This window comes from Melozone crissalis, unplaced genomic scaffold (genome assembly GCF_028551555.1).
Source record: "Melozone crissalis strain CALT ecotype California unplaced genomic scaffold, PUWL_Pcris_2 ptg000073l_1, whole genome shotgun sequence".
NCBI classification, from domain to species: domain Eukaryota; kingdom Metazoa; phylum Chordata; class Aves; order Passeriformes; family Passerellidae; genus Melozone; species Melozone crissalis.
In genome coordinates, this window is record NW_026535850.1 from 6,257,757 (window position 1) to 6,328,938 (window position 71,182).

The window sequence follows — 71,182 nt, forward strand, 5'->3', positions numbered from 1 at the left end:
GGTAGGATCACAAAGGAGCCTTTGTTGTTCTTCAGTCCTGGCTGAAATTTAAATCTCAGCAGTGCAGCTCAGAGGGTGACATGTGCTGGCACTGGGGCCACTGTGTGGAACTTGTTTTCAGAAAAATGGGAGATGCAGAGGAGAGGTTCCTGAATACAGTAACTCTGCCTACACCCAGAAGTGAGGTATCTGCCCAGGGATTTCATATTCACCGACTGAGAGGGAAATCTAATCAGGGCTTGCTAATTTTCATGAAGTCAAACACCTGGGATTCACTTCAGACTCGCATTTTCCTGGAATTATTCAATACAAACGTTGTATATTTGTACACAGGCACTTGACTTTTCTGTTGTTTGATGAGAGTACAATTTGTCTTCCTCTTGTGGTTCCTGCAATCCTTCCTCTCCTGTGGTTTTCAGTTGAATTACCAACCTCTACCCCAGGAATATTCATCTGTTGTGTTTTGGATATTGTTGTTCTTCAAAGGAAAGCAAACAATGCCAGTTTAAGCCATCCCTCTTCCTAGGCACATTTTATTGGAACCAAGTCCTGCCTCAAACCAGAATCCAGTCTCTTCTCCATTGTTGTGTACCTCTATTATTTTTCTCATCGTTGCTTTTCCATTTCTTATTACTATGCAGCTCTCAGTCTTGAGCAACATCATTCAGAATTACACAGAATTCACATACTGGTGCATTTCTATTCATATCTGCTTGTTACCTAATCCCAACCAGCTCTCTGTTGAACATCTGCTTTTACCTGGGCTGACAGGTGTATTTTTTAGCTGCAAATATTGCAAATCAGGGGTGCAGAATTTTTCTTACTCTGTGAATCTGATCAAGGTCCTTTTCCAATGTGTCACTGAACAATGAATTCTCCCTTTCTCCCAACAACCTCCAGTGCTGTTTTTGGCTAAGATAAACCACACAGTGCTGTTTGGAGTCACTCCCCATCTGTTTTTCCATCTCACCCAGTGGCTGGGGTAGGATGGTTGGTTGGGTTGTGCAGACAGTGCACTGCACCTTCCCCTGCTGGTGCCCAGCCTGGATCATGGCACGTTGGATCCATGGGATCCATCCTTTGCCATGCTATGTGATCCTCCATGCAGTAGGGATAAAAAGCCCAGCACTGGGGAACCCCAGGTGCTGCAGCAGTGATATTTTTGGGAGAAACACAGAGCTGTGCATGGCCAGCTTGATGTCTGCGCTGGTGTGAGCACCAGGCCTGATGTGCTGAGCCCAGTGCTCACCCTGGCTGGGACACTGAGTCAAGGAGCTTTGCAAGAATTGTTCAGCTTGAAAAAGCTCTCAAAGTTCATGGAGTCCAACCATTCCCCCAGCACTGCCAAGCTCACCACTAAACTATGTCCTCAGCTGCCACATCCTTGCTTCTTTTAAATATCCCTAGAGATGGTGACTCCAGTGCCCTGGGCAGCCTGTGCAAGTGCTGGACAATCCTTTTGGTGAGGAAATTTTCTTAATATCCACTCTAAGCCTCCACTGGTGCAATTTGGGGCCGTTTCCTCTTGTCCTGTACCTGGGAGAAGACACTGTGCACACACACACACACACAGGGACAGATGAGCAGGGGAATGGGAATTCCCTTGGACTCCTCAAGCAGAAAATCATGTGGAGGATCCTTCTTTTTGCACAGCAGGTGGAAACTGAAGCAGTGACATGTATCCTAACTATGGAGGTGGGGGTAGAAAGATGCTTTGAAAGGGGATAAAACTTGCTGCCTGGCTTTCCTCTGTGAGCAAGTCCAATTTCTTTCTCTCTCTTTTTTTATTCTTTTGGTGCTGTGTTATTCCTCCGTGGGCAGGAGGCTGCAGGCATTTCAATTTTCTTCAAGTCCTTGTTTCAAAAAGGGCCCAAAATATGTTCTCTTCTCAGAGGCAGTAAACAGCAAGTGCGCAATACAGCTTCTCTAAGCCTCTCTTCTCCTGTCTCAGGGAGAAAGGAATTCTCCAAGCCCTGGAGCCTGACTCACTCGCTGTGTGAGCATGGATTAAGCAGGAATGTTTGAGAATTATTCCTGAATAATTCATGAACCTGAATTAATCATGCATTTTCATGAATTATTCATGAATAACGCATGGAAATGCAAGGTTTATTCATGCTCCAAAAAACCCAAGGCTTTTTCTCTTCTCTTCTGCTCTCTCTCCCTGTAAGAAACAGACCTGAAACAAGCTAAGGAAAAACATAATATATGTATATGGGAAAAGAACAGGAATAATAATGCTGAAACAAAACAACCAGGAAAAAAGAAAGCAAAAGCTCTTTTTTTTTTTTTCTTCTTTGCGGTGGGGACAGCAGGTGGGAGCTTTCCAAGCCAGACAAAGGAGACCTGACAAGGACCTGTGGTGAAGGGACAAGCCCAAGGCAAGGAAGTGTCCGGTCACCTCCTCTCCTGGAGCAGGCAGCAGAGACCTGGAGAGACAGGAGACATCTTGCATGACTCAACACCTGGAGCAGTGCTAACCAGGCAAGGAGCAGCTCTGTTGCTGTCAGGATTGTGATCTCTCTCTTTTTTTTCTCTCTGTTTGTGATTTTGTGTAATTTTGCTGCATTCATAAGGGTAAATGAACAACTGGTTTGGGGAAGGAAGATGAGTGTGTTTTCTTTAAATGTTAAAGGAAAGCCCCTCCAGAGAGCTGTTTGGGCTGGGGTTGTTTGCTGTCTGGAATGTGGAGCTCTGTTTCTGGGAGGCAGAGGGCTTAGCTATGCATTTATCCCAGTTTCTGCTCTGTAGCATTCCCTGTGTTTGGGAGAGGGCTGGGGGCAGCTGCCTGCTGCAGGGAAGGGGATGTGGGGAGACAGGCACTCAGAGATTTTTTGTATGGTGCTTCCTGATGCAAAATCAATGCCAGGGTGTGTATCAGTCAGGAGAAACGGGTTGGAGAGAAGCAGGTGTGAGACTGTGCCAGCAGGGCAGACTGGCAGGTTTGGGGAGAGTTATGATTCCTGCAGGGAGCTTTGCTGCAGCTGATGGTGGCTGAGATAGGGATGGAGAAAGTTCTCCAGAGTGAACTTGGACCTTCCAAGTGAGAGGAGTCAAATCCAGGCAAGACTTGAATGGGGGTGTGGAGATAAAACAAAAAACTGGAATAAATTGGGTCCTAGCTGCCTTTTCAGCTCCAACTCTCTGCCTGCCCCAGCTCCCTCCCATCTTCTTTGGACTCTGTAGCCATTCCCCAGCTGGTGCCAGCACATGGGCTCAGCCCTGTCTCCAGAACCCTTCTGCCAAATCCTGCTGCCAAGCAGAGCAGGCAGGACTGGGGTGATGCTGCCAGGGCCCTTAGGAGCTGGAAGGAAACTGCTCCTGAGCTCAGCAGCCCTCAGCTGCTCCTCTGGCACGGGAGGTTTTGGAAATCCCCACCAGCCTGGCTCTCCAGTTTCTCCAGTGATTGAAGTCTGCAGCTCCAGGGGCAGAAAGAGAAAGCTCAGTGGGCAGAGCAGTGGGCCAGGACTCAGGATCCAGCTCCTTTCAGCTTTGTTGCTGACTGCCTTAGACATATCCAACACTGGTCTGTGCCTCAGTTTCCCCATGGGTGAAATGAAGGGAATTTTCTGTTCTCCTTATCAAAGCATTTTGATGTTCACTGGGGGAAATAATTGTGCAGGAAAAGGAATGATCATTTCCTAGAATACCCCTGGGTCTTTTAGAGTTTCTTCTCTGCACTGCCTTGATAGCACACAGACACAGCCCTGCACTGGAGCAAACTGCAGTAGATGCACTGAAGTCCTTTGAGGAGAGGAACCAGCCTGTGTCTGCTCAGTGTCTTGTTCAGCATCTGCTCCAAGTGTCAGCTGTGAGGGCTGCCTGAGCCCAGGTGAGACCTGGCATGGCTGTCACTGCAGAGAACACTTGGATGCACTGGAGGCATGTGGTGCTGAGCTCAGCCAGACCCAAGGGAGCCTCCCAGCAAAGGGCTTTAGGATGAGGCAAGCTCAGAGGGGTGAGAATGGGAACAGAGAAATAACTGGCAGAGAAAATGCAGTGCCAAGCATTTTATATCTGCAGGTTGTGCTGCCCTGGGTAAAGCACAGCTTGTGAACACTCCCACCCACAGGAGAGCCCAAACCCCTGTGGTGACATTGCCATGCTGTCCCTCTGCTCCAGGTGGGCAGCCCTGATGTCAGGCAAGCTGTACGTGCTCATCAGCTGGCCCGACGGCAGCCGGGTCATCAGCATGGAGAACATCAAGGAGCCCCGCAAGCCCTTCCACCTCTACAGCGTGGGGGAGCAGGTCCTGGCCCGCTGCCCTGGCTTCAGTGGGCTCTACTGGGGTGTGGTGGAAGGCATCAGTGGTAAGTGACACCCCCCTGGCCTGGGTTTGCAATTTGGGGCTGCTCAGAAGCAAGAAGGAGTTCAGTGCTGAAAGATCTTCTCTTGCTACAGAGCATAAAGGTATTTTGGAGAAGAAGCTGCTGGAAGATCGACAGCTCCTGGAGAAGTTAAGTGAGTCAGGGCATTTGACACTGCACCTTCCTACTTCCATGGGGCTGTTTGGATAGGAGGATGGTGAGCATGTTGTAGTGGCATTATAAATTTCACATCACTGCAATCAGTGTACAGAGCACTGAGTGGGAGTGGAAGGTACACACATTGCTGCCCCACTGCACATCCTGAGCCTCTCCCTTCCTTTCAGAAGAAGAGCCAGCTGTCCACAGCATGATGCCATCCCCACCAAAGAAATCCAGGAAAACCTTTCCAAAATGGACCCCAGGGAATGCATCCAGGAAACACCCCAGTGACAGGACCTGTCCTGCAAAGCCTCTGCTGAGGGTGGCAGAGGCCAGCCTGCCCCACGATGCCAGCAGCTCCTCCATCCTCAAGGACAGGCGTGTCCTGGGAAGCATGGCAGGGAGCCCCTGCTCGCTGGCAGCTCCCCCCCAGCCAGCCAGTGCCTTCACACCTCCATCCTCCTTCATCACCATGGCCATGCCAGGGCCACGCACTTCCCAGAGTGAAGAGGACAGGGCTGGTCCAGCTGCCAGAGGTAACCTTGGGTTCTGGCCCTGCTGCCTGGTCCTGAGGGTGACAGGGTGGGATGGGGACTTGCAGGGCAGCCAGAAAACATCTGCTTTGCTCTAGGGATGTATGGGCTTTGTCTCAGGGCTACAGAGGTTAGAGATGGCATTTCCTGCTCCTTTCCACCTGGGAGATCTGTTCCAGGAGGGGTGTCTAAAGGGAGATGCAGTGTATGGCCTCTGCTCTGTCTCCTGGGGTGACAGTTCTCCTCTCCCCCCAAACCAAAAGACAATCTGAATGAATGCCTGCCTGAATAACTGAAATTCCCAAAAGCCCTGTGTCTCCATTAGTCAAACCTTCTAGATTTGCCTATTTCCCCATTTTTCCACCCACTTCTATACCCATTAAATGCACTTATGAAAATGTGCTAGTGTCTTATTTACCTGCTGACTAACAGCAGCATCCAGAGACAAGTTGGCTCTGCTTGCCTTGCCCCCACCATATCATTTGCACTGGGAACAGAAGCCCTTGAGATGCCACCTTTTGCTAATGGCAAATCTCCATTGATCAGTCCTGGAGAGCCTGTCTGGATCACTGTTGTGCAAATGGAATAATGTGTTGCCATGCAATCTAGCAGGGGATTTCAACAACTGATTCTTCAGCTTGTCTCCCACCCCTGCAGCAGATTATGTTGCCCTACCAATGAAGAGGAAGTCAGATGGCATCTTGTCCCCGTGCCAGCAGCAGATCTGTGTGAACAGGTAACACCTGAAAGCATAGTGAGGAGCCTGAATGTTTCACACCACACATATTGATTTCTGTCCACTCTGTCTCTATTCTCTGCCAGTGTTTGCTTTGAGTGGATGCTCGTGGAGGTTAAACCCAAAGCACAGAAGATAACAGGAGTTTGTGTGGGCACATACAGCAAAAAAATGAGCCTGCCCTGAAGTCCTGATTCCATGGTGGGTCAGTGGGAGGTCCCCCATATCTGTGTGCCAGGAGGATGCACAGGAGTTTGTTCACATGAAGAACCCCTCGTATTCCCTCTCAGTCTATTTTATTCTTGTTGCAAATGAAACCAGAATTGACTTTGCTTTGCATTCCAGATAATTCTCTTCGGGAATGAATTTGAAGATGAGCTGTTTGTGGCAGTGCTGTTTAACTTCCTTGTTTCTTCCAGCCATGAGGAGCAAAAGATTGATGCTTTGCAAGAGATGGATGGCTTTGAGAGGGCTCACAAAAATTTCAGTCCTGCTGAGGTGGAAAGGTAATTAGCAAAAGAAGGCACTGTGTTCTCCTCCTCACTACAAAAGTGAGCAGTGAGATCACAGATGGGTGACAAAGTGGGACAATTTTAAGCTCCAAAGTTGCTGAGTCTCTTTACAATTGAGCCAGGTGTTTCTGGTTGTAGGGCTTGGATTTAGAGATGCAAGAAAGCTCTAAAACAGTGCAGAAACTACAAAGCTCTTGCCTATAACAATCAAAACATGGTTGTGTGTTTCTTGTTTTATTGCTCATACTTTGATGGCCAGTATCCAGTGATAAAGTGATGCTAGGGACAGTTTTCTTGCAAAGAAATGGGTACCAAAAAATTCAAGTTATGGTTCTTGTATTGTCATTTCCCACAAGTCTGTTGTTTAATACCACAAATATGTGTGTCCTGGGACTTGCAAGACAGGCTTTATGTCCTTCCTTACAACTGAGAAGAAAATTGACCATCAAAGTCTCCATGTATGCAGGCCCAGGGGGAGTTGAGGGTTAAACTGAACGTTCCTGAGCACTGAAAAGTCCAGACCATGTTATTTTTCTCTCCTGCCTTATTCCTCACCCAGGAGTCGTTGGAAGGGTTGATACTCTGCCAGAGGAGTTGTCCTGCCCTGCAGGCATCTAATCACTGCTTGGGTGGAGGAGTGACATCCACAGTGAGGACATGATATCTTCTTGCCTTTACACAAGCAACTTTAATTTTTCAGGGTGGAGAAGATGGAGCAGCTGGAAAGGATGGTGCTGGACCTCCAGCAGGACGTCCTCTCTCTGAAGAAGAAGGTGCAGAGGCTGGAATCCCGGTCCTTCCAGGAGGAGCCCCACCGACAGCCGTGTGAGGTGGTGGAGCTCTTCAACGGCTACACCAAGGAGCAGCTGAAAGAGACCATCAGGTTTGACCAGAAAATCAGCACAGCCTGCAAGACTCTGCTCTACAAGCTCTTCACCTCTGACTACATCCAGAGCCACTCCATCACGGGGCGCAGGGGCAACACCTTCCGCGAGGCGAAGCCCATGATGGACGAACGCTGCATCAAAATCATCAGGGTGCTGCTGAAGCAGAAGTTTGGGGATCACCTCAGTGACACTGTGATCACAGAGAAGATCCAGAACGTGCAGAAAGCCCTGAGGCAGAAGTTTAAGACAGAGTGTCTCTGAGGTGTGGGAGATTTGGTGTCCCCTCCTGCCATTCCCGTGTGTGTCCCTGAGCAGCTTTCCCAGGAGAGGTGAGCTGAGCAGCTGCTGCTCAGTAGATTTCCCCCAGGGAGCCAGCCCAAGTAAACCATGTGCTAAACACAGCTCAAACACTGCCAAACCTCTGCCTCCATTAACCAAGCAGGAACTGGGCCCAACTTGGCTCAGGTTTTGCACTCTACAAGTTCCTTCCCATCCAGCCTGTGTGCAAACCTCACTGTGGGTGCATGGAATCACCTCTGTGACTCTGATGATGTCCTCAAAGGCTTCAGGGCTCCATGTGGGTCCAAGAATGGCTCAGGAAGATCGCCCTGTTCCACACTGCAGATATGTTGTCTTTAGGATAGGGAATCCAGCTGCCGACAGGCTGTGTCACCCAATGCAGCTTCTCTCTGTCTGCCTCTGGTTGCCTCATTCTGCCTCTGGGACAATATTTACTCTTTCCTCACAGTGAATGTTTTATTTCCATCACTAACAAAAAGGCAGACTCATTAAAATAATGTCTTAAAACATTCAGAAAAAGATAACTTGGTTTTTTTTCTGTTTATTTTAATGTAGCTATATAGAGGAGTTGTCTTCCCTAACAAAAGCCTGCTGAACAAGAGGAGGGGTCACCCATGGAAATTCCATTAATTTTCCTTTCAAGATCAGATTATTTCCATACAGGAGAAATCCCTAACATTTTTATGACACAAGAGTGAGGGATGGAGGACAAAATATGGCCCAACTTTGCTTTGAAGGTATTTATCTTGTGGACACTGTCACTATTATTTAAATACAGTATTTTTATCCTAGATAAAAAATGCCAAGTACAATCAGTCCCTTTGCTGAGGGACTACAGAGAAGGTCTAGAAAGAGAAATCTTTTCCTAAATAATTCAGAGCTGGAGTGTGGGTGGGTTAAAATTGTTCTAAGTGTTAAAAGAATGAGATGCTGACACCAGTCCAGCACTTAACAGAAGTGCTGCAAAATACCAAACATTCCCTTTTACAGAGGCTTCTCAGACAGGGAATTGGTTTTCTCAGCTTAATTTTTAAATTATTCAGGAAAAGAAGTGCCAGTGGGTTTGCATTAATCAAAACATTTGGTTTAATTTATATGTTTTGTTGTGTTTTCAAGTATTTAATTTCTTCACAGTTACATGAGAAATAATAGTGCAAAATGAATGTATTGGAGAAACGAGGAGCTGTTTCGAAAGAAAAAAAAAAGGTGTTATTCTCAGAATTTTCCTCCCCCTTCAGCCTTTTTTTTGAGCTCATCCATTAAAGTGGGGTTGATGCTGTGATGTATTTTGGTTTTGAAGGGAGATAGGCTTGCCAATGTTTCTGGTACTATTTTCATCAGATGTTTCTAACAGTCATGTTAAATTGCAGAAGTAACAACTAAAGACATTCCTTCTGGTTTCCCAGTGCAAATACTTTTCCTAACTATGGTGCAAACACATTGATGATGATTCCTCCTTTGTAGGGACCTTGGTCTGAGCAGCACCTGGAGCAGATCTGCTGTGGTCACTTAGAGCCCAGAGTACAGCCAGTCCTGGAAAACCCACTGGAACTGAGCAGAACTGCCCCAAAACCTCCTCAGTGCAGAAGCACACCTTGAAATACACCAGCCCTGCCAGAAACCTGGCACCTTAGGCTGCAGTCACTGCTCAGGGAAATGCCCCAGGTGATGTTTTTAATGTTAACTTATCAAAGAGAAGATCAAGGAGGCACAATCAGCCTTATCCTGCAGAACCTCAAACTCACCTTGTTCCAGCCCCTGTCATGGGCAGGGACACCTTCCACTATTCCAGGCTGCTCCAAGCCCTGCCCAACCAGGCCTTGGACACTTCCAGGGATGGGGCAGCCACAGCTTCTCTTGGCACCCTGTGCCAGGGCCTCTCTCAATCTTTCCTCCCTGATGTTCATCACATCCCTCACCAAGCTGCAGCCTGGAAAGCCAATTCATGAATGTTATTTATTAAAATAAATGCTGCTGCTGTCCTCCCCTGCTGAGCCCCCTCCGAGGAGCTTCAGATCATTACTGTGAGCAAAGGGAGAAAAAAGAGCCAGGCATGGACCTGCTGCGGGGTGCCACGGCTCCTGAAACACGCGGCTCTGATCAGCTCCCCTAGAAGCAGATGAGCTGGGTGACCTTTCTGCTTGAAAAACCCTGCTTGAAAAACCCTTCGGTGGCTCCCTCAGAGGTGACTTCCCAGCCTAAGACACTTGCTGGTGTTCAGGAGTGCTCCTGGTTAGTGGGCTGATGGATGCTCAGCATCTCCGTGGGCAGCACAGCCACAGCACTAATGAGCCAGCGCTCAAATGGGCCCTTCTCGGCTGTAAAAGTTGTCCTCAGATACTCTCAAAGGCTTTGATATGGCAGAGAGGCTTGAAGAATGGCAATGCAGGTGGCTTTTTGTCAAATTTCATTTTTGAAAGTGTTTGTGAGCCGGAGGCAGCGTTTGCAGGCTAATTGGGAGCACGGGCAGCCGCTGGATCAAACGTCAGCGCCAGGACGCCGGTGCTCTCACCTCCCTGAACTCTCCAGCTCTGGCTCATCAGCCTCCAGAGGGAGAGGATCACACAGCACTGGCATGTGGCATTCCCCAGGGATGCAGGGGCCAGGGCAGATAGAGGAGGAGGAAGGTTTGTGCCAGAACTGCTTCACTCAAGGATGTTCAAAGCTGTGTCTCTTTCTAAGCAATGAAGGGCAGCTCCATTGAATGGAATTAACTTCCCATTTTAAATGAATTACCTGGAAAAAGTGGACAGCACTTGCTGTTGGGATTAATTACTCTGCTGAACCTGCAGCATCTTGTTAAAAATGGTGCTCCTGCTCAGCTTCTGGGTGAGGTGGGTGCAGGAGGGTGTGGACAGCGAAAATGAGGGTCAAAACTCAGAGGAGGTCTCTTGCATTTGGTTGAAAAGCAGGAGAAATGGTGCCTGTTGACACTTGCAAAAACAGAACTTGAATGGAGCATCCAGAGCTCTCTCCCTCCAGGAGGAGCTGGAGCAGCAGGGCTGACCTCAAGTTGGATTCAATTGGGATGTGCAGGCACCTCAATGAGCTGTGGGGCTCTCTGAGGGCCCTTGGTCCCCAGCACCCCAAAACTGCAGTGGGGCCCTGCCACACCTCCCACACCTGGGTACACCTCTGCTGTTTCCTTAGGAACCAGCTGAAAGCTGCATGTTGCTCACTGGCAGCAATACACAGGTTTTCAGGGAAAGGTGGGAACCTTTCCAGCCTGATCTGTATCAACCTTTACATTTTCAGCTGGGCCAACATGAGGCTTCTGAAATTTCAGAGAAATCATAGAATTGTTTGAGTTGGAAGAGACCACTAAAGGTCTTCTAGTTTCACCCCCCTGCAAGGAGCAGGGACATCAGGTTGTTCAAAGCCCCATCCAACCTGACTGTGGCTGTTTCCAGGGATGGTTCATCAACAAGTTCTCTGGACAACCCGTGCCAGTGTTTAAAAAACAAAAAATCCAGTTGTAGAGGTGCTGCTGGCAGCATGATTTATTGTGGGGAAAAAATCCCCAGCCCAAACAAGAGGGAGATTCTTTGGTCTTTAACTCATTTTATTTAAAATTAATTTCCTTGACCCTGCCAGAGGGGTTCCATGTTCAGCACAGGCAGATTTTAATTTTCCCATTACGTGGTCTGTAGGAAGCACTCACTGCTGAGTCTCTCAATGCCTGCACTGTGTGCATCCCCCAGAAACCAAAACACATTCACTTAATGACATGCAGACTGTGAGTATCAGATAAAGGAATGATGTTAAAATGGAGCTGAATCCCTCCCTGGGTTTTAATCTAGGCTTACAAAGCCTGGCTGCCTTTCCATGAGCCCCAGACAGCCATCCCTGAGCCTGCCTGGTGTTCCAATCTGGTTGGATGCACGTGAAAAAATTCTCTGCAGAGGAGGACTGGTGCAGTGGGTGGTGGAAGTGCCTTTGGTTTGATATCCTCCCATCAGGCAGCTGCAGGAACAGGGAGATCTCAGCTGGGGGATGAAAGAAATATCACAAGGACAAGCCTTGGCCTTTGTGAGCTTGGAGCTGTGTGTCATTTCCTACTGTCACCCACACACAAATACTCTGTGTCACAGGAAGATTTTTTTTTTGTTCTGGTAAGTCTTTGTCTTGTTTTGTTTTCATATCATATCATATCTGGTTTCATATCAAATCATATCTGGTTTTTGGTTTTTGTTTTTTGGGTTTTTTTGGGTTTTTTTTTTTTGAGAGTGCATTCCCATGCCTGAGAGGTGAGCAAATACATCAGATTTTGTATTTAAAGCAGTCTTTTATGTCTCTGCCTCAGTCATATATTCATTACACTTCACTTTAACCAGTATTTGTCTCTTTGCAGTACGTGATTGCATTATTCCAACTCTCCATATCTGTCCAATCTCCCTCACCTTTTCAGAGATGAATGGAACTGGGGAGATCATTATTAAAACACAGAAAGCAAAGAAATAAAATTAACCAGAGCACCAGTTCTCTTTGTGCTGAATACACTGAGGAAATAAAAGGGCCTTCCACTTCTAATAAAATCTGGATGTGAATTGCCTCATAAAAGCTTGGATGAATTATATTCAGAGGCCAAAAAGAGAGAAGAGAGAGAGCTTGGAGCCCTTCACCAGCAGGACGCTCTCCCTTCCTTGGTGTGCAGCCCAATGGAAATGCCAGGAGAGCTTTGGGATCAGGTGAGATGTTCTGCTCAGAGGATGAGCTTCAGGCCTGGATGAAGCATGTGGAGAGGTTGGTTAATAGCTGGTTAAGTGAGAAAGGTCATCCTGACATAATGCTGCTGGTTAAGCTTGAAAGGGAGGTCAGCAGTCTCTGATTCAGTGACTGCTGACAGGCAAGAATGCCGGATGACCTTGCAGCAACATGAGGAAAGGGAGGTGAGATTAGTCCTGAATATCTGTAGAAAGTATCAAAAGTATAACCATAAGAATGCAGAAGTAGGCGTAATTGCTGATATGTAACTAACCAATCCTGTGCTCAACTTTTGCAATATGTATGAAGTTTATTAAGAACTGTATTTAACCACCATATTCGATCAATAAATGGGACTTGGATGAACCAATTGGTGTCTGGGTCTCCTTCCTTCGACAGAAGCACTTGAGGGCCACAGGCTGTTCAAGTCCCTCCCAGTGAAATATTAGTGCTGCTGAAATTGCTGGAGCTCTTCCTGCTGCCTCCTGAGGTCTCAGCCCTCCCTAAGGTTCTTGCCCAAGTTTCTGGCTGGTGGAGGAAGGACCCTGCAGAGCTGTGGTGACTTTTCAGCCCTGTTCATCCCCACTCTGATCTCCCAGGGTCCCAGGAAGGTTTTAGGATATGGACTTGGCTTCTAAGCTTCATCTGTGTGCTGGAAGAGGAAGGTGGTGAGGGACATGCCCCAGGTGTCCTCTTGTCACCAGCAATTCCTGCTGTCCCAGGACACTGCTGCTCCCAGGAGATGCAGTCTGGTGACGTGCTCACCTTTAAGGATATATCTGATGGTGTTGGCTTTTCTTTTGGCACACAGATTGAGCTGAAGCCAAGGGGACTGTGCCTAACTGAGTAATGGAGAGATTAACAGCCCAGAAAGCCTGGCCTGCACGGTGCTCATTGATTGTTTCTCTCAAATATAAGCAGAGCAGCCCAGTGTCAGGCATCTGAGGAGAGAGGAGACTGCAGAACTGATGTACTCCTGCTAATGAATAATCGTTAAACTCCAAAGGAGTTTATTATTATTGCCATTAATTCTGGTTGTACTGTGCCTGGAGACAAGGAAGGTGGAGAAAGATGAGTTCATGACCTGCATATTACAGAGTAGATTTTATCCTGGTAATATGAGAAACTTGATCATTTCTTAAGTGAGAGGACTGATAAAATCACTGACTTCTGAGGAGCAACATCATTGCTTTTATGTGTTCAACAAGCTCACTGGGATGGTGCTGGAGAAGGGTCAAATCCCTCTTCTGGACATCCTAAGGTCAGGAGTTTGTTTGCCCTCAGTTTCCCAGAGGGAGGAGGGAAGCAGGAAACACCATCAGCATTCACACCTTCAGTTCTATTAGGATTTCTCCTCCATGTTAACCATGAGGTTTTACTTACCCTGAACTCAGAATAAATTGCCAAAAGTCAAGGAAAGCCATAGGAAGATCCCTCCAGCCATAACAGGGATGGACCCAAGACAGGGGTTTCATGTCGTTCCTTAAGGTGTTTTGGATCAAGAGTAAAATACCGTCATGATCTGAGAACCCTGCTCTTCTTCACACTCCCCAAATGACTCCAGCACATTGCTGAGCAAGAGGACTCCTTCCTCTCCTGGAAACTAAAAAGTGAAAGACAAAAAACACCCACAAAAAAATATCTGTTGTCATTTGTGCAGGCCAAAAGGGAGGTGCAAACTGCTCTCTGCCTTTTGGTTCTGTGATCAGTGTATTTCCAAGTCTCTAGAGCTGAACCAGGAAGAAGTTGTGTTTGCTTTCTGCAGAAGTGCTGCCTTCCCATGTGGAGATGCTTCTGTATTTCTTGGCTCAGAATGGAAGGAGCAAATATGAATGTATTCATTGTTATGAACAAAATTCGGGTAATATTTTTTTTGTGAGAAAAAGTTACAAAAAAGCAGCCAGACCACGGGTAGCTGCTGAAGTTCTTCGTGTTTTGTTATTGTAATCACGAGTCGTTGTGGCTAATCGCTCCTTTTGTATCAGCAGAGCCTCGCCCGAGGCTAAGTTGTACCTTTCCCAGAAGGGTGGGAACCTTCCCGAACAGTAGAAGAGACCTGAGAAGGTGAGGGGGGCTATGCAAAGTGACTCCAAGACCACAATGCAGCATGGGTCCCCCCGCTGTACGGAGAAAACCCCAAAACAACGAGCCACCTAAGAATTGAGAGACTGGAGTGATGTCTGGACGTGAGGAGCCGAATGCTGAGCCTGCAGAGATGCAGAACACCTTCGGAGCCTCTCGCCCTGACCAAGAGAGACGACCCCGGCGGTGAGACCAGGCCGACTGAGCCGGCAAAAGTACCATCTGACGGGATCAGCAGGCCCTAAAGGCTCCCACGAGGACGTGATCCCCAGCTCTGCCCCTAGTGGACAGAGCTGTGCATATCCTCCTCCTCTGAGTCGCCCGGGAAGACGACGGAGACTGCAGACCCGTCGAGCCACCCAATCCTGAGCTGATCACTTTTAATAAAGGCATTAAAAAGGAGAAGAAGTCTCCTGGCCCTTTTGTTTATTTCAGCTGGGGGCTCTCGTCCGGAATAGCCACGCCGCAAGAGGACTCAGGACTGGCCATCTGGATCTTCAGAGGACAGCTGGCTACTAGGACCAGGGATCGGCTCAGGACAGTGACGCAGAGGAGCACCGGAGCACCGGACTGGTGAGAAACCCGGTGGCGGGAGTGGGAGACGTGCGCATGTGTGTGTGAGTGAGACGAGGGCCGGCAGCCGGACCTTCGAAGCGAGTGGGACCCCTCAGTACTGCGTTTCCGGTTTTTCGCGAGAAACCCGGCCAGGAACAGGGGGAAGCGAGTGGACTTAGTGTGAGTGAAGTCGTCTCCCAAGGGGGAATAAAGGGCCCCCCCACTCCGGGCGTGCGGAGTGAATTACTGTGTATGAGTGGAACGCACCCCAACGTCCTGACAAAGGGAGGTCAGGCACTTTTGTAAGTCTCGAGAAGGATTCGCGTAAGATTTGTCAGTCCCGAGAAGGATTCGGGTGTTTTCGCAAGCCCTGCAGGCAAAGTAAGTCCTGACAAAGGGAGTCAGGCACAAACCCCAGCAAAGGAGGCTGTGGTTTGCTTTTAAGTCCTGATACGGTGAAGCCTAAAAATTGGCGGGTTAGGCAAACTAAAAATCAGGCAGTTGTTTTTCCTGACTGAGGGAGTCAGGCACAACCCGGATTCTTGGCCGAGGCATCGGGTGTTCAAGTCCCGATAGATATAAGACCTGACGAAAGTTGGGCAATCAAGAGATTGGGCAGTTGTTTCAGTATAAAGTTCTGAGCATCAGGCAGAAATTTGAAGTTCAGTGGAGGAGGCTGAAGCTCCTCAAACAAGGTTTTTTTGAAATTACCGGTCAGTTGAGGCCCCTTTGAGACTTTGTTATTGAGACCTGAAAAATGGGATGTTGTAGTAGTAAAAAGACCGGCAAGAGACTGAGAGACATACCTCCTGGTAGTCCCTTAGGAGAACTGTTAGAAAAATGGGATTCTATAGAGGCCACGGAGAAATTAGCTAAAGTGAAAATGATCCATTATTGTATGGAAGTCTGGCCAGAATTAGAGGTGCAAGGAGGATGGCCTTGGTGTGGGACAAAGGATAAGTGGATGTGCCAACAATTAAATAATTATCTGACAGCTCGAGGCGATACTGATCCTGAGCAATTACTGTATGTATCGTGCTGGTTACAGAGCGCTGTTGGGGATGAAGGGGTGCGAATTTGTAAGGTACAGAGGAAGAAAGAGGGGAATGAAGGAGGGGATGATAGAACTAGTAAAAGATGGGACCCCCTGGATTATTTGCCTCCTTCTGCCCCTCCACTTTATAATCCTCTTCTACAAGCATCTCAAATGGCAGGTCCGGTTCCTCCCCCGGCTGCCATCTCACTACCACCTGCTCAAACTCCTTCTTCTACCTCTTCAGCTTCTGCTATGATAAACCCAGTAGCTCCTCCAGATCCTTCTGCATCACCACAAGCGCCTATTCCACCTGCTGCATTCTCCACCCCTTCTCCAGCTCCACTTAATATCCACTCAGGCTCTTCTCCCCCTCCTATTGCTGTCCCTTTACCTCCTCCTAGTTGGGACACAAATGCCTCCTTGCCTGATAAACAGCTATCAGCAAATACACCTGCTGATGGGCAGAAAGTTCAGGGTAACCCAGATATTCCTCAAAGTAGTTTGGCATCTGAAGATGGGCCATACTGTAGCACCAGATCCAAGACCTCCAAGGCGGAGAGACTCTTTCCCCTCAGAGAGGTTCCTATGGGAGGAATAGCGGGAGGTGTTGGCTTTGTGAATGCTCCCCTAACTGCTTCTGAGGTGAGAGGATTCAAGAAAGAGTTGGGGCATTTAGTGGAGGACCCAGTGGGCATAGCCAACCAAGTGGAACAATTTCTAGGTCCAAATATCTACACTTGGGGGGAGATGAATTCCATCCTGAGTATATTATTTTCCCCAGAAGAGGTCCGGATGATAAGGGCGGCTGGCATAAGAATATGGGAGAAAGATAACAGTCCAGGACCCCAGGTGCCAACAGGTGAACAGAAATTGCCACTAACAGAGCCCAGCTGGAACCCTAACCAGGAGGAGGGGAGGAAGGCCATGAGGGAATATAAGTCTTTGATAATACGGGGGATCAAAGAGTCAGTTCCCAAAGGAACTAATACCCAATTGGCATTTGAGGGTGCACAAGAGAAGGATGAAGCTCCTGCTGCATGGCTAAATCGCCTAAGGTGGAACTTCCAGTTGTACTCTAAAATAGACACAGACACCCCAGAAGGTCAAATGCTGCTAAAAGTCCAATTTGTTACCAAATCTTGGCCTGATATAAGGAGAAAACTGGAAAAGATGGAAGATTGGCAATAGAAGGACATTAATGAATTGTTAAAAGAGGCATTGAAGGTGTATTTAAGGAGGGAGGAAGAAAAAGCAAAGGCCAAGGCTAAGGTAATGGTTGCTGTAGCTAGAGAAAGTGCAGAGTGGGCGGGTCCACCACCAGGAGGAGGCAAGGATAGGCCGGTACTGTCAGGTGCAAGAGGGATGGAGACACCTCAAGGCCCTTTGAGAGAGCGACATTGCTATTACTGTGGAGAGCCAGGACACGTCAGGAGGTTTTGTAGAAAGCTTAGTCTCGATGCGGCAATAGCCAGGGAACAAGATAATTTAGGGAAGATCCTTAGAGGTGACGATTAGAAGGTCAGGGGCTTTACACTATAGGGGACCCAATGCAACATCTAGAAGAGCCCCTTGGTAAACTTTGAGGTGGGCCCCCTAAATGAAGAATTTGAATTTCTGAGTAGATACAGGAGCAGATAAGTCCTGTCTCAACAAAGTACTAAGAAGTATAGTATAGAATAGTGAAAAACATCTGAAGTTAGACAAAAAACAGCTAGGTAGAAAGGATATCCAGTAGCACCAAAACTGGCCTGTAAAACTAAACTTGTAATAAGTAATGTGAAAGTAAAAGGTACCTTATTGTTGTCTTGTTGTGTGTGTGAGAGTGAGTCACGAAGTCAGCCTCAACTTCCCGGGCAGGTGGGAAGGGGGCAGTGCAAGTGGGTGTATGTGTGACCTGCAAATCAGGCTTGTGTCCCCCGGGTGGGTGGGGGCTGTGGCCAAAGAGTGTGTGTGACCTGCAAACCAGACTAGTGCTCCCCAGGTGTGTGAGGGAGCCATAGCTGTAAGAGCGTGAGTGACACACAGACAGCCTCACAGGTGAATGTGCACCAGAGGCAACCAGAGTCAGGGCCCTTCCAAGAGGCCCAGGGATACTGAGACCTGTGGGCCAACCCCAGGGTGAGGGGGGGGGGCTACAGGGACCCGTGATTTTCTAGCAATAATGATCCAGTTTGTGTCTTGAGGGTGTGAAGGAATGTGTGGGAGTGAATATAGACAAATTAGAATAGAGGTGATGTAGATTGTGCATTATAGGTTTTACCACATTTCCTTAGAGAGAAGTGTATTGTGTAGAAGAATGGTGTAAGAAAAAAACCCCAAAAATTTAAGTGTAAGGGGTTGAAAGAAATATTTAGGCTCTAAGTGAAAGTAAGAAACAGAAGCAAGAGATAAATAAGATTTTAAAAATAGAACAGAAAACCAGTGAATTAAATACACAGAGATATAAGAGAATAAAAATACTTTGGGAGTTAAGTTAGCTGAGAAATACAACTCCTTGCAAAATACAGAGTATGTAGAAGTTGATGAGAGAAACATGCAAACTATGGAAAAAGAGAAGTTAAGCAATAACATTAGACAGAGAAACTGAGTTTTGATAAAATCATTAAATAGCAGACCATTAATGCCTGTGTTTGAAAGCCCGTTTCAGGTACTCTTCATTACTAATTCGACTGTGCAGACCAAAAGAAAAAGGTTGGACTCACATCGCTCTCACCCCCTGGCGTTGGACCAGGATTCAACATCAGGTTTTTTTCCCTCTGGCATTCTGGCATTGGACCGGACTCCACCCCTTTCTCCTTCTGGCATTGGGCCAGACTCCCAGTTTTTCCATCTGGCATTGGGCCAGAGTCCACACCATTCTCACCTCCGGGCACTGGACAAGGATTCATCTGCTTCACAAGCTAAATCACCTGAGTATACTGTGGTAAAAGGACCAAAAGATTTAAAGTTGACTCTCAGAAGGAAGAGTCAAATAGACTGAACTGTGTGGAAAAAATTGGTATCAGGAGTTCTAATATTGCTTAAAATGTTTCAAAACTGTTCTGTGTAAACTATGTTGGTAAAAAGTTTAAGACTGTAAATAAGTAATTCTGGTTAAGTTCCCCAATTTATTTCTAAAGACTCCAGGTTAATCCTCTACAGAACACTCCTCTGGGAGGGGAAACCAAAATTGGTAGGGAACAGACCAAGAGAGGTTTAACCAGAGAAGCGGGTAGAAGGGACTCTAAAGAGCTTGGAAGCTTCTCCTCAGTAAAATTCCCCAAGAGGCAAGGCCGGGTGGGCAGGCTGTGCAAGATGACCCATACCGGACTCTTGGGAAGGGTAGTACTGATGGCTCTGATTGCTGGTGGTGCTCTGGGGAGCCCAGGAGAGCCATGCAGTGAGTGCTACTGACCCCTCTATGAGGAGGAAGTGAGCTCTTTGTCGAGAGTCCACATCAGTTCTGACCCTGATCGTGTTAACCTCTCCCAATTAGTCCTTTATCAGAAAAATAAGAGAGTGTATTGGAGAGCATACAATACTGCCACTTTTAGGCAGCCACTCCTAGGAGAGTGCCCTATAGGGGAAGCCTGGTTGTGTTTTGAATGTGATGCTGCTGAAACAAGCTCAGCAGAACTAGTAAAAAGCAAAGAAATGGTGAAAATGGTAAGAAAAATTGTTTGTTACAAGTATTTATATGAGTGTACTGGAAAGGAGATAAACCCCTTTTGGAACACATTTCAGGGGAGCCCAAAACCCCTAGGTTTGATCTCGTCTGGCAACTGCATTGCTAGAGTGATAAAACCAATTTTCTTATTACCCAAAGGAACTGGATCAAGTTTGGGAGTTCCTATATATAATGATTTGGGAGAAAATAAACAGAACCGAGAAAGTGAAATACAAATTGAGAAAATCCAAAATTGTAAAAGCCAAATTCGGACCCCAATATCTATGTTAAACAAATTAATCCAGCTCCAGGCAGTATTAAAAATAAAGAATTCAATTATTAGGAACATTTCAAACGAAATAAAAAGATTAGCATGTGTAAATAATGAAGAACAAACTCCTACACTTGATTCCAGTGGGTGGGAGAACCTGGAGATTTTCAAAAAAGATGTATGGGAAAAGGTAGTTTTTCTCACTGTGTGTGTACTTGGAAGATTGCTTTTTTTACTATGCTTAGTTATCTGTCTTAGTAGAATAGTACTTGCCGGGCAGACCAACCTGAAGAAACCAAGGAAAGTAACAAAGTTAAGTAACCATGATTACCAAAGTGCACAAGAGATTTATAATAGATTCAAAACAAAAAAATTGTGAGTTGATGCAAGCTTAGAATTTAAGCTCGATCAAAGAAAAAGAGGAGGGACTGTTATGAACAAAATTCGGGTAATATTTTTTTTGTGAGAAAAAGTTACAAAAAAGCAGCCAGACCACGGGTAGCTGCTGAAGTTCTTCGTTTTGTTATTGTAATCATGAGTCCTTGTGGCTAATCGCTCCTTTTGTATCAGCAGAGCCTCGCCCGAGGCTAAGTTGTACCTTTCCCAGAAGGGTGGGAACCTTCCCGAACAGTAGAAGAGACCTGAGAAGGTGAGGGGGGCTATGCAAAGTGACTCCAAGACCACAATGCAGCATGGATCCCCCCGCTGTACGGAGAAAACCCCAAAACAACGAGCCACCTAAGAATTGAGAGACTGGAGTGATGTCTGGACGTGAGGAGCCGAATGCTGAGCCTGCAGAGATGCAGAACACCTTCGGAGCCTCTCGCCCTGACCAAGAGAGACGACCCCGGCGGTGAGACCAGGCCGACTGAGCCGGCAAAAGTACCATCTGACGGGATCAGCAGGCCCTAAAGGCTCCCACGAGGACGTGATCCCCAGCTCTGCCCCTAGTGGACAGAGCTGTGCATATCCTCCTCCTCTGAGTCGCCCGGGAAGACGACGGAGACTGCAGACCCGTCGAGCCACCCAATCCTGAGCTGATCACTTTTAATAAAGGCATTAAAAAGGAGAAGAAGTCTCCTAGCCCTTTGTTTATTTCATTCATGACCCTTCCCCCTTGAGATCTTTAGGGTGAAAGATGGAATCAGTCACTTCAATGGGTTATCTTGGTAGAGGAATTTTACACCTAACTGTAGTCATTAATTAAATAATTCCTATGTATATAATACCCTGTGCTGGTTTAGCCATTGCTCTGAGGAGTGGGCTAGGAATGCTTATTTGTGGGATGGAAAGCCAGGAGCAGGCCTACTTTCTGGTGAATAATTTGAAAGCTGGAACTGTGATCCCCATATTTTTCCTATAAATGCTGCAGACTCTGACCCACCTTTTTGTGCTTGCACAGCTTGGAGGGCTGTGTGTACCAGGTCACTTGAGAGCCACCAATACAAGCCAGGGAAATGTTGGCATTTCCAAAGAACTGAGAGAGGGCTGGGACACAGCAGCACTGATCTTTGGGAAAAATAACCCACTAACCCTGCCTGCCCTGGCGAAACTGTGTCAAAAATCTGGACTAATCTTTGGTGACAAATGGCCTGGAAAGTGGGAAAGGAGAGAGCTCATGCTCTTTTGTAAGAATAAAGATGAATTTATTCTTGATTAGGAAAGACAGCAAGTGGAGACACTTCCAGCTGCATGGACATTGTCTTGACATTGGCTGTTAAATGCCTAATGATGACAGTTAGCGTGAATTAGCTACTGAATATGTTTTATTGTGTTTTGTGGTCCCCAGGGCAGACATGCCAGAGACTTTTAAAGAGAATGAAAACAGAGAAGAGGAGGCCTCCATACAGATAATTTTGAATTTGTAATGTCTGGTTATTAATGGTATTGAACAGTCAAAAAGCCACATGTGGCTCCCATATAGTACATGTTAAGCCTCAGCATGTTCTGTCTTCATAAATAAAAGCTTGGGAAAGTGGATGGATCCCAAAATGACAGGCAGAAACCTACCTGTACACAGGAATTGGTTTTGTTTTTTTTTTTTCATTTTCCAGGCTGAAAAGTGGGGTAATGTTTTTGGGAAGCTATTGAGCTGGCAGCTCTTCCCATCCCTTTCCCAGGATGCCAATGCAGGGTCCAATTTTCATTGCTGAAGTCAGTGTGAGTTTTTTCTCAATATGTTTGATCATCAGAAATTCAGATACAAGGGAAAAAAAAAGTCATCAGAACTCAGCAGGATCCAATTTTCCATCCCTGCATTTCAATTTGACAACAATAGTCTATAAAAAAAATGCAAATATGAATTTTGCTGTGGACAGGAAGGAGGGAGGATGCTGAGAGCTCTCGTGTTGTTTGATCACTTTAAAGCCTTTCCTGCAGAAACTGAAATGGTGACATTCTGCTTGAAATGTGCTGGGTGCAGTAAATCTTCAGCTTGGAGCAGCCGCCCCCAGACCTTTATGTCTATCTACTTAAATTCAAATACAGGATTTTTTATTTTTTGTGTGGCTCATCTGTGGATTCACCCTGAGTGCTTCTGGTTTAACCATCCGGTTTAGGGAAAGAAGAACCAGAGAGATTCCAGCTCTTTCCCCCAGTCCAGCCTTTTCTGTCCTGTGATGTTAATGAGCAACAATGCTTCATGAGGGTTTTTCACAAGCTATTGCTGCTCAAAAAAAAAAAGGCCCAAGGATGCCTTTTATTGTCTCCTCATTGTGAAGCTCAGAACACGACAGTAAAATTGAATGATTTAACAAGCTGCTTTCTTACTGCCCTCTCTGCCCTTGTTCTCTTCACTGAAGCTTTCAGGTTGTGAACCATTCCAGAGAAACACCCAAGCATCCCAAATCTTCAAATCCCAAAGCAAAATGGGCTGGTTGGCACCTCCTGCCCAACACCTCCCCAGCTCTTCCACCACCAGTTTGTAAATTCCCATTGGAACCAGCAGGTGATGCTGAAGCAGAAAACATGGAGTTCATTCTGCCTTCTATTAGGCTTTTCTTTTCCTCCCATATAAAATTCACAAGTGAGGAAAAAATCCTGTGATCCTGGTGGGGTATTTAGAAACATAAGAGAGAAATGCTGGCATGCAGCACGTGGCTTTGTTCTCACTGTCTGCTCAGCTCTTCCATCCCCGAAAGTGGGTCCAGCTTTTATAGGCCAAAAGAGCAAGTCCAAGTGACTCAATGATATTTTTAGCCCAGAAAGCCCTGCAGCTGATGGCACACTTCACAACCAGCAGGGGACACAGCTAGGCCAAAGCCCAGACCTCTGCTGGGAGCCATATCTCCTCAAATACCCTTCAGACAAACCTCCATGCAAGTCAGTTGGGAAAGTTTCTTCAAATTCCCAGCAATTGGGAAAATCCGAGGTCGTCCACCCGCTCATAGATGAGGTCTCCAAATGATCCATTTCTGGCATATAACTACACAGGGTTATGTGAAAGATTCTAAAGGAGCTGCTCTGGAGTCAAAGAGCCCCTGTCATCTCTTTGTAGCTAAATCACAATTTCGGGAGTTGAAGGAGTTTGGAACGAGCTAGACAGCAGACCTCTGAGCGTTTTAGATTATGTGGTTTATGTTTCTTATTTTCTACACAGACAGGAAGGGTGAGTTGTGCTCACATCTACACCACATGGCTCAGAAGGTAACAAGACTTCAAGTTACAGAATATTTAAATGATTTATTAGCCAATAAAACATTGCCAACAAAGATATGTATGTTTCTGACCCAATCCTTCAGTATTTCATGCCATGGACTCATGCTACAGTGTAAGGTTTCTCAGCCAATCATGTTCTGACACACAAACCTACAGCCCTGCATCCTAAGCTTCTTGTTTACGGTTGCAACTACTTTTATTTTTTCTATACCTTAAACTCTAAAATGCTAAACTTTCCTCCACTTAGCTTAAGGTGTCTCTGTTTTATACTATGAATCCACATTCTCGCTTCTACCACCTAAATTTGGAAGCCCTTTCCAAGGTCTCCGATCAAATCCTGTGTTTAATTCTAAGCTTTGCTGACAAGACCAAAGATCTGAGATTTCCCTGCATTTGGGTTTCCAACAACACTGATGCTGTTAGTTCCAGAGTGCCCAGGATCCCTCTTGCAAGTCAACTCTGGCAGGAACAAGGCGGGCAGCTGCCGGGGGGCTGCTTGTGGCCTCTGCCAGCCCATTGCTCAGGGGGCTTGCCAGCGCCCCAGCCCCTCAGGGGCTGCCCCAGCCCGGCCAAGCTGCCCGGCAGCAGCACCGCAGCCCCACAGCAGCTGCAGAGCAGCCCCATCCAGAGGCACCTGGGAGCCCTCAGCAATCCAGCCAGAAGCACACGGGCAGGAGGATACAGAGGGTGGCTCCTTCCTGGCACAGGGCTTGTGGCCATCTCCAGGCACCGCTCTGGCAGGGATCCCTGCAGCCCCGGCCCCTGCCCACCTGCTCTGTCACCAGCACAAAGGCTTCAGCAGAGCCACCACAGGACAAGGGGCTTCTGGCCATTTTCCCTTGACCACTGCATGCCTGGGCAGCTTGCTGAGCCGGGGTACCCTTCTCCCCCTCTTCCCCTATGCCCTGCAGACCCTGGGTAGCAAAAGAAAGCTCCTGGGAGTCTGTGTATTATAACACACCCTATATTCATATACTAAAGAAAAAAAAACAAAAAGAAGAAAAGAACAATCTTAAAGAAATGGAAAATTCCAGCTGGCTCAGGTGGCCCCAGCAGACAGAGCCTCTGGCATCAGGTCTCTGCAGAGCTGCAGCAGCGCAGCCAGCCGAGCCCTGACAGACGAGGCCGTGTCCTCCATGCCCTGCGGAGCTGATCTTGCAGCCTCTGGAAGAGGGAATATCGCTCACTCTGCAGTGACTGGAGGACATACAGTGTTTCTAGTGCCACGTCCGACACGGCACTGCTGATGTCCTCTGTCAGCGGTTCAAGGGCTGCAAGAGAGAGGGACAGAGCCATGGTCAGATCCCGGATCTGCGGGGAGCCAAGAAGAGCCCCCTGCCAGGGCCATCCCAGCCGGCTCTAGCCATGGCCAGGAGGGAGCAGGGACCAAGGGCACCGGCCCGAAGCTGCTGGCCACGAATCCCCAAGGTGGCCCTGAAATCTCTGTGTGCTCTGCCCACGCCGCCCCATGTCCGCACAAGGAGAAGAGCCCTCTGCAGCCAGGGCAGGGTTTGCAGCTCCCCCGGCAGCCCCCGCTGTCAGCCCGCTGCCCTCACTCACTCACCAGTGCAGATCAGCTGCAGCTCTTGCTGCTGCCCCCTCAGGTGCCGCCCGGCCATGCCTGTGAACATAGAGCCTGTCACAGCCCCAGCGGCACAGCTCCCTGCCAGCGGTGCTGCCGGCGCTGTGGCCACACGGGCTGCTGGCCGGGCAGAGCTCAGCCCGGGCCCTTGCCGCACGCTGCCGCCCCAGGGCACGGCTGTCAGAGGGCGGCAGCAGCAACGCCCAGGCCAGGCGGGGCTCCACGGCGCCGGGCCGGGCTGGCGCTGCCGGGGCAGCAGGCGGGGCCGGGGCCGAGCTGCGGCGGGCCGGGGCTCGGGACTCACCCATGAACCTGACGGCCGCCTCTCGCAGGGACTCCTGTGGGCTCTCCACGTAGCACAGGGCCCGGCGCACGTGCTCGGCCGCTTGGCTCCTGTCCTCTGCCAGCTGCAGAGAGCGGCAGGAGGGAAGGGTTGGCGCGGGCTCAGCCCCTGGGCCGGGCGCTGCCTGCGCCCATCGCCGGCCACGCCTGCCCGCCCAGCCCTGAGGCGCGGCCAGCAGCCGCTGGCCAAGGGCTCCCGAGGGGAGGGGGCAGAGGGCCGGCTGCTGCCCGGGGAGCCGCGGAGCCGCCCCGCAGCCCCGCCGGGCCGGGGCTCCATGGGCACCCGACTCAGGCCCACGGGAGCCTGGAGAAGAGCCCGCGCGGCCTCTGCGTGCAGCGCCGGTCAGGGGCACAGCTGCCCGCCCTGCACACTGAGCACCGCGCTCAGGGGGCTTCTCCGGGCTGAGGCTGGGGCTCGCAGGCTGTTCTTACCAGACACTCGCTGAACTTCCACACATTCTGCCTCTTCACAGCAGCAGCAGCAGCGCAGGGGGCGCCAGCCCGGCCCAGCCGGGGCTCCCAGCCAGGATCAGCAGAAGCGCCGGCCCCTTCCCGCCTGCTCCTGCCTCAGCTCCCAAGGGCTTTTTCCAGCTCAATTCGGGAGCAGAGCAGCCAGCACCTACACACAGCCCTGACTACTCAGGGCCCGCCTGTGCTGCCCTGAGCCAGCCCTCAGGGGATGAAAGGATCGGGTTCCAGCGCTGTTTTCAGCGCTCCTTTACTCACCCTGAGCTGACAGCAGGAGGCTGCTGCTGCCTCTGCCTTGGCAATTGGAGATCACGGCTGCTCTTGGCCCTCTTGTGCTTGCCACCTGAATTTTATCAGTACAACTGCACTTCCCTCTTTCAATCACTGCTGCCCACTGTGCTTTTGTGATGGTGAACTCAGTGTTTTTGTCACAGGCATCATGATTAGCAGAGACTGAAATGCTCACAAGTCCTTGAGTATTAAGTCGAGGGGAATGAAAGCCTCACAGATCACATTTGCAGCACTCAAACACAGCCCTGCTGCTGGTGCTGTTTAAATGCAATCAACTTACAGAGACCATCATAGAAATTGCCTCTGGAGTTGCCAATCAAATGAAAAAATCTATCAGGGGAAAATACAGAACTTGGCTGCCTTCATTGCTTCCTCCGAGCAGCAGAAAATGGAGATGCCCAGAGGTATTTTGCACTGCTGCTGATCCCACTTGGAGCCCAGCGCTCTGCAGAGTCCCAGCGGGAACCCGAGCCCAGCCCCGGGAGCTCCCAGAGTGTCCTGGAGATTCTCTCTGCATTCGGTCAGGCTTGCATTCCCCAGCAAGTCCCCAACAAAACCTCCTGTTCTCTAGGGTTAGAACAGGCACAATGAAAAACTCAGCAATGGCACAACTCCCCAGCTCACAAGGAAAAGAAAGGACAAGTTGTCAAGGAATCCATACATTTGTCTTGCTTTGCTGCAGAAGTCGTGCTGCACTCACAGTGTGGAAAGCTAAGAGAAGCTGCAGTTGAGGGCACATCTTGTGACAGAAGCTGCACCTCGTTCTCCAGGAAAGGTTCTTGAAAAGGGCAGACAGGAGTGTGGAGAAGATTCCTAGACAATTGAAACAGCTTTCCAGAAGTGAAATGAAAATGGGAAGGAACAATCCAGTATGTTTTCCTCTATTTATTTCTATTCTCCCCTGTTCCATGTTGCACTGCTTCTCCATGCCATGAACTCCAAATGCATCTCACCTCTCAGATGGATGCCTTAGCGAGTTTTAGCCACTGTAATATTCCATGAGCTACACCCAGTTTGCCTTGCCCTGGTTTTGTTGGAAAGCAATGCTGGAGCCATCAGTGCAGCGCTTGGGTCGGCACGAATCCTGCAGGCAGGGAATGTGCCCTGCCAGTGTCTGAGCCTCAGCAGGGACAATGCACAGCAGCGAGCGAGGGATTTGCTGTGCCCTGTGCAGGAGTCAGGACTCTGGATCTGGGCTCAGCACGGCGAAGTTCCCGTGTTTGGACAGACTCAGGGGCTGCCCCGAGGGCAGCGAACGGGAGAGTGCCTGGCTGGGAGAGGCCCCAGCAGAGGAGGGGATCTTGTCCCTCCTCGAGGCCCTTTAAGGCTCTCCAGGCCCCTTTGAAGTGAAGGTTTTCTCTTTTGAGGGTTTTTTGGGGAAATCCCACCACTTCAAGGGTGTTTTTTTCATTCCGATTTTAGGGTGTTTGTGGGGCCGCAGCCACACAAGCCCCTTTCAAGGGGGGATCATGACAGCTTTCATTGGCATTTTTATGGGGCCCCCACTCCAAGGCCCTGTAGGGGATGTTTTGCCTCCCAGGGTGATTTTTGGGGTTCTCTCTACCATCGCCGCTTTAGGGCCCCCACTATGGTCGGGTCCCACTATAATTCTCCTAGAAAGGGCAACACCACTCCCATTGATTCTGACAGTGGAGCCCGGGAGGGGGAGTTGGAGATCCTGGGAATGTTGGGGGTCCCAGGGAGGTTTGGGGGTCCTGGGAGGGTTTGGGGGTACCTGGGTGATGGTGACTCTGTGCTGGGTATAAACTGTTGTGAGGGGTTCCTGGTGGGGTTTTGTGTATACCGGGGATCTTGGGGCGTCATGGTGGATTTTTGGGGGTTCCCAAGGGGGGCTTTCTGGGGTCCAACGGGGGGATTAGGCGATGCCAAGAGGAATCCAAGGCTGTTTTGGGATACCTGCCGGTGACAGAGATGGGGATCCCATGCCAGGTATGAACCTTCTCAGGTTGACCTGGAAAGGTGTTGGGACATCCTGTGTGAATTTTGATCTCCTGAGAGGGTTTGGGGGGGTCTGTATGGGGTTTTGCAGTCTTGGGGAGCTTTTGGAGAGCCCAGGGATGGTTTTGGGGTCCCAGGGAGGTTGGTTTGTTCCACGGGGTTTGGGGTTCCCTGGAGGTTTTGGGGGTTTTGGGGGTACCTTGGCAATGCTGGTGACAGAGCTGGGACCCCGTGCTGGGAATGAGCCCCCTCACTGAGCACAGGCAGCATCAGTGAGTTCAGGGGGATCCTGGGGGCCCGGGGAGTCACCCCAACCCCCAGGGGACCCCAAATGCAAAGGGACCCCCGAACTCCCCTCAGCGCTGGATCTGCTGCAGGCAAGGGGCACCAGCACTCAGCCCCCAGCCCCCACCACCACAGGGGGGCTGTAGAAGAAATCTGGGGGGGCACGGATAGGTCGGGGGGGACCCCCAAAGTCCTGGGAATGGGGGAACACAGGGGAACTCCCAGGAATCCCCATGTGCGGCTTATGGGGGACCCAGGAGGAGTTGGGGGGGGCTGGGTGGGACATGGGGGACCCCCAGAAGTCTTGGGAGGGGGGAAGAACAGGGTGATCCCCAGGAAGGGTTTTGGAGGGAAGCAGATTGGAGCCTCCAGACGCCAAATCCGATGAGGAGAACAACGCCGATGGCAGTGCGGACAGACACAGGGAGCACCAGGGTGAGATTCCCGCTGGATTCCGGCTCTGGGAAGCACGGCATGGTGAGGTGGGGAGGGGAACCCAAAGGGAGGAATAGGGGTTCAGGGGGTCTCTGGGTCAAAGAAAAGGGGGCTCTGGGGGCTGGGAGAGGGGGGATTGCCGCAAGGGGCTGCGGGGATTGTTGGTGCCGGATAAGGGGGCGCAGGGTGGAACCCATGCCCGGGAATGGGGGTGCGGGGGGATGGCGGCGCCAAAGAAATGGGGGTTCAGGGGCCCCTCAGTGCTCCGGAACGGGCGACCCCAGAGTCCCGGTGCCGGGGGTCCCCCTCAGCTCTCGCCGCCCCCCGGGCCCCAGGAGCGCCCCCAACCCCAGCGCTGGAGCCATCGCGCTGCTCTGCTGCGGCCCCGCCCCCTTAGCCGCCTCCGGCCCCACCATTGGCGCCGCTCTTTGCTGTCTGCCAATGGCGACCCACGTCTTTGGTGGCGTCACTGGTCCCTGGGCGAAGGGAGGCCTGGGGGTGAGGTGCCCCGGCTGGCCGGGAATGGGGTCCGGGGGATCCAGGGGCTGCCAGAGGAGGATACCCGGGAAAGGGGGTGCAGGGGGTGTCGGGGCAGGATAAGGGGGTGCAGGGGGTCCGGCAGCTGTTGAAGGAGATGCGGGGGGGTCCCAGTGCCCAGGAATGGGTATTCAAGGGGGTCCCCGGGGGGCTCCCCAAGGCCCCTGCCGGGGGGCAGCAGGAGTTGGCTCAGGAGCTCTGGGCAGAGCAAATGGGGTGACCCTGGCTTGGGGGGGACACTGGGGACTCACACACGCCCCCGGGGGGAACACGACCCCCGGGGACCCCCCCTCACCTTGTCCCGCAGGGGAGGCCGAGCCCCAGCCCGGGCAGACGAAGCCCCCGAGCCCCGGCAGCATCTTGGGGGGCCGTGCGGGGCCGGGAGGGGCAGGATCCGGAAAACGGCGGCGGCTGCCGGGGGCCGCGGGTGCCTGGGAACCGCGAACGCGGCGGCGGCGTCTGTGACAGCAGCGCGGCCTCAGCTGCCTGAGAACGCGGCCCTGGCTGGGTGTGCGCAGCCTGGGCTCCTGCAGGCGGCTGCACCGGGCGATTCGCCAGGTGAATTGTTCACGGGGCATTGGCCTGCGCAGAGAATTCCTAAAGGTGCAGAGCATTGGCCTCTGCAAAGTTCCTACACCTGCAGAGCATTGGCCTCTGCGAAGATTTCATCAACGTGCAGAGCATTGGCTTCTGCAAAAGGTTCACGAATTTCCTTTGAAGGTAAGGATTGACTCAAGTTGAACTTCTTGGTTTTGTCTCATCTGCACTCTGAGAGAGAATGACAAAGGGAAATACAGGATGGGATAGTGCCCGTCCTCTGGTGCAGCAGTTTAGTGGTTTGCCCAGCTGAGTGGATGAACAATATATGCTCTACTGATTGTGCTTTTTTTTTGCACTGAATAAATGCAACATTTTCTAAATGTACTGGTCTATACATTTTCCCGATAGTGATTGCTTAAACTACTTAAATGTGAACAAGTTCTGTTCAAGTTTCAGTGGGTTGTTATCATCTGGTTATTAAAATTATTGGGGAGATGCCTCTGAATTGCTGCAGCAGCCTGGCTGCCCTCAGCTGACATTCTGGCCAGAAGCCTTGTGAGCACATTAGAGAACCCACACAATAGGAATTCCATTCTTGGGGAGGGAAAGTGTTTCCCGTTGTCAGGTTGAACAAAGCTCCTGGTCTTGTATAATTCCTGGGATGGCACATCCACTTCTCTGGAGAAACAGTTTCAATTTTGTTCCACTCTCATCACTGTAAAATATTTCCTCCTTCTAACAAATGTAAATCCCACCTCATTCACTTCAGACATATTGACCCTTGTTCTGCCACTGCAAGATTTGGGAGAAAATACCTTTGACCGCTGTTTTTCCATTTTCACAAACCTTGGAGAGGACCCAGACATGTCCCAAGATGGGGTTTGGAGGCCTCATTACATAACCAGCAGGTAGAGGCTGCAGGCTCTGGGCTCAGTGGGGTGGACACGTAGGACAGAACAGGAGTAGCCTGGCAGGGGCTGAAGGGTGGTTTCAGAGAGGCTGGAGCTTTTCTTCCTGGAGGGTAGAGGCATGAGAAGGAAATAATGGCACCAAGGGCAGGTGGGCAGGCCAAGCCTGGGCAGCAGCAGAAAGGAATTTCCCTCCCAGGGCAGGGCTGTGGTGCAGCACGTCCCCAGCAGGAGCCTGGAGCAGCCCCAGGCTCTGTGTGGGCAGGCAGAGGCAGGCAGGAGGCAGAGCTGTCAGCAAAGGAAGGGCCCAGCCAGGTAGGGCAGCCGGGGGATGCCGACAGCCTGCAGGGACAGAGGCGCAGGGCAGGGACACCGTGGGACAGCCTGGGCTGCACAGGGCACAGGGATGGGCAGCAGCTGCAAGACAGCCCTGCCAGAGCCGCCTTGGGCAGCACTTTGGCCATGGCCAGGAGGGGACAAGTGACCCTTGCAGGGCTGGGGCCTCATTGCCTCCTTGTCCCTGCTCAGCAGCCTGGCAGGGGCCGCCCCATGCTCCTGCCCTTGGCATTGCACATCCCCACATGCCAGTGCCCATCCCGGGAAGAGCCCTGAGCAAGGAGAGAGGGACAGGATCTGCCTGGCCAGGGGCTGGGGCTCAGCCCTTGGCCCTTTGCATTCCTCAAACACATCCAGCTTTGCTCAGCACAGAGACACGTTTTCCTTGCTTGTCCCTGCCTGTCATGAGTGCTTCCAGGGTTCTGCTCTACCTGGAACCTGGGGACATTTTCTCAGTCCTGTCCCTCAGTGGGACCCAATAAATCTTCTAGCAAATTCAGTGTTTCAATTAAACTTTGAGTGCTTGAGAAGTTTTTAAACACACTCTGAGGGACTGAGTCTGATACAAAGAGCAGCAAAGCCCCAGAGGCTCATTAAAGTCCCTGTGCTGTGTCTGTGCTGCTGAGCTGGGCCGGGCTCCTGGCCCAGAGGCAGCTCCTGGCAAGGGCAGCGCTGCAGAGAGACAGCTCTGGCCAGGAGCAGCTCCTGTGCACAGCCCAGCAGGGCTGGGGCACTGCCAGGGCCCCTCAGGGACACCAGCAGGGCACAGACAGAGCTCACAGGGGCTCAGCACTGGCAGGGGCTGTGGGATGGCCCTGAGGGGGCTGTGTCACAGCAGCACCTCTGGGGCTGTGTCACAGAGGCACAGAGCAGCTGGGATGTCAGCAAGGGGCTGTGTGACAGCACAGAGTGGGCTGTGTGAGGTCACAGATTGGGCTGTAACATCACAGAGTTTGTTGTGTGAGGCCACTGAGCAGCTACAGCGTCATAGAGGGGACTGTGTGACATCACAGAACAGGCTGTGAGACCATGGCATGGCTGCATGACATCATAGAGCTGGCAGTGAGGTCAAAGTAAGTGCTGTGACCTTACAGAGTGTCAGTATGACATCACAGAGAGGGTTTTGTGACATCACTGAGGAGGGTTGTTGCATCACAGAGCTGGCTGTGACATCAGGGAGTGGGCTGTGACAACACTGGGTGGCTGTGTAACATCATAGAGCAGGCTGTGACATCACAGTAGAGATTGTGAAATCATAGAGTGACTTTCTGACATCACAGAGACTTCTGTGACATCACAGAGCAGAGCTGTATCACATCACAGTGTGGCATCTCAGAGTTGGCTCTGGGACATCACAGGGGCTGTGTGACTTTACAGGGGCTGTGTGACATCACAAGGATCTGTGTGACATCACAGGGATCTGTGTGACATCACACAGGCTGTATGACATCACAGTGCCTGTGTGACATCACAGGGGCTGTGTGACATCACAAGAATCTGTGTGACATCACAGGGGCTGTGTGACATCACAGGGGCTGTGTGACATCACAGGGATCTGTGTGACATCACAGGGGCAGTGTGACATCACAGAGATGGCTATGTGACTTCACAGGGGCAGTGTGACATCACAGGGGCTGTGTGACATCACAGGGGCAGTGTGACATCACAGGAGCTGTGTAAGGTCCCTGGGGAGGTCACTCTGCCCCGGCCCCCCTCACAGCTCCCCCCAGAGCAGTCCAACCCTGCTCGTGCACAGCGGGGTCCCCTGTCCCCCCGGGTCTCCCCGCCCCCGGCCCCGCAGCCTCCCCCAGAGGATGTTCCATGAGATCGACCCCAGAGCCTGACACGGGGATGGGGGCTGGGGCCCTGGGGGTGGCACAGGGGGACAGGACCCCCCGGCAGCGTCCCCGTGTCCCCCAGGGCCAGAGCCTGGGCCAGGGCTCCTTCACCCTGCTACCAACGAGGCCATGAGAGCACTGAAAAAATCCCCAGCAAGGGAGCAGCAGAAACCAGACTGAATATTAAGGGACAGCAGCACAAGGTTCCTTGGAAAGAGTCACTCTGCTCCTGACTGGACACTTCAGGCACAACAAGGAAACAAAGCAACAACAAAACCAAACAGAATCCAAACAATCAAACCAGAAATTTACTGAGAACTGGGGCTTTCATTCCTAAGGAAAAGAACTGTCCTTCTTATCTAGGTGCCCATGGCCAGAATTGGGATTTCACCTCCAGTATTCCTTATTGTGACAGAGTGGAGGAGTTTCTTGGCTCAAGACATTTCATGTGTGGGGAGTGTTGCAGTGTGTTGCAATTTCCTGTTTTAAACTTCCCAGCCCCTTCCCAGGTGTGGCAATATCTCTCTTCCCCTTCCCCTTCCCCCTCGCCCCCTGCTGGGCTGTCAATCAGTCTTAACATTCCAGCAAGGCCATTGTGTGGTTGGTCAGGTTCAAAAGATGCCCCTGTGCCCAGAGGTCATTGGTCTGTCTGGGTGTCATCATTCCCTGAGACCCTGCCCCTCCCACCTGGTTGGTGGCTCACCTGTCCCTTCCCTCCCCCTCCCCCCAAAGCTTAAAAAGTCACTCAGGCCATGCGGTCGGGATTCTGTTTGAGCTGTTACCTGAGATTCAGACGTCTGTGACCATGGAATAAACTCTTGACATTAACCCTCCGGCAGAATCTGTCTCCTTTTCCTCCTCACCTTAGCCTGAAGCCTTCCCACCTGAGGCAAACTGACTTTCTACAAGCCTGGACTTGTTTCGGTGCTCAGCTGCACCATCCAGCCAGCCAAAAGTGTCTCTGAGGTGAAACACCACAGTTGCCGCCTTTGGCCCAGGAGCAGGGGTCAGACAAGCCCAGGCACAATCTACCTGGTAATATTGGGATCTTATTCCAATAGGGGAGGAAGGGGCAGGTCCAGCCCTGCCCTGCCCTGGAACCCCAGCCCTGCCTGGCCCTGGAACCCCAGCCCTGCTCTGCCCTGGAACCCCAATGCCCCCAGAGCCTCTATCCCAGCCCAGCAGTGTCTGCCAGTCCCTGGCACAGCACAGGCAATGCTCCACAGCTACCTCTGCAGCCCAAGCTCAGCTCCTGAGGGATCAAATGACCCACAGTCCCACCTGGGGAAAGGGCCCAGGATGACCAAGGGGAATTGAAGGCTGACCACAAGGCAAGCACACATCTTGACCCTACCTCCTCTTGGAATTTCCATCTAAACACTACTGGAATCCAGGAGTTGGTACCTCTGTGTATGCTCCTCTGTATCCTGTTTGCCTCTCTCTCTTTCTATCCTTTTCTTCTATTTCGGTCCTTTTGCAAATTTGAGTAAGGTAAAATTCAAATAGCTTAGAGTTTGTGAAGTTGAATGGGCCAAGTCAGTGCTTTAAGAAGTGTTCTGTGTTGATTGAATGTCATATTAAATCTTTTGCCAAAAATTCTCTGATTTTCCAAAGTTACCAGTAAAGACTGTTTTGTTGTTTTAAGCTCCTGAGGATCTCTTGTTGGTATTTCTCCAGGAAGTCCAATTCAGAATACAGAAACAATTGTAATTCCTTTTAAATATCTCCTTGACAGAGTTTTCTACTGGATGGCAGTCAGGGCTTGTGTGTCCTGCTTGGCCCAGCCCAGGCAGGGCTTTCCCAGCCCCATTCCACACTCCATTGCCCAGCTGGAGCCACTGGTGCCTCTGAGTTGTGCTGCCCCAGCCCCAGGGACGCTCTCCTTGTCTGCCCATTCCCCCATGGTCTCTGGGCAGGCATGGCCTCAGTGGGGGCTGCTGACATCCTCAGCACCTTGGAGGCTGCTGCTGAATTTTCCTGCTCCAGAGGCTTGTTCAGCCTTCAGCTCTTCAGGAATTCAGCGTCTCAGGGCTCATTAACATTCAGAACAGCTAAACAAGCCAAGCCTCGGGGAATAATTTGATTTCAATTTTCAAATGATTTGTGGTTAATTAGACAGATCTCAGTAGTATATCCAAAGTGAATGCAATATATTTAAAAAGACAGTGACAAAACATGATTTTTAAGTCCTGTTTAGGTTTTTTCCCTGTTAATTCATTGATATGTGCAATCTCCAATTGACACTGAATCCAAGTGCTGCTTGAAAGGCTTGTTCAGCCTTCAGCTCTTCAGTGCAGGAATTCAGTGTCCCTGGACTCATTAACATTCAGAACACCTTAACAAGCCAAATCTCTGGGGATAATTTGATTTCAGTTTCCAAATCTTGTGTGGTTAATAAGAGAGATTTCAGAATTGCATTCAACTGAATGTGTTCTATTTAAAAAGACAGTGAGAAAACATTTTTTAGGTCCTGTTTAATTTTTTTTCCCCTGTTCATAAATTGATATATGCAATTTCCATTTGACACTGAATCCAAGTACCTCCTCATGCAGTTTGACTGGGTATGAAAATCAAGACCTTTCATGGCTGGCAATCAATCAGACTCTGTCCCTACCCCCACCCCACCATTTTCCCCATCCAAGGCTGGCACTCAGAGCAGCCTTGTGCAAATCTGAGCTCCCTCCAGCCCACACTGGACCTAGCCAACAGACCACAGTTGAGCAGGATATAACTTCATAAAAATTACACCATTAAAATAACAATCACACAATTACAAACTCTTCCCTGAGCTATGTGCAATGTCCCAGCGTGTCTGATGAGTCCACTGTTCACAAGTGATTTGCATACTAAAATTAATTTTTGACTAACGTGGTTTTGTGATAGATATAAACACAATTAAGTTCTTGTATCAGGATTCTTGTCCTGGACTGAGGACAGAACAGCTCAAACAATTCCTGATTTGCAAATCTATCAGTGGTGGATGGAAAAGGGATGTCAGGCTGCTCTTGGTGTTGACGAAATGCTGAAACCAGCCTGACTCATTTCATCTGCTCATGCCATGGCTGATCTCCCCTCTTTCCCCTTCCACCCATCGGCTTTTGTCTCCCCCCAGCCCCCTGTGAAGAGCCTGGCTCTGTGTTCTCCATCCCCTCCGGGCTGGCACTGCCAGGCTGGGATGAGGAGCCCCTCAGCCTTCCCTGCTCCAGGCTGGACCAGCCCAGCTCCCTCAGCCTCTGCTCACAGCCCAGGGGCTCCAGCCCCACCTTGGAGGCCCTTCCCAGACCCTGCTCCAGCTGCCAGACATCTTTCCTGCCCTGGGCAACCCAACCCAGGCCACAGTGACCTGGATAATCCCCGTCCTTGATGTCCTGGTCACACAGCCCTGGCCCCTTGTCCCCATGTCAGGCTCTGGGGTGGATCCTGTGGAACATCCTTTGGTGGAGGCTGTGGCTCCAGGTGGGCCAGGGGGATCCCAGGGACAGGGACCCTGCTGGGCATGGACAGCATTGGAGTTGTTGGGAGAAACTGTGAGGGGGAGCTGGGGCAGAGTGACCAACCCAGTGACCTGACCCAGCCCCTCTGGGATGTCACACAGCCCCTCTGGGATGTCACAGTCCCTCTGGGATGTCACAGCCCATTCTCCAATGTCACACAGCTGGTCTCTGATGTCACACCAGAGTCTGTGATGCCATAGTCTGCACTGTGATGTCAGACCTCTGCCCTGTGATGTCACAGCTGAATCTCTGATGTCACAAAGGCAGACTATGATGCCATGGATGCTCAATGACCTCACCTAACCCACTCTGTGATGTCATAGCCCACTCTGTGACCACATGGTACCAGATGATAAATTGTCTTCACCAGGTGAGTTCACACCTGGAGCTTGTTCTCCACAACCCCAGGCCTGTGGAAACCACACAGTGCCCATTGTGTGAGAAGGGGAACTGGAAGTTCAGCAGCCTCAGTGTCCTGCCAGCTCAGCCAGGCCCACGGGAACATTGGGGTCCACGAGCACCAGGGACCACCAGGAGAGGAGAATGCATGGGTAAAGGGGAGGGGAAATATATTAATGATTTTGGGGAAATGATTATCATATGTATTTTTAGTCCAGGACAATCAATGAATATGTATGCAAAATACAGAATATAAACAGAAACTTTCCTGTACTCAGCATGCACAGCTTTGGGAGGAGCTCTCCCCCGTGCATCCAGCTGAATAAAGAATGCTGCTTCTTAATGCTACATTGGGGTTAAGGAATTTTCTGTTTTACTAAATTTTTGGTAACACTCCCACTGCCAAGGAAAGCTCTGTCTGCTGCTGTTCACAAACAGAGAAGGGCTGGAGGCAGATGTGGGGCTCAGAGGCTGCCTGGGGCACAGTGACCATGAAATAATGAAGTGTTCAATGTTCTGTGAAAGAGGGAGGGGCAGCAACAAAGCTTCTTCACTGGAAATAGGGAGGGCAGACTTTGGCCTGTTTAGGCTCCAGTTTTGGGGAATACCTAATCAGGTACTGATTGCTTTAAGGGAAACAGCCCTTAAAAACAAAGGGGTCCTGGAAGGACGGACACATTTCAAGAAAGTAATCATAAGGGGGAAGAAGCAGCCTGTCCCAGTGTGGCAGAAGATGAGCTAGTGAGGAAAATGACTGGCCTGGCTGCCCATGGAGCTTTTCTGGAGACTCAGGGGTGGAAAAAGGACCAGCAACTCAGGAAGTCTTTTAGGGGTCATACAGAAAGAAAAGCTGAGAGTTGAAAACTCTATTAAAACTTAACCTGGAGGGTTCTGCAAAAAGAATAAAAATGTTTTTATAAAAAAAAATAGCAAAAAGGAGGAGTAGGAGAACCTCTACTCTTTATTGGATGCAGTGGAGAATATAGTAAGTAAAGATAAGGAAAAGGCTGAGCTACTTTACCCCTATTTTGTTTCAATTTTCAATATTTGGAGAGGATATCCTCAGGACAAGTGTTGTCCTGAGCTGGTAGATGGGCACAGGGAGCAGAACAGCCCCTGGAATCCAGGAGGAAGCAATGGGTGACCTGCTGAGCCACTCAGATGCTCACAGGTGAATGGGATCAGACAGGATCCATCCTAGGGCAATGAGGGAGCTGTGGATGAGCTCCCCAGGCTGCTCTCCATCATTCACCATCAGTGCTGGCTCAGCAGGGAGCTCCCAGAGCACTGGAGGTGCCAGTGTGAGCCCATCCCCAAGAAGGGCTGGAAGGAGGATCTGGGGACCTCCAGGCCTGTCAGCCTGACCTGGGTGCCCAGCAAGGTTATGGAACAGATCACCTTGAGTGCCATCACAGGGCACCCACAGGATGGCTGAGGGTTCAGAGCCAACCAGCGTGGATTTCAATATCTGCACTGATGATCAGCATAAGGGGATTGGGTCCAGCATCAGCAAATTTGCAGATGACACCAAGCTGAGTGTGAGTGTGGATCTGCTGGAGGGTAGGAGGGCTCTGCAAAGGGCCCTGGACAGAGTGGATCCTGAGAACAAATCCAGCAAGGTGAGGTTGAACAAGTCCAAGTGCCGGGTCCTGCACTTTGTCCACAACAACCCCTGCAGTGCTACAGGCTGGGGACAGAGTGGCTGGACAGCAGCCAGGCAGAAAGGGACCTGCAGGGACTGATGGACAGCAGGCTGGACATGAGCCAGCAGTGTGCCCAGGTGGGCAAGAAGGCCAATGGCTCCTGGCCTGGATCAGGAATGGTGTGGCCAGCAGGAGCAGGGCAGGGATTCTTCCCCTGTGCTCAGCACTGCTTGGGCAGCACCTTGAGTGCTGTGTCCAGTTCTGGAGCCCCCCAGGAAGGACATGGAGGGGCTGGAGCATGTCCAGAGAAGGGCAACAAGGCTGGTGAGGGGTCTGGAGCACAAGTCCTGTGAGGAGTGGCTGAGAGAGCTGGGGTTGTTTATCCTGGAGATGAGGAGGCTCAGGGGAGACAAGGCACTGTCAGGGCACAAGTTGGACTTGATGATCTCCATGGCCTGTTCCATCCTTGCTGATTCTGTGACTCTCTGAAGCCACCCTTGGAGCAGTTGCAGGATGAGCCCTGGGCCTCCTCTTTAGAAGCTCCAGCAGCCCCTGGCCCCTCAGCTTCTCCTGCCAGCCCCAAAGCCCATCCTGTCAGTCCTGCAGAGCCTCTGCAGCTCCTCCTCACTGCCCAGAACAGGGAGCCCCAGAGCCAGACACAGCAGCCCAGATGTGCCCTCCTGGCCTGGGGTGCCTCTGGCAAGGGATCAGCACCAGGCACTGCAGGAGCCTGCAGACAATTCCTGCAGCACTTGTAGGATGATCCTGCTGCCCAAGGGACGTTCCCATGGGGCCAAGTCAGGAACTGCAATGGGGAGTGGGGCCAGAGAGGGAAGGGCAAACAGGGATGGGCTGTTTGCAGGGGAGGGAACAGGGGTGGGCAATGGGAAGAAATTTGTACCAGTGAAGAGTAAAGAAATCAAAGGTGAAGCCAAGGAAATGCTCAGGGCAGTTTGGGGGTGGCTGCCAGGCAGCCCTGGCTCTGAGCAACAGCATCTGCAGTGGGACAGGAAACTCCCAGCTGATGGGAACAAACTTTCTGGCTGACTGCAGAGGCCAGGACAAAGCTGAGTGGTTTCCCTGGTGTCCCCCAGCCCTTGCTGGCCCCAGGGGCTGATGGCATTTGTGCTCCCTCAGGTTCATGTCCCCACACCAACAGCATGGGGGTGCTCCTGCCTGCTCTGTGCAATGCAAACAGGAGCTCCTGAGCCAGTGCTGCCATGTCTGTGCCTGCAAGGATGGGGCACCTGTGTGAGCTGGGGGAGAGGCCAGGGCTGCAGAGGGGGGATGTTGTTGGCAGCTCCATGAGGACGCTCTGGGACGCTGCCCTGGGCTGTGCAGCGCACTGGGGATGGATCAGGCCCTGCTCTGCTACTCCTTCCCCTCTGTCCCAGGGCCCTTGCAGAGCCCCAGCCATGCTGTTTGCCCCCAGCCTGCCCACGGCCAGCCTGGGGCTGCTCACGGGGCTTTTCTGTGCTCAGCATTGGCCTGGGCGTGTTCTTGAGAGAGCCTGGGCAAGGAGCCTGGAGCCCCCAGGCCCTGGCCTGAGGCGTCAGCGCTGCCCCAGCAGTGCCCATGGCCTGTCCCTGCTGCAGCCCCGGCACTGCCACCCCCAGGGCTGTGCCCAGCCCCAAGAGCACTCAGGCCCTACAGCAACACCAGGGCCACCAGGGCAGCGGGGCAGGGCCATGGCAGCAGCACTGGCAACACCAAGTGCTGCTGCTGCTGCTGGGCACAGCTGCTGGGCCAGCCCTGATCTGCCCCCAGCTCTGCACACAGACATTGCTGCTGCAGCTCCAGAGAAGGCAACAAAACGGCATCTCTGCAGAAAACCTTGTTGGGAGAGATCATCATTTCATTTAAAGGCACCAACAGCACAGCCCCTCATTGCCACAGTCTGTGGCCACAGGGATGGTAGAGAGGAACAAAATGACCACTCAACAAACAATGACATTTCTTTTTGGACAATAAGAAAAAAGTAAAACAAAGGTAAAGAAACTCTAAAATGAAGTCAACAAGAAGTAGCAAAGATGACTTTGATTGCAAGTTATTTGCAGATATTGCCCAGCAGTTTAATGTTTTTGAAAGCATGCAGTCACCAGTCTCCACACCGCAGCCTTGAACTCCTGGTTCCTCAGGCTGTAGATGAGGGGGTTCAGGGCTGGAGGCACCACAGAGTACAGGGCCACATCCAGGGATGGGGAGGACATGGAGGGGGGCTTCAGGTAGGCAAATGTGCAAGTGCTGATGAACAGGGAGACGACAGCCAGGTGAGGGAGGCAGGTGGAAAAGGCTTTGTGCCGTCCCTGCTCAGAGGGGATCCTCAGCACGACCCTGAAGATCTGCACATAGGAGAAAACAATGAACACAAAACAGTCAAGTGCTAAACAGGCATTGACAGCAAAGAGTCCAACTTCCCTGAGGAGGGATTTGGAGCAAGAGAGCTTGAGGATCTGTGGGATTTCACAGAAGAACTGGCCCAGGGCATTGCCATGGCACAGGGGCAGGGAAAATGTATTGGCTGTGTGCAGCAGAGCATTGAGAAAGGCACTGGCCCAGGCAGCTGCGGCCATGTGGGCACAAGCTCTGCTGCCCAGGAGGGTCCCATAGTGCAGGGGTTTGCAGATGGACACGTAGCGGTCGTTGCACATGACGGTCAGGAGATAAAACTCTGTTGAAATGAAGAACAGAAAGAAAAAGAGCAGAGCAGCACATCCTGAGTAGGAGATGTTCCTGCCATCCCAGAGGGAATTGTGCATGGCTTTGGGGACAGTGGTGCGGATCATGCCCAGGTCACTGAGGGCCAGGTTGAGCAGGAAGAAGAACATGGGCGTGTGCAGGTGGTGGCCGCAGGCTACGGCGCTGATGATGAGGTCGTTGCCCAGGAGGGCAGCCAGGGAGATGCCCAGCAAGAGGCAGAAGTGTAGGAGCTGCAGCTGTCCCGTGTCTGCCAATGCCAGCAGGATGAAGTGGCTGATGGAGCTGCTGTTGGACATTTGCTGTGGCAGCACATGGGCACCTGTTCATGGAGAAAGGGACAGTGACGAGTCAGAGGAGATATCTGTAACCAAAATCAAAGGCATTTCCCATACACCCTCCACTGTAACATACACAGACACTGTTTTGTGTTTAAGAGTTGTGAGGTTTTCTTTTTGAGCTCCCCCCCTGTCTGTCCTGCTCTTCAATATCAGATACACTCAGCATTTCTGCTGCCCTCTGGTAGAACAAAGTGAGTTCCCTGCAGCCAGATGGTGAGTGCAGACTGGGAGCAGATGATCTGTCACTTCATTCTGTTTTGAGTTTCTCTGGGCTTTCAATTTCTTAAATGGAGAATGTTCACACTCCCAAGTTTCTCTTACCAACCCCCAAGTACTGCTGAGAGCAGATGGATCCACCACAGCCCAGCTTCAGTTTTGTAGCCAAGGACTCACGTTGCTCATTCCACCAACCCATCAGCACTTTCAGTGTCACAACACCTCTGCCTTTCCCCATCAATCCTATAACTCAAAGTTGTTCTAGGATAGGTTTGCACCCTCGATTCAGGCTCCCAGCTCGGGCTGAAATCTCAGAGAAACTCCCAAGTGTCCTTATGCTGGCATTGGATGAAGGGAGATGCAGCTCCTTCCCTGGCTGCACTGACAGCATTGCCCAGAGCTGGGCACTGGGGACAGCGTCACCCTGAGCCAGCAGTGCCCCCTCCAGAGCCCCCAGGGCCGGGCAGCTGCTCCCAGCCCTGTGCTCTGCAGAGAGAACTGGGCCCGGGGCTGCAGAGCTGCCCCACGGCTCTGCTGCAGCTCTGCCTGCACAGGAGGGGCTGCACACCTTGGAGCCCCGGCCCTGAGGGCAGAGGCTGGGCTGGGGCACAGGAGGGAGGGGGCTTGTTCAGAGGGAGGGGCTGCACTGGAGGGGATCCTGTGGGCATCTCTAAACTCTCCCTGCCACAGCATTGCTGGGTTTTGTTTCCTCTCCTTCCCTGATCTTCTCTCTGCTTCCTGCAGATTTTCCTTCTGCAGGAGTTTCCCAGTGCCTGATCTCTCTGTGCCAGCACTCACAGACCCCAAATCTCTGTGCCCTCTGCTTGGCCCTACAGAACCCTGCCTGTTTGCAGGGTACTGGCTGGGGCAGGTTCTGTTTGCAGGTGGGAGAAAGGACAGCTCAGACTGAGCCTGATGGCTCCAGCAAAGGTGATGCTGCTGCTGTGCTTTGGCAGAGTGGCTGAAAGCACATTAGGGATCTCCTGTGAATCTACAGAACACAAAAATAACAGTTCCAATGTCTTGGGAACTTTTAAAATTTCATAATTAATAATTCATAATCAATCTTTAATATTAATCCCCCGCTCCCTGCCATTCTCCGACATTAGGAAACTGAATACAAAGTCTTTGGAAATGTCCTAATTTTTAATGAAATCCTTGTATTGGAAATATTTTATGACTGACAAGCATTCCTCAGCATGTCAAAGTTTCATGAGCATTTCACCTCCCCTGCACCAGAAATATTCAGTCTTTTACTCACAGAGTCTGGAGGCATTGGGATGTTCCAGCTTTAGGAGATCACTCCAGGAGCTGCAGCTGCATCCTCCTGCAGCCAGAGGCTCCTGTGCCAAGGGCTGGCAGTGATTGTGCCCCAGGCACTTCTCAGCATCTTCCCAGCCCTGAATGATTGAAGCTCTCTGTGCCTCTGTGCTGTGCCCAGGGTGGCTGTAGGCAGTGCCCCAGCCCTGCTGGGCTGGGAGAGGAGCTGCTCCTCAGGAGAAATGGAAATGTCTTTTTGAAGCTCTTCTTGGTTTGCAAGGAGTTGCCTCTGGGCCAGGAGCCCAGCCCAGCTCAGCAGCACAGACACAGCACAAGGACTTTAATGACCCTCTCGGGGCTTTGGTGTTGTTTACATCAGACTCAGTCCCTGAGAGAGTGTCTTCAAAAAACTTCTCAAGCACTCAAAGTTAAATTTAGACTCCAAAGTTTCTTGAAGTTTTTATGCGTTCTACTGAGGAACTCAACTCAGAAAGTGTCCCCAGGTTCCAGTTAGAGCAGAACATTGGAGGCAGTGATGACAGCTGGGGACAAACAAGGGAAAGCTGTCTCTGGTGTTGAGCAAAGCTGGATGTATTTGAGGAATGCAAAGGGCCAAGGGCTGAGCCCCAGCCCCTGGCCAGGCAGATCCTGTCCCTCCCTCCTTGCTCAGGGCTCTTCCCGGGATGGGCACTGGCATGTGGGGATGTGCAATGCCAAGGGCAGGAGCATGGGGCGGCCCCTGCCAGGCTGCTGAGCAGGGACAAGGAGGCAATGAGGCCCCAGCCCTGCAAGGGTCACTTGTCCCCTCCTGGCCTCAGGCCCAGGGCCAGCAGCCATGGCCAAAGTGCTGCCCAAGTTGGCTCTGGCAGGGCTGTCTTGCAGCTGCTGCCCATCCCTGTGCCCTGTGCAGCCCAGGCTGTCCCACGGTGTCCCTGCCCTGCGCCTCTGTCCCTGCAGGCTGTCGGCATCCCCTGGCTGCCCCACCTGGCTGGGCCCTTCCTTTGCTGACAGCTCTGCCTCCTGCCTGTCTCTGCCTTCCCACACAGAGCCTGGGGCTGCTACAGGCTCCTGCTGGGGGATGTGCTGCACCACAGCCCTGCCCTGGGAGGGAAATTCCTTTCTCTTTGGGTCCTGTCTGGCCCTCCCTATCTGTCCTTTGCATTAATTCTTTCTTTCTCTGTCTGTTCTCTACTATGTCAAAAGGATCCACCATCTCTGAAACCACCGTTCAGTCCCTCCCAGGGCTCTCCTCTGCTGTCCTCCTTCTCCACCCCACTGAGCACAGAGCTCCACTGTCCCTGTACAGTGGTCATGTGCTTGAGGCCTCCAAACCCCATCTTGGGAGATCTCTCAGCCCTCTCCAAGGTATTGGCAAATGAAAACATTCTGCTGATAGTCTAAGAAAATCACCTCAGGACAAGACCAGTCAGACCTGTGTGTCCTGGCTACTTTTGCCTTGGAGCAATCCTTGGATAGATGGAATTTTTTAGGCCAAATTTCAGTTTTGCCCATGGGCACTTTGATGTGAACAACGATTCTGTTCCATTGGAAGGAAAACAGAGGGCCAGTGTTTCAGGGGCAGATGAGCAGAGGCCACCAAGGACCAAGGCGAGCCAGACCTTTCTGGAATTGCAGCTTGTGCCTGAGAGAAATCCTTGGATACACAGAATTTGGGAGGTGGAATACAAGTTTTGGCCACTGGTCCCTTGATGAAAAGGCCATTTCTTTTCCATCTGAAGGAGAGCAGAGAGCCCCAGGGTTTGATGGTAGATGAGAAGCAGCCCCTGGGAGGCCAAGCCAGCCAAACTTGTCTCTCTTGGAGGCTTTTGATTGGGAGCTATCTTTGGATACATGAAATTTAGGGGCCAAATCTCAAATTTGGCCATGGCCCCTGGACGAGGAGACTGTTCTACTTCCATGGGAAGGAAGGCAAGAGCCCCAGTGTTTCAGGGGCAGATGACAGGTGGCCATCAGAGCCCACAGTGCCAGCCAGAGCGGGCAGATTTTGTCTGGGAGAAACCTTTCATGTGTGAATATTTTAGGAGGAGTAGCAATTTTGGCCGTGGAGTAATAAAAAGATTCTTTTCCATAGGAAGGAAAGCACAGAACCCCAGTGCTTCAGGGGCTGATGAACTGCAGGCACCAGAGACCAAGGCCAGCCAGACCTGTCTGTAATGGAAGCTTTTGTGTAGGAGCAATAATTGGATATAGGACTTTTGGTGGTGGAATCCCAATTTCAGCCATGGGCACCTGGAGAAGAAGGATGGTTCTTTTCCCTTAGGATGGAAAGGGCAGAGCCCCAGTGTTTCAGGGCAGAATTCAGGCAACCACCACAAGCCAAGGCCAGCCAGACCTGTCTGTACTGGGAGATCTTGTCTGGGAGAAAAAACCCTTGAATGAAGGAATTTTGGAGGACAAATACCAGCTTTGGCCATGGGTGCCTGTGCAGGAGGGACAGCTCTTTTCCATAGGAAGGAAAGCACAGAGCCTCAGTGTTTGAGGGCAGGTGAGACCCAGCTCTCAGGAAGACTAGGTCAGCCAGACTTGTTGGTAATGGCAGCTTTTGTCTGGGAACAATCCCTGGATATTGGGAAATTTGGAGGGGAACTCCCCTTTTGGTCATGGATGCTTGAATGAGAAGAGCCGTTCTTTTCCAATTGAAGGAAAGCCCAGAGCCCCAGGGTTTCAGGGGTACATGAGAAGAGACCCCCGACATACCAAGGGCAGTTGCACCAGTCAGGCCAAGCCAACCAGACCAGTTCCCTGTCCCCTTGTTTCCATGGGGCCCTGCAGTGTCACAGTGAGGTGTCATATTGGATCCTTGGTTCCATGAGGCCCAGATGCGTCACACTGGCCTTTTGTTTCCATGGGGCTCCAGAGTGTCACAAGGGTCCCTTGCTTCCATGAGGCCTTGCAGTGTCACAGAAGTCTCCTCAGTGCCACAGTGTCCCAATGGACCCTTGGTTTCATGGGCACTCAAAATGTCAGAATAGTCTCCTTGATTCCATGAGGCCCTGCAGAGCCCCTTGATTCGACAAGGCCTCCAAGTGTCATCATGGCCCCCAGAATTCCATGAGGCCCCACAATGTCCCAATGGACTTTGGTTCCATAGGGTCCTGAAATATTCCATGGATCCTTAGTTCCATGGGGCCGTGGAGTGTCACAATGGCCTCCTTGGTTCCATGGTGCCACACAGTGTGCCAACAGCTCCTTGGCCTGCCAAGAACCCACAGTGGTTCCTTGCTTGCATGAGGCCTGTTGTGTCAGAATGGTCTCCATGATCCCGTAAGGCCTTGCCATGCCACAACAGACCATTGGCTTTATGCAGCCCCACAGTGTCACCGTGGTCCCCTTGGCTCCACAAGGCTCTGAAGTGCCACAATGGCCCTTTGGTTCCACAAGGCCTCCAAGTGTAAAAATGGCCTCCATGGTTCCATGAGGCCCTGCTGTGTCACAATGGCTCATGGTTCCATGAGGCCACACAGTTTAACAAGAGACCCTTGGTTCCACCAGGCCTTGCTGTGTCACAATGGATCTCTGGTTCCATGAGCTCTCACACTGCCCGCAGCAGTCTCCTTGGTTCTGCAGTGTCACCATGGACCCTTTGTTCCACGAGGCTCTGCAGTAGAACATGGCTACCTTGGTTCCGTGAGGTTCTGCGGTGTCACCATGTGACATGGACCCATGGTTCCACCAGGCCTTACTGTGTCACAATGACCCCTTGGTTCCAAGAGATTTCTCAGGGTCACAATGGTCTCCTTGGATCCGCAGTATCACAATGGACCATTGGTTCAATGTGGCCCCAATGTGCCAAAATGGATTTTGGTTCCATGGGGTTCTGCTGTGTCACAATGGACCCTTTGTTCCATGGGGTTCCACAGTGTCACAGCTGACTCCTTGGGTTTGTGAGGAACCACGGTCAGCAAATCTCCGAAATATCAGAACAAGACTTCATAACACTAATTTGCTATTTCAGAGGGTGTCATTTATTCAGGCCTGAGGTCTGGGGAGGGATAACTCCCAACCTCACATGGACATGTAATTCTACCAGTGTGTTGCTTATACACAGTCACTAAATGTGAATTACAATTTACCCATTTCCATAAAACCCACCCCAAGTTCCCAGATTCACTCCTTGTTTCCTCTATCCCTGCACCCTTGAGCCAGATGTCTTCTTCTTCTCTTCCAACCATCCTTGCTGGGAAAGCAGCCCCTGCATGCCAGGTTCCTGTGCTGAAAGTTCACAGGCAGGGTAAAAATGGAATGAACCCTTTTGGTATCAGCCCCAGGCTTTGTGTGGGCAGGCAGAGGCAGGCAGGAGGCAGAGCTGTCAGCAAAGGAAGGGCCCAGCCAGGTGGGGCAGCCGGGGGATGCCGACAGCCTGCAGGGACAGAGGCGCAGGGCAGGGACACTGTGGGACAGCCTGGGCTGCACAGGGCACAGGGATGGGCAGCAGCTGCAAGACAGCCCTGCCAGAGCCGCCTTGGGCAGCACTTTGGCCATGGCTGCTGGGCCTGGGGCCATGAGGGGACAAGTGACCCTTGCAGGGCTGGGGCCTCATTGCCTCCTTGTCCCTGCTCAGCAGCCTGGCAGGGGCCGCCCCATGCTCCTGCTCTTGGCATTGCACATCCCCACATGCCAGTGCCCATCCCGGGAAGAGCCCTGAGCAAGGAGGGAGGGACAGGATCTGCCTGGCCAGGGGCTGGGGCTCAGCCCTTGGCCATTTGCATTCCTCAAATACATCCAGCTTTGCTCAGCACCAGAGACAGCTTTCCCTTGCTTGTCCCCAGTTGCCATGACTGCCTCCAGTGTTCTGCTCTAACTGGAACCTGGGGACACTTTCCCAGCCGTGTCCCTCAGTGGGACCCATTAAAAGATCAAGAAACTCTGGAGTCTAAATTTAACTTTGAGTGCTTGAGAAGTTTTTTGAAGACACTCTCAAGGACTGAGTCTGATGTAAACAACACCAAAGCCCTGAGAGGGTCATTAAAATTTTCCAAGTCCTGTTATGGAGAAAGATTTCAAACACCTTGAAAAAAAATACACATTCCTGTTTTAAAGGAAGTATTTTATTTTATTTCTCTTTAGAGCAGAGTTGATTGCAGCATTCTGTGATTGATATTGACCCAGGGTCTCTCCTCAGCAGCTCTGGCCTGCTCACAGAAGCTGTGCCTGGAGCTCTGACCCAGTGTGGACAACCTTGCTCCACATTGCCCAGCCCTATCCTGTCTGTCCTCACTCCCCTGGGACCTGCTGTGCTTTCAGAGCTGGCTGCCCTCAGCCTAAGAGGGGTTTTCCCTTTTTGGAGTTTTTTGAAGCAATCTGAAACTCCTGAGTTGCCCCACTGCAAACAGACACACTGCTAAGGTGTGTGCCAGCCCCAGGGGCCACCACAGCCACTGCAGAGCTGCCTTGGGCCAGCTGTGAGGGTGGATCATCAGCCCAAGCTGTACTGGGCCCCTGCAAGGGGCTGTAGCCATGGGCACTGCACTGACCCCACTGCTGGGTTTGGCTGCCACAGCCACCGTGAGAAACTAAACTGTCCTTGGAAACACTGGGGAGGACTGGTGTTATGAATGAGAAGCTTGACTAGGCCAATATTCAAGCAGCAATCAATTTATTAATTATTATGGTAAAGTATGAGCAATACAGTGCTGGGTACAGTGGGGGAAGTTTTCCCTCCAACTGCACACCGATAATTGATGGTTACAGGTATTTATAGGGGTACTCATCAGCTTTTTTTTTCAGCAGTTTCTATTTCCAATCTTTTACTCATCAACAATTTTTATTCCAAATCATTACATCACAATTCTATACACTATTGTGATTTTAGTTTCTCAGGATGTACCTCAAAGGAGTATCCCCAGATGGTGACGGTCCAGTTTCCGAAAGAAGAAAGACGAATCCCATCTGGTGGGGTCTGACTCCCCAGATGTGTGTCCACCTTTTAATTGCAAAGACTATAAATGTCATAACAGTGATGTCTAGCTTCCCTTTGGTCAAAACCATAAACCCTTGAGGTGATGTTCATCTTCCTTTCTCAAGCTGTTTTTCTCTGCTTTAATAAGGCATGAGATAAGCACATTTCCTTTATATATATTCCAAAGCTATAGTTTCAATGATACAAGTAATATTCTAACATTATACTTCAAAAGGTTATTATTGCAGAGCTTTTAATGGATTAAATGCAAGCAAAAAGCAACATCTTTAACACTTTAATTCCAATGCTCCTAAATCAACTAAGGTTAATTTGCAAACAAAAGATAGGTTCAAAGGCCTTTTTCCATGCTTTATTCTCCTCAGTTATTATTAGAATTCACAACTGTCCCACTGTTGGGGTCCACACATTTTGCATTAACAACTACATACATCACCTGTTTGTACCTGACACGAAACACAACTTTGCATCTCACAGCCAAGAAAATGCACTCCTTGCTCTTCTGACACAGCTCTCTCTGTTCATGACGTGGGGCAGTGACTGCCAATGTGCAGGAGCTGATGCAAGGGAGAGGGACGAGGATGCATCAGGCACAGTGCCAAGCTGACAGAGGGATGATCTCTGGCAGTGGCACTGAAGGAGAAGAGTTTGCAGGCAGGACAGAAAATGGCTCTTTGTTTCACTTCTTCTTTCAGTGCTGCTAAGAATGTAGCCCGGAGCAAGCTGGGAACACCAGAGCCTGGAGCCCTTTCCAGGCAGAGCTGCATCAGACACAAACCAGCAGGGGACTGAGGAGCCCCTGGGGTGGCAGTGAGCAACCTCGGGCTCTGCTCACTGCTGCTGGCATTTTCTATTGAACCATCTCCAAGGACTTCTGTGCTCTGTATTTCTAAGGGTTTTCCCTCTTGTTTTTTTTTGGTTGTCTCCTGCACCTTTTTTTCTCCAAATTTTCGTACCCGGTCAGCAGCAGCCCCTGTCCAGAACTGGCTCTATAATATCAGCAAAGCAGCTAGGAACAACAATGGGTGGAATCCTGCGGCTCAGGAATTCGTATGCCAGAGCCCTGCCTGTGCCTTATGCTTTGTCAGAACCTCCTTCTCTGTGCATAAACTAGGGATTAGTGGAGTTTTTTTGCCAAAGAGCTCCTAAGAAGCAAATGTTGTGCAAGGTTTCTCAGGAGTGTATCTGTTAAGTTCATTGCCGGCAAACAGAAATTAAGGCCAGGGTATCAGAGCAACTGGGAGCTGGTCACTCCCTGCAAAGGGCTGGTGTAGGATGTGGCAACACCACGTTCCAGGAGGGGCGAGCAGGGTCAATGTGCTCAAGGTGCTGCAAATGAGGTTTGGGTTCACTTAGAGAGTAGTCAGGGCTGGTGAGCACTGCAAGATCCAGCTGCAGTCCCCATCCACGTCTCTTTCAGTGCTGGCTTTAGGGTGTCTGCAGCCTGGATCCAGAGCACCCTGGGGGGCTCCTGAGGCTGCCTTTGCACTCAGGGTGAGGATGCCCAGGAGCCCCTGAGGCCAGCAGTGATACCAGGGCTGGGGCTTGTGGCCTGGCAGGTGTGGCTCCGGGGGCTGTGTCATGCTGGGGCATGGGTCACTGTCACTGCCCTCCGCAGCCCTGGCTAGCTCTGTGATGCTCCAGGGACAATGGCAAGAGTGGGGACCTGGCTAGTTTAGGGTTTTGCCTGAGCCAGAACCTCTAGGCCAAATTCCCAGCAATAGAGAACCCTGGAAGGCCGAGTGAAGGAAGCAGAGGAGGCTCTTCTGTGGCATAAAGTGCAGGAAATTCATCAGGAGAGGCGGGGGGAAGGCTCTGCAGGCGAGAATTCCCACCAGGAACAGATGTTGAAAGAACCCCCAGCACCCCTGTGCACTGGTTTTTAAAATCTTTCAAAGCAGGGAGTGGACACCATATAGTAACCAATAAGCGACTCTTGGGGTGTGGTTTTGAGGGCTACAACAAATCAGAACAAGGGGAGGAGAGAGCACTGGGATAGGGATTGGATCTTAGGGTTAGGGACAGGGAACTTTCTGGAACAAAGGGTAGGGTTTGGGCTGATGGATGGGGCAAAGGGGCTGGGTTGTCTTGACAGACAGGGAAAAATCTGGTGAGGAGGGAGGGCATTCCTTGAGGGACACTTGGGTAGGAGGGCATAACATAGGGGAGAGACTACCTGTAATTACTCGGGGAACACTTGAACATACCACTATATAACAGAACATTTGACTCAATAAACTAACACACTGCAACACAGAAATTCAGGCTTTCGGCAGCTGAGAGGTGGCACTATTGGAACCCGCAGCAGCTGGTGAAAGCCATTTCTCTCCTTCAGGTTCTTGCTGTGTGGGAAGGTGCTGCGAGTTGTGGTGGCTGCACTCCCCCTTTGCTGGGAGCATGATCTGTACCAGGGGAGAGCAGAAAGCTGCCATGGTGAGCAGAACATGCTCAGAGCATTACAGTTCAGAGAATGGCACTGCCCCTGAAGGGCAAAAAGCTTGAAAGCATAGAATTATGTGCAGAACCGTTGCACAAATTTTCTCTTCTAGAACATGCCCATTTTTGTATGCTGTAGATGAATACTCTGGGTTTTATAGAATACATGGGGTTTTTCTTAAGGTTTTTGGGAGAACTCTCAAGTTTATTTCTGTTTGTATTTTACATCCAGCATGCATACAGGTTTTTTTTATTATTATTATTTTTCCTCAGTAAATACTTACGGAAAAATACCTAAGCATTTTTTAATCCTTTGGGATATTGTGATTAATATTCTTAGGAAAAAAAACCTTGTTGAACAAGTGTGAAAACACAGAGAGAGGGAAAACAGTATAAAAGTCTTTTAGAACAGGTCGTGTAATAAGGACTGCAGAACTGAGTAATTCCTCCAAGTGCAGAATTAGCAAGATATATCACCAAGAGTAACTGCCAATATACTTCCTTCAACCAAGGGAAACGTGACCTGCAGCCATACGAAGCACAGCCAAAGCAAATGAAAACCTTTGGAAAAGAGGGAATTTTGCCAGTGACATCACTCTGTCTGGATAACTGAGGGATGCCCATCAATATTGCACTGCATTCCTCAATATTTGCAATGTCTTTTCTCCCAATTTCTGTGAAATCAATAAGCTGCAGTTGTTTACCATTAACTTAAGCTCTTAGGGGAATTACCAAGCACCATGTATGTTTTTCTGTAGCTGAGCAGGACTTGAGTTTCCCAAATCGTCTACAAAGCAGAAGGGAATCACACAGTTACTTGTGCTAATGTTAATGAAGGGTTTCATGAAAGCAGGTGAATGACAGCATTGCATTGTAAAACTTCCACATGCAAGAAAACTGGAGTCCACTTAGAATCAAACATAGAAGGCTAGCATAACATCAGAACAGGATAAAATGAAATTGCTAGACAGGAACTGATGCATCAGAAATTAGGTGTATCATTTCTGATACATCTGCATGCATTTGCAAGCTAAAACAGAAAAGGAAGGGCAGAGATAATAAGGAACGAAGATTTTAAAATTGCACTGTGCAGAAGAGACACATGAACCACCAGTGTGAACACAGCTGGGAGATTCAGCTTGGAGATGGATTAGAGTGGAATCCATTCACTGAAGGTCTCTGGTGCACATGAGTGCAAAGACTGAGGAAAAAAGGAGAAAAGTTTAATTTCTGAAAGCTATTTAGATTCCTGGAAGCATTGTCTAGAGATCTAAAAATCTAAAGCCTCAGAGAATCTGAACTTAAAACATCCCCAAATGGATTGATAAGGTATGATGTGCACATCTCTGCTGTTTTCAGAGTCAATGAAATTGACAATGAGTGGCTGGAAATTAGGAATGCCCACCCAGATTTTATCTCCATTACTTTAAGAACACCTTAATAAGGCACTTCAGGAGCTGAACACTGACATTCTCACCCTGCTCTATTTACTTTACATTTGAATACAGGCTGGTAGAAGGAGAAATTGGGCTTTAATTTCTCCCCAAATTACCTGTTGCACTTTCAGGTTAGGAGTAGATGTAAAATTCAGCCAATCACTCTCTCTATGCATGAATATTCCACTAGTGAACTGACATACAGAACATCCTTTTTCTCTTTTGTACCTTCCTAAATGGTGCCCAGTGAACAGGACACTTGCATAAATCTCACAGAATATCACCAAAATTGCTGAAATTAACTCTCAATTCCATGATAAAAGCTTCTGAGAAAAGGCTTGACGGGATCACTGAACAAACTGTAACTTGGAAGAGAAACACGCATTTCAGCACTGATCAAGGGGAAAGAAAAAGAAATGCTGTGAAAATTCCAAGTGGAAGGTAAGGAGAAACACAGGAAGCAGAGAAGGAGCAAGGCCCTGTCAGATGACCTGTGCAAGGTAACTTTGTGCCCCAGCACCGTTAGAGGACATTCCCTGTCATTGGTGCAAGCAGCTGGAGACATAAATGCTGATTGATTTGGGGGCCACAGTCTTGCTAAGTGCAGAGGTGGTTCAATAACGTGACATGAGGGAGTTCCCTCAGAGCAACTGGGATGCCAGAAAGAAGTGAACAGCTCACCACAGCCCGGCCCGCCCGGCTGCTTTTCCTTCTGACCCTCCTGGGGAGGCTCTGACATTTCCTCTTCCCTGATGGAAGCGCAGCTGCTGCCAAGGGAAACGTCCCCACACTCACTCAGTGTTCCCTTTGCTTGCCAGATGTCCCATCTGCTGTCCCTGTCCAGGAGAGCTGCTCTGCTCGGGAGGAGGAGACCGAGCGAGAACCTGGGAACATCGGCGGCTGCAATCCCTCGTGATCTAGCACTGTTTATGGATGTATAGTTGGATTTGGATAGTTACAAGTATAGGGATATTTACATACACTGACTGATATTTGTATAGGGATATTATGTGTTTATATTGTTATATTGATGCGTGTATATTCATCTGTCTACATACTTGTACATTTCTGTAGCTGTGCATTTCTATTGCTGGGGATGTATAGAATATTCTATTGGTCCATTGATATTTGTGTACTTATAGACAGGTTTGTTATGTTTGTATTATATTGTCATGTTATATGTCATGAAATATGCAATGCATGTTTACATCTCTGTATTGTTATGCCTATATATGTATTTACTTCTATTTATTATGTATGGAGTTGTATAATTCTAAAATTCTATTTATTTAGTTCTGGATCTGAGATTCTTTAGAGAGGGATATTGATGTTTCTGTGTTTGTATATGGGCTGTACAGTTGTAGTAATATGTAATAAATTTAATTGTTAAACTTCAATTCAGTAACTTCAATATTTGTGTACAGTGAGTTGTTGCAGAGGGTTGCAATAAAGTAATTTTTTTTTCATTGAAGTTGATATCTCTATATATTTACATAGCACAATTCTCAGAATAAATTAGATTTTAATCATAAATTGATGTTTCTGTGTTTCTCTATTGGTAACACAGGTGTTGCAATTTAAAATAAATTTCATTTTTAAACATGAGTTAATGTTTGTGTATTTGTACATTAGTAGTGCAGGTGTAACTATCTGCAATAAATGCAATGTTTCAACTGAAGTAAGTGTAGATTTGTGCTACACAAAGCCATGAGCAGGTGTAAATGCTGGAGGATTTTGGCCATGCAAATCTCCAGCCATGCCCAGCACATGCCCCACCTGCACTCAGGCTGGGCAGGGGAAGCGCAGATTTGGGCTGGCAGCAGAGCCCCACGTTGGCTCAGAACTCGCTGCAGAGGCAGCTGAGAAAACTCTGGGGCTCCATGAGCACAGAATCCAAGCAGGAGCCACCCAGGAGGACAAATCCCTCATCCCACGGGCAGCTCTTTAGGAAAGTGCTCCAAGTGTCCCCCTGAAGCTCATCCCAGAGAGCAGAAGCCAGCAGGGATCCTGAGCCAGCTCTGCTGCCTTTGGCAGCACTTTGGCAAATGAGCTGCAGCAAGGGGGAGGCAGCAGCGACTGTGACTGCTGCAGGCTGGGGATGAAGGAAGGGCCATGGACACAAGTGCTGAGATGCCCCAAAATCCAGAAGGAGGCTGGAGAGCTGGGAATCAACTTGGCATTTCAGTGCCAAGCTCTCACAGGCACTGAAATGATGGAATCCCTTTGTGTGAAGTGACCTGGAAGAACTGACAGGGAGTTGCTGCTAGGATCAGCAGTAGCAGAAAGCAAAAATGTACAAACACTAGGAGATCATCTAATATCCCCCACAAGCAATGGCTTCAAAAATGATCTTATATATTTATTATATTATATTATATTATATTATATTATATGCATAAAAATTTAATGCACATGTATTTTTGGACAATTTTATTTTTTGATATATATTTTCATTGAAGATATCTATTTGAAATAGTCTTTCAGCTTGGGAGAGTGAAGATTTACAACAGTGCAAAACCATCTGCCCACAGAGCAGTCAGCCCCCGGTGGCGTGCATGCAAACCCACCCACTGTGCTTGCTCTTCTCAGCATCTCGGGGCTGCTGTTTGCACAGAATTGGGATGAATTTAACTCAACAGAGGCATGAGTGGGGTGTCCAGCTTGTCATGAGCACTCATGTGGCAACGAACAACACAGAGCTCTCAAATCACATTATCACAGGTCATTTCATTCCTGCTGGGCACTGAGGAACTCTTAAAAGACACAGAAAAGGAGTGGAAAACATTGGCATCATGCTACTGCTGGTATCCTCCTGGAGGAAAATCTGTTGGGTTTCTTAAGGTGGTAGCTTTCCAAAACCTAGGAAAACTGCTGAGCACTGGTAGCCCAATTGTGAATGGTTTTCTTGACTTGGCAAAGGCTGGGGTGTTAATGGACTCTGTCTTTGGTTCAAATCACCTCCCCTTACCTGCAGACAAAAGCATCACCACCAGCAGCAGCTACATCAGTCAATTTTCTCAAAAAGCTGTGTTAAACTTGGGAGAGGAAAGGAAAACACATCAGACACTGTGGATTATTGACAAGACTCTGAGGAACAGTTCCAAAGCAAAGGGCAGCAGCTTCTCTCTGGGGCACTCCTTGTGCCCCAAGGCAGCCGGGCTGCCCTGGCTGCCCAGGACCCTGCGCCCCGCGGGCTCTGCAGAGCTGCACAGCGGGGAGGCAGCTTCGGGCACGTCAGCCCCTGGGCAGGAGGGGCTGCTTGCTCTGCAGGGCTGCCTGTGGGCAAAAGCAGGGTGCTGGCCTTCTGCTCTTGGCCCTAGCCTGGCCTTGCAGGGCTAATCCTGTATCCTGTCTCAAATGTGCTAAGGACAGGCTTGTTTGTTTGCAGCTCTGCACAGGTGTGATTTGCACCACAAAATACTGAAGGACCAAGGCCTGAACAACAGACCCTGACTGAAGCCTCAACAACAGGACCTGAGCCAAAGCTGCCCTCTAGGTGACCTTCCCAACCCAATGTTCTATGTACCTGCTCCTTAACCAAGTGTTATTATCAAAAGGATTGTTGCATCCATTCACTGGTGAAACGTCTTCACCTTTCTGCATGAGGAAAATGGACAAGGCCACATCTGGCCTTGGTTCCTCCTTGAGCCCTGGGCAGGCTCGGGGAGAAAACCAAGAGGAGAATGACACCAGCTGTGCCCCCAGCAGAAGCTCTGGCACATTGCTCGTCCAGCACGATCAGAGCCGGGCTACTCTCACAGTGCACTCGAAGCCTCGTGGCCACCAAAGGTAGAGGCACCGCAGGATTTCCCGGTTCCCGGACGTGGCTTTGCAGGGCTGGGCTGGGACAGCTTCCCCCAGCTGATGTGCAGCTCTGGATGAAGGGGAAACCGCTGGGCTACCTGGTGATGGATCTTCCTTAATCACCAGAGGCACCCTTTTGTAATAATGCTGAGGTGCATTGCTTAGATTATCCTTTCCTGACTCTTTTTTGCACTTCTGCATTACAGTAAATCACACTGTTCCTTCAGCTGGTGTCTGTGTCTGCATCTCTGACCTTCCCCACCATCAAAACAAACACACAGCCAGTTTAGCACGTGACCTGCCTCTCTGCCAGCCCATCTCTTGGCAAACACCTCTGGTGGCCATCTCCACAAATGAAATTCCCACTTTGCAACTTCCTTTTCTGCAGGCAGGTGAGAAAAGGAGCCACTCCCAGTTCTGGACACCTCCAGATACCAGCTGCTTTCAGCAGTCACAACCCTGAAATACCAACCTCCTTCCTTAACTTGCCACAGAGAGCTCCCACCAAGAGGCCTTTTGTCCAAGGATACCCACAGAAGAGCTGGAGAAGGGAGCAGTTTGAAACACAACTGCTTCAGAGTTTAAACCTGCCTTTACCAAATGAGCGCACACCAACCTGTCCCAAAGGGAAAGCAGGCAGGAGAGAGAAGCTCCTCTCCCACAACCGCAAATTCTCTGCTTCCTTCTGTTCCAGCTGGAGAGTGGAGGCCATGGGCTGCACCTCACTTTGGGAAGGAGCCCTGGGAATTGGCCTGATCTGGGAGGGCAGCAAAAGGAATTCCCCAAAAAGTAGGAAAAGATTCTCTGGAAGGAATAGATGATGACAACATTTCCGCAGAAAAGGAAAAAAAAAAATAATTGAAGCATTTCAAGAAGTGCCCAGACTGAAATTTGTTTGCCAATATGACAACCCCAAAGTCTCTGTGGTGTGTCAGGAAGCTCAGGAATGAACCTACAAGCCTTGCATAAACAACATTGGTTTCCATCCCCCAAAGCACAAGCAGCTCCCCAACAAGACTTCAAGACTAAGGGACAAAGCTTCCCCCTTCAGCTCTCCACAGCAGCTCTAGGGAGTCTTTCTCCATTGCAAGACCTCCTTTGTCAGTCTACAGTGACAGGAGCTGGCTGCAGGAGGCATTTGCCTGGGGGGGGAAGAAAAAGGAGAGATGATTCCTGTGGAAATAAAACGGCAACGCCATTTGGGAAGACGCCAGTGTGAGTTTGCTACCACTCAAGGTCAGAAATCTCTTGAAGAAAGCAACATCCATCATGGTGCAGCACTTTGCCTTCGATATCAATGCTGACAAAATTGCTTCCCATTCCTGCTGCCGTAGCTGACTCCGAATCACGAGCAATGTGCCAATTCTGCCAAAGACAGGCAGACATGGTGAGATAAAACCAGCTAGTCTGCTGAAAAGGAGTCCACATGAATGTTTTCTAACTCCCCCTTTTCATCCTTTCCGCAGCCAAGACAGAGCAATGTCCTTCATCTCTGTCCCTGATGGTTACCCAGGCATGGGGTGCAGCGTGGGGACAGAGCTTGTTACTGCTCCCAGTGCCCTGCCCTGCCCTTCCGTGCCTGCCTTGCCCTTCCCTGTCCTGCGGGATCCTGCTGTGCTGTGCCGTGCCGAGCCGAGCTGAGCCCAGCCACCAGTCACGCATTTCGGGAATGACTTTCCCCTGTGCCGCCCACCAGTGTAATGAACATACCACTTTGTAACCTTGACTAGTTAGAGAGTCTTTGTTCCTGATTTTCAGTTTTAACAATTCAGGGAGCTTTTGTTTTCCCTGACAGTACAGTTGCTGCCAAGGGAAACACACCCAAAGACCAATAGTGACCCAGCCTTCCCTTTGCTTCCCTTTTCCTTCCCTCACTGCTACACAGCGCTCTCATACCAGGACCTATGTGCTGCCTCACCTGAGCATTTAGAGCTGCCTCCAGGCCCTTCCAGGCTAAGTGCAGGTGCTCAGGACTCTGAGGGTTCCCAGCTTCTTGGGAGAAGGTGTTTGCTTCATCTGGACTTCTTGGGGTTTCATCGGAGGAGCCAGGCACAGGCAAATTTCATCTCCACTGTGAGCTCTTCATTCTGCTTGTTCCCTTGAAGCTCAAATGCCAACCTGAGCTCATCGTTCCTCTGGTTCCCGTAGACCATCACAGCCCTTCCATGGCCTCTCCAGAGAGGAGCAGCTGCACATCTTCAGAGCAGCAGTTGTCGGCCCGCATCCCATCAGGGAGGGAAAGAGTTTCTGCCCTTGCTTTCCAAGCAGGTCCTGGTTAATGACCCTTTAAAATGTTTTCCTGCAGTGCTCTATCATGGGTAGATCTCAAGTGAGAATCAGGTAGAAAGGGTCAAGTCACCTAGGAAGGGGGACCTTGAAAACAGAAAGATTCTCTGCCTGATTTTCCTGTCCTCGCTGCAGATTTGGATGGTGTTCTGGGCATTTTGCAGACAGCCTCTCTGTAGGGGTACAAGGGCAAGGTGGAAGATATTGCCTAACAAGTGGTCAGTGTAAGGTGCACTCTCCTCTTTCTTTGAATGAAGCCAAACTAGGACTCTGATAGGATATTGCAGATGTTTAAGACTGTCTGCCCTGCAAATCAAGCCATGCCATTTGACACTGGCAGGGGGCTATGTAGAAATCACCAATGGGCCGGGACTGCTGAGGAACGCGCCTCGAGCTGTTTGTTTTCCAGCATCAGTCTCATTACATGGTTATGACAATGGGAACATGCCAGCAGCTCACATCCCAGGCAGCAGACAAAGAACTTAATGTTACAACTTACTTTATAAATTTTTTGACCAATCACGCAAAGCAAAAGCTTATTGACAGTAGTTCTATCCAGTCACTTTAAGCACATGTTCCATTGGTTAAAACAATGCTTGCTTATTTCGAATACAATACCTACGTGTAAGCCTTAAAACACAACGCACTGAGCTCCATTATTAAGCTTCAATCTTCCTAATATCTTGCTAGATAAACTTTTCTATAGCTTAGAGAGTTATTCTAGACCAGCGTTAATGCACAGACCATTGTTCTATTTTTCCTTGCTTTTCTGCAGTTTAAATAATTTTTCTGCTGACCTATCTCATGGCTGCTGCTTGGCTCTAATCACAGTTCTACCGTATCCGAGACCTGCCTTTTGCAGCTTTCCCAAAACCCTCTAATTTTGTGGATTCCCTCAGAGGACTCAGTGTCAGAGCCTCTGGAGGAGCGTGGAGAGCAGGGCTCAGGCAGGTTTTGCCAGTGCAGCATTTGAACTAAAGGCACCAGGAAGCACCAAGCCTGCAGAGAGGAACTCAACCCTTCTCATCTCCCTCACTGCCAGAGGCAGGCTCAGAGCAGCCATCTCACCCCTCTCTAAACCAGTGGGGCTCTGTCCTTACCAAGCTCCTCGGGCTCCTGGGAATTGTTCCCTCAGCTCTCGGTGCCATGCAAAGCTCCCTCTGCTGCAGCTCTGTCCACAGGCTCCCCTCCTGAAGACTCAGGGGCAACATTAATATTCCCCTTGAAAGAGAAACAGAAAGGAAGAAACCCTTCTCACCACTTCCACAAAACACCTGGTCCAACAACTCCATGGCTCACACACTTAATCCCTTGTTCCTAACAAGAACTCTGGGCCCCAAAGCCCTTCAACAGTCAGAAAAATTTGACTTCTCAAACACAGTCCAAAAGCTGTCAAAGCTGACAGTGACAGTGTTGAACATGGGGGTGACACTGAACACATGGAATGGCTGCTAAGGAAATCAATTGCTGCTCTGTTCTGTAAGGTTGCATGTCTGACAGCACTAACATCAGTCATCATGTCACTAATTGCAATGGAAGTAGCACTGTCTTCTTTCTTCTGCCAACACCCCAATCGGTGTAATGGTTTCAATGCCTCGCCCGAGGCAAGTTGATGTAGAAATAAATTCGATGTACCTCATTTTGCAGGGCCCTAGGGTCTGAAATTGCTATTACAGTTTTCTTTATAATGATGGGCAAATCTTTTTTCTCTGTGTTTTCTCTTGATGACTTTTTTAATGATAGGTGCTATCACAGTGAGTTGCATGATGCTACATGGGCCACCTTTAATTTTTGAGGGAATGTCCTGCCAGGCTCTATCTCCACAAATGAGCCAATATTTTGTTGCTAATTGTCATGGGGACTCATCTAGGTCATCTACTCGTAGGCAGTTTCACCCTTAGGGGGCACTGGGGTAGTACAATTGCACCACAAACTTGAGTATCTGTCCTCAGGATGATGGGGAGTAACATTTTACTGTGGATCTCCCTGGTACTGAAACTCAGCACAAAATTACATCGCCAATGAACCAAGAATCCCAATTCTTGAGGTTCAGAAGGTGCTTTAAGAAGATCCGGGGCCCAGTGATGCCAGCTGGTTATGGGATTGGTCTCGTTGGCAGCCTCACACCAATATTTGTCACGATTGGGTATTGGCTACTCCTTGGCTGGCACAGGCACACCGACCAAAAGGGTTGCAAAGGATTTATCTAGGCTCAAATTGGTCAAACACATGGTGTCTGAGCCTGCTGACTTGGCTAAAGCAAGGCAAACATTCATTTTTGGTTGATCTACAGGCATGTATGCATGCAAAAGCAAGCAAGCAAAACCAACAAGCGCCTGTATATCATTTGATCAAGCTCCATGTTCCTGCTCAGCTGTTTTTTGGCAAAAGCTTCCCCATCTATTTCAGTTCTCAAGCAAATTTTTTAGCACTTCTTCAGGGACTGGCCAACTATAGGGCACTAAACTGTCCCTCCACCCTTCAATTTTTACAAATTTGGATATCGTAGAATTCTTTTGAACACAATGGACACCACGCTTTTGCTGAAAGAGCTCTATGATACAAACCATTTTCACAGTCCAAAAATCAACATCAAACTCAAGATTTGTAGCTTTCACAGGTTGAACAGGGAACAGGTGGCATGCACTGTAGCTTCTCCATGCGGCTCACATCTGCGTGCTCATTTCCCTGCTGGTGGAATTGTCGCTGCGCTCTTGTGTATGAGATGGTTTCACGTCCTTCACAGGGACCATCTTAGGTCCGGCACCTGTGCAAATGCAACATACCCTTTGCCCCAAGTGATTAGCGGAAATTGTCCTTCAATTTGTCCTTACTCAAGGTTTCTGATCAAAATCGAAGGATTTTCTTTCAATTTTTCCTGTGTGCTGTTTGAAAAGTGCCTAAAAATTGGAGGATTAGGTCCTGCAAATGAGCTATTCAAAACATAAAAACATATAAAGCTTTGCTCAACCTCATCTGGGTTGTTGCTTGAGCCACTCCCCCTTTTGTTGATCTAGAATGAGTTTAGAGTTTGGTGCGTCCTTTAAACAATTGCCTGACCTGTGTGGGAATAGGGAATTCCAAAATGTGGCGAACACCCCAGTCCATCAAAAATGTGGCCAATTTTTGAGCTGTGTATATGGGGCCATTTGTCAGTTTTCATCTCGTGGGGGATCAGTTTGGCGAGCTCTGGGCCCAGTGACACTGACAAGGACAAAAGCAAAAGACGAGAGGCGCTCTCTCTTCCCGGGACCAAAGTCCCACAGCTTTAATGGAGAACAACTCCAGAAGAGAAAGGGAGTGTCCAGGAGAGGAAATAAGATGTCCAGAGGAGGATAGAGAGTGTCCACCTCATGGCAGGGGATTTTAAACCCTGGGGGAGGAGGGTGGGTAGAAAGGAACTACCTTAATTCAACATAATACATCACCACACTGAAGTTTTCTGCATAAATTGCTGCACTTGTTGCAAACAAAATCCTAAAATCTCCCCAAACACAACCGTGCAGTCCCAAATGACCACAATGTGGGAGAAAAACCACTCAACCCTCCTGTATACCCAAGCACCAGGTGTCACAGGGAGCACCAACCGCTGCAACTAGAAAGTCCACATACACAGGCTCACCGGGAAAGGAGTATCTCTTTATGAGGGGACAGAGTGCTCACTTTTCTCAACACAACACACACCATCCACCACATCAGCATCCACCCACATCATCTTCCTCAAACATTCACACACTGAAAACACAACCACAATTACAAAACACAGGAAAAACAGCAGCAATGAAACAGGATTTGCTCAATTCACCCCCAGAATTGCTAGCAGGTCCTGATTAACACAGCAAATCCTTTCTGCCAGCAGCCAGACCCAAACCCAAACTGTACAGGTGTACGTTGTGCACAGGACATCTCTGTGTGACTTGTGAACAGCCCTTCCCCTGCATACACCTTAGGGGTTTCTTTATACAGAGTTAAACATCCCCTTTCTCCACAGTCCCAGCAGTCTTGTCTGTCCCCCATGAGGAACAGCCGAGAGCGGAGGTGCCTCCAGGAAAGGAATGTCCTGGCAGCGCCCAGAGACGTCCAGAGCCCGGTTGTTCTCACTGGAGCAGAGAAGCGTTCCTGCCGCGGTCACCAAATGAGGTGTGGAATAGAACTCCCCACAGTTAAAGGTAGAAGGTGGTGTGTTTATTACAGCCAGGCACAGGAGGAGTTGTCTCCTAAAGACATGTGTGAAGAATCACTGCCGCTCTACTTATCTAAAAAAGTCCTACATATTCATATAATTCCCAAAATGACTAATACATATTCATTAGGTAACCCCACCTACCCCCTTTGTATTAAAATGTATTATAATTGAGTCCAAAGTTCCCTCATATTTGCGGGTTCTTTCACATCACATGGGTGGGTGGGTTTTAAAGCAGGGAATGGTCTCCTTCTGATGAAGCCAAGACGTCTTCCTCAATTTTACCTCTTTCCTTATGACCTGTTGGCAGGCTTTTGCACCCCTTGGCTAAAGCTGAAATTTCGGGGCCCAGGTGCAGGCTACGGTCCTCTTCTTTGTCACAAAGAAATCCACATCCCATCCTGCTTCTTTAAACATAGTAAAGACAGGCAAGTGATATATTACCCTAGCCTTAACTACCTTATCTGCTAAAAATTAACTATTCCTTATTATTTCTCCTCTTCTTGCTATACTCTTTCTGCCTAAGTAAATCTTGCTAAAATTTTAACTCTTCCAGTTCTTTTAAATCCTGGATTCATTGGTCTCATCTCACACACCAGCCATGTGTGAGCTGATGCTGTAACTGGGAAATTCCACTCCTGAGCAGGAGATACAAGGCCTGGTTCTGAGCTGGAAGGGTGAGAAGGATGAGATGCACAGCGTTTTGATCCAGGGGATGTCCTGAAAGTGCACTGCCTACCTGCCCCTGCTGCCGAGTACCACGCTCCACCTCCTTCTCCTGCTCAGCAGATTTTTAGGAATCCAGGGCTTGGTATGTATGATTTGCTACTGCAACAAATAGAATGAATTTGCTTTGCAATCCCAGTTTTGTCCTTGGTTATTTTGTGCATGGGTCTCCTTCTGAACCTGTGTCAAAGACAGGCAGGGACTAAAGGACACTCCTCTTCTCATGTCAGTAAATTTGGTGAAGTGATTTAAGTATCAATAAGTCAATAAGTATCAATGAGTAAATCAAATAATTTGGGGGAATATTTAGCCTGTGAGTTTCAGCAAAGTATTGAATATGTCTTAGATCCATGGATACAAACTAGTAACTGAGATTGCTGGGTGTGCACGTGTTGGGGAAGTGACTCCCCACACACCCCGTGCTGAGATCAAGGATTGCCTCTCTTCTAACCCTGACCTGGCAGCAGGGATTGGGCCCTGCTTGGTAACGTTCATTTTGAAGACTTCTGTTGAGCAGGTAAGAATGGTCAAAATGAAATCTTTTCTAGCTGTTTCCCTTTGGTTTACCTGTTTGAGGGTTAAAATTCTGTGCTGCAGGTGTGCTGGGTGTGTGCAGAGCAGTGCAGCCCCAGAAACGCCTTGGCTTGCCCACAAGTTGTCATGCCTTGTTGCCAGATGTGCCCAGCTGTGGCAGGAGAAGGAGCCCGCAGCGCAGTGGGCACCCTGCCCTGCCCAGCCGGGGCTCTCTGGCACAGAGCAGCAGCAGCGCCAGCGCCGTTCAACCCGCTCCTGCCTTGGCTTCCCCTGGCACACAGAAGCCTCTGGAAATCAGCACCGCCAGTGGCATTCCCAGCTTGGAGCAGCTGCTGCTGGCGGGCAGATGCTGCCAGTTCGACTGCTGCCACAGGGGAAGAAAGGCAGAGATGTACCCACACCGGAGCCCTGGGCATGTCCAATAAAGGTGCAAATATGTGGGGAGATTTGTTAGGAAGGATTTCAGCTGTGATGCCAACAGTGGCTTCACTCCTGGTTCTGTGTGTTCTAGACAAGTAATGCAATGGTTGGCTCTGACAATTAAGAAGTAGATGTTATGTGGATGTTCAAATGTGTAGTGATGGTATTGTAATATATCCTCCCATAGTCCTCTTTCTTGTCTCCCTTGTAATAGCCTTGGTAGTCAGGGCATTTGGGGAGGGCTGGCTCGTGACCAGCAGGCAGGGTGTAACAACACCTGACCTCCAGTCAAGATGCAAGAAAGTAATCTCCACCAATGGACAGCAGAGAAAGAGTTGACTGACAAAACTTTTGGAGGGGCTAAGGGTATAAAAGGCAGAGCATCCTTTTTGTAGATGAGCACATGGCTGCTAGTCACAGAGACTCCCAATGCTGAAATTTTTCCTTAGTCAGTCCTTTGTTAAGGTTTATTAAACCTTTAAAAGTGAGAGTCATTTCTCACATGTGCAATGCTGTGGGCCATTTTCTTGGCCTGGTTGCCTTTGCTTGAGGCCCATCTGAGTGCTCAATTGGGGTACAGGCTGTAGGTCCTTGGGGCACTCTTGGAGTTCCTCTTGGATCCCTGAATAACAGGGTTTGGCCCATGAGGGGATTTTTTGCTGCTTTGTGACAGAGAAGAACTTCCCAGGCTCTTTTGTGTTTGCTGTAGGGAAGGTTGGTTATTGCTTTGCAGAAATTCACAGACCAACATGGAGCGTTTGCTTTGTGATGTCAGGGCATGGTTGCCACATCGTCATAGTGGCATCAGAAGGTTGTCTTGGTGCACGGAAGGCCTGAGTGTCAGAGCAGTCCTAGGCCTTGCTTGCATCAGGAGAACCCTCCTGGTTTGAGCATTGGTCAGTGGGCAGCTGCACTCTGACAGGACACTTGTTTTTCTAGTGTTGGAGAAAACTTGCACAGCACTGGGACAATGATCCACCATCTGGCCACAGCAGCTTTTGCTGCCTATGGTGTTTGTTTTTCCGCATATTACGGTGCACACTTTGTTCGTAAGTAGAGTTTTCCATTCTACTTCGGTAAGGGTGTATCCTAACGTGGCTTTTGTATGTCTTCCTGCTCTTTCTTGGTGGCTGAGTTTTTGATTTTGAAACAGAAAGAGAATTAGAGTGCCAGTGGTTTGGTAAAGCTCCTGTCAAGAGGTTCAGCTAAAAAGGGGGTGTCTGTAGCCACAGGAGCAGCATTTACAGGGAAACCTGCAGGGCTTCCGTTCCCTCCGCAGGGGAGTCTGTGGCAGCAGAGTCTGTCATTTACTCAGGTTGCTGGGACAAGCAAGACAGCTTTGAAAATGTAGACTGGCAGAGCTTCGGGGAAGGCCTTCTAAAAACTCGGCAGTTGTTCCCAGAATTCAGAGAAAGCTTATTTCTTTTTAAATTTTGTCATGAAAGGATTTGACTGTCTAACTTAATAACCTTTTACTGAGTGCAAAAATAGTTATTCCCTTTGAAAGGAAGTGCAAACTCTAAAGCAGTGAGTGTCTGCTCTTGAACCCTAGAGGTGCTGCTGTGCTCTTCCACAACAGAACTGCCACAGCTCAGGGGAATTTTGGGAAGCTTTTCCGGGCAACTGTTTCCTGCAAGTTATTGAGAATTAGTACATGTATCTGATTGGAAAAAAAAAAGAGTACCTGAAGGAGAGGATTTCAGAAGCTGTTTTATGTGTTTGGTAGAACAGGAGCATTGAGTGTTAAAGAACAATTTGCATTTTCTTGATCATCTTTGTATTCATTTACTGGCTAAACAGGCTGAAGTGTAGGAACAGCCAAGAATATTGTCCTGATCCCTTGCTGGCTGTGTGAATGGAATGTGTCTCCTGGAGGGATGTTGTGAAACGGGAAATCGTACCTGTTTGGGTTGACTTGTTCTGTTGGATTCAGCAGCCCAGGCAGTTTTCTGACAGCATCTGGTTCATTTTCCCTTCCCACTACAGGTCACCTGAAGCGTGTATTCAGCAGTGCTAAAGATCCTGAGGTGAGTGAGAAAGGAACATTTCATGTTCCTGGTGTTGAGGAATTGTAGAGCAAGCTGGGAGCTTGGCCAGTAGCAGTAGAGTGTAGAGGGCCAGCTAGGAAGGCTGAAAGAAATCCATTTCCATGCCTGAAACAAAAGTAACAAAGGCAGCTATAGATATTTTTAAATTTCCTTCTCAGAGTTTGAAGAACTAAAACCTAGTTTTGAAAAGAGAACAATGCTTGCAGACAGCAGATAGGAAAAATTTAATTAAGACCGTTTTGCTGTACAGTTGAATTAGATAATTTTAATTTAAACAGAGTGACTTAGACTCCTATTCCTATCACATTTTATGATATCTACTTGGAACATGAGGTGGTAGAAAAGGAAGGCCATCTTGCAATGGTGCCTGCGTTATCTGAAGTGCAATGGGCACCTTTGTGGCTGGGGAGCTGTGTGGCCCAAAAGGACGCAGGGCTGGCGGCCGTGAGCAGCTGAAGATGAGGCAGCGTGGGGCCAGGCGGCCAAGAAGGCCAAGGGCACAGTGGCTGTGCCAGCAGCAGTGGGGCAGCAGGAGCAGGGCAGGGAGCGTGGCCTGTGCTGGGCAGCGCTGCGGCCACAGCTGGAGTGCTGTGTGCAGCTGTGGGCCCTGGGAAGCAGAAAGTCATGGAGGGGCTGCAGCGTGTGCACAGAAGGACAGGGGAGCTGGGCAAGGAGGTGCAGCACAAGGCCAGTGAGGAGGTGCTGAGGGAGCTTTAGCCTGGACAATGGGGGCTCCTGAGGGACCTTCAGGCAGACTGCCATAGATCCCTGCCTTAGATCCATAGAGCCAATGCTCAGCACAAGGGCTGCTTCCCTGCCAAACATCCCTTCACTGCATCCAAGTGCTTTAGACACTGGAGTGGGTAACACTTTCATATTTTGCTTGTTTATTTGTTTGTTTGTTTACTAGAAGGAGAAGCCTTGTGTTATTTCTCCTTCTCCAGGGAGCTTTTTCTCAATCTTTCCTGCCCTTTTCCAGCACTGGCAGAAACACATCACTTTCAGGGTAACGGCTCCCATGTCTTTTGGCAGCCCAGGGAGTCAGTGTGTGTTGTGTTTGGGAATTGAGCAGGAAATCAATGCCCTTGCATTCCAGCTGGTGCTCAGGGATTAGAGGAGCTGGGAGGGGCTGGGCTGTATTTCTGATTCCAGCCACTTTAGCCCCATCAGTGTGGTTGAGTCCAAGAGAAGAACTTGCCCGAGCACAGATGCACAAAGAGTGCAGTTCCCAGTGCAATGCTCTGAGTGTCTGATTGCATTCCATAAGGACCCACACACTGCAGATTGCCCAAGAGTGTGGGTTACTGAAGCAACAGGAGAGCAAGTTCAGGATGGCTGCTGATCGGGGCACTGCTACCGAGTGTTGATGTGTGTAGCGACAGAAATGACAGTGTTGATTCAGGGTGAACCCCACGTGGTGAATAATGTGCTTTGACTCTATGATTTAGAATGTTAAACAAATGCTTTTTTAAGCTATGTTATATTACACTAGTACTGTATTAAAACTATACTAAAGAGATACTATACTATAAAGCTACTAAAGAAAAACTCGTGACTGTCTCCAGACAGTCACAACACAGCTTTTATCTAATTAGCTAATCAAGCTAAACAACTACCACTAAAATCCAATTAACAAATCACTTTCAGTAAACAATCACTAGAACACATTCTACATGTACTAAACAACAAGAACAGCAAGTAGAGATAATAATTGCTTTCTCTTGTTCTTTAAGTTTCTCACTACCTTCTCTTAAAAAAAAAAAACCTAGGAGACAGAACTATATCTCTTTGTGCACAAAAAATGTAAATACCACAGTACAGTAAAGAGAGATTATAAAAGTGAGATCTGTCTACCTGTCTATTTGAATCTTCCTGGCTCTGCTCCAAAGCAGAGGAAGATGCAAAGATCACCTAAAGGCATCCCTTCAGGAGAGGGGTAGAGACAAGTTCCATTGACTGATCCTGAGCAGGCAGAGATGTTTCCCCCTCCAGAGATGGTTGATTTTTCCCCTCCTGTTTTTCTACTCTAGCCTCTTGTGCCCTGAAGCCTTCTTTTTATCCTTTAAATTTTTGCATGTCGTAAGGGAGTGGAACTATCCCATGCTGTAGCTGGGGTCTGGTGACTTTGCTCATACATGAATTACATGACACATGGTTTCCTTCACTGGCATCCCCAGGGCTGTGTAAGTGCATTCGTTAATGGGGCCTTATGAGAAACTCTGTTACTGCTGGTCAGAATTCTCAGTTGACAAAAGAGGGAGAAGAAACACCTTGGTCTTCCTCCATATACTGAGATGGCCGTAGAGGTTCTCTGACTTCCATCAGGGATCTTTGCACGCATCCTCATCTCCTGAATGACCCGGTTTTCTAGCAAGAGTGTAGATGTCAGGAAGGAGGAATGCTGGTGCAGGCCTGAAGAGAAGGTGAACTCCAGAAGTGTCTCTCACAAGGAGTGAGCTCACCCAGGAAGCCCCTGCAGAGCCAGGATGGAGCTGTGGGACAGGGCGGGGTGTCAGTCACTACTGAAAGACAAACAGGACATGGCAGAAGCAGAGGGAGGCTCTCACCAGACCCTTGAGAAATGCCACCCCTTCCCTGCCAGCTGCCTGAGAGTCTGTTGGGGCTTCAGTCCCAGATGGCCCCTGATTGTAGGGCCAGGGTCACTTTGGAATCTGTGCCTCTCCTCGGGCAGAGAACGACCCAGGAGAGCAGCAGCACAGTGCTTTGGGAACGTGTGAGCCCAGCAGTCTGTGAGTCTTGGCCCACAAAGGGCGTATGGGAAGTTGAAACCCATCTTCTCTTGCTTTCTGTGCAGGTGCTTCTAGAGAAAGAGCAGGAGCACACTGTCTTATCTGAGATGCCATGCCAGACTCAGGGAGAGCTGTTCCCTGCCCGAGAGCAGGAAGAGCAGCACAGGCAGCAGGTGGAAGAGCCACAGGAGAATGGCCAGGTGAGCCTGACTGGCCAGGGGACAGACGGAAGGGCAGGAAGAGGGGCGTAAACCAGAGCTCCTGGGACTGAGGAGGCCAGGAGTCCCACAGGCACTGGAAGGACAGAGCCTTGCAATCTGCAGAGATCAGCCCTGGGACAGGAGGTTTGCAATTGAGGCTGATGTGGAGAGGGAAACAGAAAGAAATGGCTGAATAAATGTGATTTTGAGGCTGCAAGAGGAAAAAAGCTGAGCCTGATGGCAGCTCTCAGTCCCTTCCTCTGCTTTTGTGTGTACAGGACATCAAGGCAAAGCCACAAGCAGAGCTGCCCGAAGCTCAGAGTGACATCATGGCAGTGAAGAGAAAGAACAAGGAAGACATGGGAAGAATTCAAGAGGAGAATCTCCATCAGCAGAGGGGCGATCAACAAAACAAGGTGAATGAAAGAGTGGCAGCCACTCCACTCATGAAATGTCCTCTCTTTTGTTTGTTAGAGAACATGAAGGAACAGCTGGATGCAGAGCTTCAGATAGCTCACAGTATGACCAAGGCAAGGCATAAGCAGCTGGAGGAAGAAATGAAAATCATCAGAGAGAAACTTAATCGCTTCCATCAGTCTCTGCAAAACCTAGTGAGTGAAAGAGGGATGCAGCCACTGCAGTCACTAATCTGGTGGTTTCTGCCCTTCTTGCCTTTCCAGTGCAGGGCAGCAGGGAGTGGGGCCATGCCTCTGAGTGCCATGCTGCTGTAGTGTGTGTATCACAGTCACTCTGAAGGACATTTCCTGGTGTGCTGAATCTCAGCTGCTACCCTGAAACTTGTCCTTTGGCCTTTTGGCCAGCAGTCATCCAAATTGATTCCTGCTGGCCTGTTCCTGCTCTCCTTTTTTCTTGAGGTGTTTTTACAGTGGAACTTGGTGACCCAGACGGAGGATTGAAACAAGCTGTTGTATCTGCTGTCAATCTGTTCTTTGCCTTTTCTCACAGTCGATGACTCCTGGCTGACAGGGACAAGCTGTAGTGTCTGACTGCTTTGTTCTGTTTGACTTGAGGTGCAAGTGTTGACATCTCACCCGGCAGCCTGCGAAGACTTGCAGGGAATGTGTAGCAATGAAGGACCCCAAGCTAGGAGTGAGGCACAGGAACAGTGCCCACCAGAAATGCTCCAGGTCCAGCACATCCTGGGCTCTGAACCTGCTGCTGCAGCAGCATCACCTCGAGGAAACCCTTCTGTGAAACCTGGGAACTCAAGCTCGGGCAGATCCTGGGAACAGGAGATTGAGGAGGAGTACCTGGAGCTGCTGGGTACGTACGTCTGGGGTGTTTCTTATCTGAGGGACAGTGTGTTGTGTGCGGGTGTCAGCAGAGCTGTACCAAATGCTCCTCCTGAGCTTGGTGTCACAGGGCCATTTAGGACTCCCCAGGGGCAGTGCTGTGCTCCGAGGCAGTGAGAGAGCTCTGGGTGTTCCTGCTGCCTCTGAGGGCA

At 49.8% G+C, this 71,182-nt stretch overlaps 1 protein-coding gene across 1 annotated transcript; it reads right to left on the reverse strand.

The window, feature by feature from the left end:
* Window positions 1-28,421: 28,421 nt before the first annotated feature.
* LOC128946049 (olfactory receptor 14J1-like) lies at window positions 28,422-41,057 on the reverse strand (the record flags this gene model as incomplete). The annotated part of the gene is made up of 3 exons (XM_054289980.1): window positions 28,422-28,505; window positions 29,161-29,292; window positions 40,605-41,057. Coding segments are annotated over 3 exons (669 nt in total), but the record flags the coding sequence as incomplete, so codon positions are not given.
* Between the last annotated feature and the right edge of the window lie 30,125 nt (window positions 41,058-71,182).